At 41.6% G+C, this 72,089-nt stretch overlaps 2 protein-coding genes and 1 long non-coding RNA gene across 6 annotated transcripts in view; 1 reads left to right on the forward strand and 2 right to left on the reverse strand.

Moving 5' to 3' along the window:
• CPB2 (carboxypeptidase B2) overlaps window positions 1-2,707 on the reverse strand; it is a 15,703-nt gene extending 12,996 nt beyond the window's left edge. For all 3 annotated transcript variants that reach the window (XM_017815158.1, XM_017815156.1, XM_017815155.1), the window contains exon 1: window positions 2,575-2,707. In XM_017815158.1, the coding sequence (XP_017670647.1) occupies window positions 2,575-2,645 (71 nt within the window). In that variant the 5' untranslated portion in view covers window positions 2,646-2,707. The remainder of the gene's footprint in view (window positions 1-2,574) is intronic.
• Window positions 2,708-5,622: 2,915 nt separating this feature from the next.
• Window positions 5,623-26,942, forward strand: LOC108497491. 2 transcript variants are annotated; one of them, XR_001874843.1, is made up of 4 exons: window positions 5,623-5,814; window positions 7,543-7,618; window positions 23,407-23,606; window positions 26,815-26,942. It is a non-coding gene; the product is annotated as an uncharacterized LOC108497491 (long non-coding RNA). The 2 variants fall into 2 exon arrangements; XR_001874842.1 differs by lacking the exon at window positions 7,543-7,618.
• Window positions 13,133-43,966, reverse strand: LCP1 (lymphocyte cytosolic protein 1). The gene is made up of 16 exons (XM_017815159.1): window positions 43,777-43,966; window positions 33,756-33,846; window positions 31,765-31,916; window positions 30,937-31,066; window positions 29,403-29,535; window positions 28,723-28,804; window positions 26,503-26,668; window positions 23,356-23,498; window positions 22,050-22,145; window positions 21,339-21,534; window positions 20,571-20,649; window positions 20,266-20,380; window positions 19,293-19,426; window positions 18,192-18,315; window positions 15,987-16,111; window positions 13,133-14,588 (listed from the first exon to the last, which is right to left on the reverse strand). The coding sequence occupies exons 2-16, from the start codon at window positions 33,820-33,822 to the stop codon at window positions 14,456-14,458; spliced, it is 1,875 nt and encodes a 624-aa protein (XP_017670648.1). The 5' UTR covers window positions 33,823-33,846; window positions 43,777-43,966; the 3' UTR covers window positions 13,133-14,455.
• Between the last annotated feature and the right edge of the window lie 28,123 nt (window positions 43,967-72,089).

Here is a 72,089-nt window from a genome sequence, read left to right on the forward strand (position 1 = left end):
CACAGCCTGAGAGTACCAAAATGAGAAAGCTGGTATGTGCTTGTACTCCACTGTTTGTTGCACAAATATTTCAGCTGGTACAATTCCTCTATAGCTCTCATAATAGGCCCTGAATACACTGAACAAGATGATCAAAATTCTGTCCTTGCACTTGTAGTCATCTTTAACATGGGGAATATTAACAGCCAAAATTGTAGTTGTTGGGTTTCTCAGTTCCTCTGCTTTGATTTGGCATTATACCCTTTCATCTGTATTCTGCCCCACTCTTGTTAACACTCAGACAAAAGCTTTAATTACTGCCTTTATACCGATCTCAGAAACAACCCTCCACCCTCAGCTTCCTTGCCCTGCCTGCTGCACCCGTACAGCTGGACATGGTCATCTTAAACACACCTCTTTTCTTTCACTTTCTGTTCTCATGTCCTGCTTCCCTGGTTGCTCTTTGAGTTTGTCCTTAAAAGGATCCCTCTTGTTCTTCTCCAGCTTCCTGCCAGGGTTCCACTGGGCTCTGACACTATTCCCCGTTTCTTTCTCTTCTCCTTTTTACCTCTGGGAAAATAAAAGTCCCACTGCCATCCCCACACTACAATGCTCAGGTCTTACCCTGTAACTAAGTGAGTGGGATGCATTACTGTTCAGTTTAGATGGATTTGATATCTTCACCTGAGCTAGGCACTGTCTTAATAAAGGAACAGGCATTTTGGAGTCAGGTTAAACTGAGCTAATTTAGGTGTGTGTGCAAACCTGGAATGAACTGTCACCTAAATACACGTATTTTTCTCCTCTAACTGTACAGTGAGGTGAAGTGGACTTGTTCCCATGCAGAACTATGTAGAAATCCCATACAGTCATATGAATCCCACCCAGGGGCCACCGTCTCACACATAGGTATAAATCTGTGACAGCTTTCTGCAGGAATCTCAGGCTCTTCATCCCTCATTTCCATTGCATTTCTAGTCACTAGAAAGGTTGTCAGCATCACATTACACAGGCCCACAAAAACAAGGCATCAACATGGATGTGTCCCTCTGTCCTCATAACATGGCTTCATTTAAACCTTGCATATTCTTTCTGACTAACATCTGCAGAAGAGAGGCCTCCCTAATTGTCTTCAGCTGAACGTCTTACCCTGGCTCTATCGGGCAGTGTCAGTAGAGGAGTGCTGCCAGCATTTTCTCCTGTTCTCCTGGACCATTTAAGATGTTCATCTGTGTGGAGCACAGACGTCTTTTTGTGGGCTCTCTCTACTCCCACCTTGCTGACTCTCAGCCTCTAGCCTTGTCCCTTTTCCTACACGTGAGGCAGGTGCCTTTCCAGTGTTATTAACTTCTCCACAAGTCTCACAATGTTGAGTATTTGTTGTAGAAGTCCAAATGCAGTAATCACACTATAACCTTGCAAGGGAGGCTTTAATACATTCCTGGGAAATCCTCCAACACTAGCATTCAAATAAAAGTCAGATAGAATGCATCACCTTTTAAATCTCACTGTTTTAGCCATTTTCATAACTGGGGCTGGGAGGATTAGACTCATGCTTTCCAATGGGAAATGTCATATTCTTCTGTAAGGGTCTGATAGTGTTTTATTTAAACATTAAATAAATGAACCTTCAAGTAGCACAGAGCAATACTGTTCCAGTAAATTCACCTAAAACCATATTTAAGTGTCCCCCCACTGTAATCCTCACACCTCTATAGCAATCCACAAGAAAATATGATTGCAACATAGGGGTGAAAGGTCTTCTTTTTAAGGCATGAACTTAGTGGTGTTCAGGTCTGCCACTGGCATGTGGTGCAGAGTCACAGAAGGGCTGTGAGTCGTAATTCACTAGTTTTTGTGTAGGTATTTCAGTCCTGGGAGCAGGTTATATTTAATCATAGGTTGTTCAGCTTTGCTTAATATCACCACATGAAGAACTTATACTTTTAGTTTTGCCTATTAAAACATGTTGTATGAGCAGAAGATAAAAGCATTTTGCCTGTCTTCATCTCTGACATATGTTCTTGTGTTTTAAGAAAGCATTTGGTTTCAGGGCATTTCTGAAGTTTACCAATAGGTAACGATAAAGTGTTTCTGAAACATTGTACAAATACCAAATGGTTATTCAAAAATGATTTATGCTTGGAAAAACAATCATAAAAGCTGCTTTGAAAAGAAAACAGATTGTTAGCACTTTCTGAAATGGTTTCCCTTTCTACTTCAAGAAGTAATCCATTTAAGATCTTGTTTTAAGGCAAATGAAGCAAATTATTTTTTCCCATTAGGTTTCAGAGTTCCCTTTACTGGCATTCAAAAGCACTTAATGAACAGAAATGATTTGCACTGAGACCAAAAAGAATAATTTTAATATGATTAAAAACATAGGATTTATGGATGCAAAGAAGACTTAAAATAATTCCATTTCCTCCACCATCTATATGTTAAATTGAACTACATATCCAATTACAAGGGCCATAAATAAATGTCAGCCTTTGCCAAATGTTTTCTTATGCAACTTGAAATTATTTTTCCTCAATACTTTCCCTGTCCCTCTCACAACACACTAAAAGCTCGGCACAATTAGCAGATATTTACCTTGGAAGAGTGAAGACATGCTTCTCTTGAATCCAGATAAACAGGGTAAAAAAGAGCAGGTAAAACTTCATCTTCGTGGCATCCACAATTAAATGCAATTGGAAAGCAAAGGGTTCAGGACCCACATTATTGATTTTAAAAACGTTATTTAAAGAGTAGTTAAAATTTAATACTGCTTCTCACCTCAACTCCAAGCTCCTGGTGGCTAAGTCAGTATGGCAGGGCTCCCTAAGGAGGTCCTGCTTGTATTGATGTCATTCACGTAAGAGAGTATAAAATACATTTTGGACATTTTCATATTGACAAGTCACTTTGTCATCTCGGTCTTTATGTTACTTCATTGTGGCTAGAATCACAGACATAAGAAAGAACACCAAGCACAAAGCTTTTGTGAACCTCTAATATTTGTGGAAGTCCAGCAGCGTGCTCTGCATCCAGCATTCCTATAAGACATCACAGCTAAGCATGAAGATGGGTCAGAGCAGTGGGAATGAGATTATTAAGTCCAAATAGAAAAATCCCGAGCAGGTAATCTTCTTCTGCTGGTATTTGCTAGCAGAGAAAACAAGGAGCAAGTGGGGCATATGTTTCTGTGATGGTCTGACATCCACATATTTTCCATATGTCACACTAGGTTAGCTTCTCAAGAAAAAAATACAAATGACTCTTCATCTCATTATTAATTTTTGCATACCTCAAGATTTGCTTCCCATATCTGTATTCACAGTTGTGCAGACAGGACATGCTCAAAAGCTATATGAATTTGACTTGTCCAGAATAGGTGATTTCCATCTTTGCTCTGTTCTTGAACAGTAATTCCAAACTTGACTAGGACACAACTTATTATCATGGTCCAAGTCCTCTTCTTCCATGCACCAACATAACAGTTCCAGGCATGGCACTGTTTAGAAAAAAACCCCAATAGCAGCCTTACAAGGAGGAAACTTTACATCTTCAGCATCAGATCCACTCTGATGTTAGCTCTTGGCTGAGTATGTTGTACAGGTGCTGAACGAAGGAATAAAACTGGTTGTCGATTTTCAGGTTTTTCAGGTGAGTGGTCCCCAGAAACACAATATGGCTTTCTGCCAGAGGGAATTCATTCCAGAAGAGGACTGAAGAGTGAATCAATATGCACACAATGGGGTTATAGCTGTATGCCTGGGTGAAAAATGGCTGGGAACAAGCCCTGGAGCTAAGGTTATGTGAACTAGATTTCATCCATCAGCATCCTCTAAAACAGCTCTGGAGTCGTCTGGATCAGAGCCAGTTCTCCAGATAGGCAGGCAATCAGGACTTTGGAACTCAAATGCAGTCCTGGCTTTTTTTTTTTTTTTATTTGGGGGGGGGCAGATCTGTTCTAAGAAGTCAGACAGCTAAGTTTAAGATGACAGCAGAGGTGAATCATGCTCCCCAGTGAGTACCCTGGAGTTAATGTCTCTGGAAATACACCAACACTGAAAATGCCCAAACTAGAGCTGTGCAAAAAAACAGATACCAAAGGGAAAGGGTAAAAAAAGGCTCATGGGAAGCTATACCACTAACACCTTACGTAGATTTTGTAGTTCCTATTTGATCTTTTCTAGATGTTGTTCAAACAAACAAAAAGTTCTGGTAGGGTACAGAGGGCATTCCCTGAAAGGGCAGTGGGCAGTGCTCTGCCATGAAGGTTGATATTTAAACCAAAGGTTCAGATACTCTTTCCTCACATAGGCAAAAGGAATCTGCCAGCATAGGATAAAAGACAGGAAACTTGGTCATCCAGACCCTGTTTTTTCTGGAAATGTCTGATGCACAGATATGAAGAAAAATTTGACCTACTGAGATAGGTTTAGCAGAAGAGATTGGAAAGCTGATGGAGCTGGGCTGCTGGTATTGAAGGAAATATAAGGATCATATCTCTACATGTCTTAAAGTGATAATTAAGTGGGAGAAGGGAACACTTTCTCCTATCTATCTGAGAAGAAAGTTTTGGACAAATGGTAGGTGTAAGGTATTTTTGAATGTTGGTTGCTTTTCCAGTGGGTTCTCCAGCTTGTTGTAAAGTGACAGTTCACATGGAGTTTGAAAGCTGCTGATTTCCCACTTGCTTTTGGTTTCTGGAATGCACTGGAAATATTTATTACCAAAAAAAAAGAAAAATGGGTCTTTGAGGAAACTGATGGCAATAGAGGAAATTCTGAGGGAAGGACAAATCAGAGTCTTGTGGTAGCTAAGGCTCTGCAGAGGTTAAAACACAATAAACAATAAATGTAGAATGAAAGATCTAAAAATAAACAAAAAATAAAATGGAAGGTGTGACTGGGCAGGAGGAAGAAATGTATATCCCCAGGCCTCTTGCTTGTCTGAAAGCCTCAGAGTTCTCATAACTCAAAGTAGGACACAAACCCGCTTTCTCTCAAGTGTGTGCTGGACATTGCTTATTTGGATCTTTCATCTTCCTCCTTTTTTTACCTTTCCATTAGTATTTAAACAATGCAGTCACCATCCTCTTCACCATCTCTGGTCATTGTCCTTGGGTGACTAAATGGCAGCTTTGCAGTCACTAGAGCCTCTAGCTTCGTCCCAGCACCACCACCCCAGCACCAGAAGCCAAAATGTTTGAATCTGCTTACCTAAAATGAGGTTCCTGGTCAGCAAGCAGCTCCATAAATTGAACTGATTTCCCATTGCAAAGTTATCTGTGCTGTGGCACACTCCACACACAAAGGCAATTTCTATGACAGTTCTGTCTTTAAGCAGGTCAGATTTCCTTTCCTGATCATATCTATTTATACTGTGTTGATGTGATTTGCTCTAATGAACAACCAAATGCACACTGATTACCCCCAAATCCTTGTGAGCTGCTAAAGGAGCGTTCTAGGTGTGCCCAGCCAGAATATCAGTTAAAAAACTACCAACATAATAGAAAGGGGTGGGAATGTATTCAGGCACCAAATTTAAGCATTAACTGCCCTGCTTCCACCCAGCTGTTAGGGGTTATCATTTGTGCTTTGATTTATGTCAACATTCCCTTGTCTCATCCTTTAGGAAGAGAGAATCATCTTCTCTATCATTAGCCCTTCCCACTGCAGATTACTACACCTGAGCAAGCCATTTTAATGCTGCTTATACAGACACTGCAGAGAAATGGGAACTTTTTGGGAGCAATTCATCTGTGACCTCTTGTAGATATCTCAGAGAGTAATGAAGCATCTGGTCTTATTCATGGCCACTGGAACCGGGGTGACTCACTTGGAGGTAGGAGGCTGTATTTGTTCCAGTGTATCCCATAGATTCTCTCTATCTCCCTTAGCTTGAACACTTCAGGTCCTTATTATGGTCATAAGCAATATGCAATGTTCCAGGCTAGAAAAGTCATAAATTAAGATTTACTTGCTCTACCTGCAGCAGTAGGTAATAATAGCCTTCAAGATTTTCTGAGAACTTGGGAAGTATTTCTGGAAAGAAAAATGCAGTCTTAAAAAAGACTGTGAAGGACAACTATAAAAACAATTGAGTTAAAAAACCATTTCATTTTGATAATTTCAACTGTTGTTTGACTTTTTTCCAAGGCTTTTAACATAATTCTATTGTAAACTAACTTGCATTTCAATGCTCTATTTTTTAAGACCTGGAGGAAATAAGATTGAATTTAGAAACTCTTGCAAGAGGAGATTTTAGTTGAATTTGAGAAGATTTAAAGTCTTCCTTTCTTGAACAAATTTATTTTTCTCTAGTCAGGAAATTCATCAAAACTGATCCTTTCTAGGAACCCTTTTTGCTTCTGCTGAGTCAGCATTCCCTGGTGAAGAGCTGCTTGATCAAAAATTCTGTCTGAGTTCAAAGGTTTTCCTGCACAGGGATTAATTATTCCTTCTCCACTGGGTAGACTATGGGCTATGCTGACCTGGTGCTTGCAAGTGTTACCACAGCAGATGTGACCAGAAGCATTGCAGTAATGGGAAATGGTTCCATTTGTGTTGGTTTCTGTTAACTTTTAGTGTAGCTTTGGGAAATGCATAGGTTTTTATTTAAAAAGGATGAGCAGGTCTTAGCTTTCAGAGCAGATAATAAACAAAGTATTCTGTTGATTTCTTGGTTGAAATTATGCATCTGGGAATTAGGACTGGCAGTATATGTAGCCTTCTGATGCCATTATTATATTGTTTTTTAAAATATAATCACTCTTGTAAAGCAATTCTAAAGAGATTTTTTCACTCTTTTGGCTGAATGCTGACTCTCCTCTCCCTCTGCACATTCACATGTAACACCAGTGTCCCCTGGACACAGCATACCAGACCAGGCTCTGGCACATCTTTTTGTGGTGGCTTAAGATGTCAGTGCTCAAAAAGGTGGCAGCAGAAGGCCAGGCACCTGTGTCCCTGCTAAGCCAGGATATCTATCATTGCTCAAGCACCCTCTGCATCAGCATATGCTGAGATGCTGGGCTGTGCCTGGCTGTCATTCTGGGCTCCTGCAGCTGCTCTTTCTGGCGAAAGAGCACCAGAGCCCAGAAAGCTGTCATGTGAAACATATAAAGCAAAAACTTCTTGAACTGCTGCAGCCAGATGGTCTCAAGCAGTTGGAGCACTGCCATTGAGTAATCTCAGTGACTCCCATTAGTGGCACCTTTGGTTTTCAGCAACTAAGCATCACAGGATTTCCTTTAAACTCAACCAGGACCTAAATGTGGCTATCTTCTTTGATCCTGGGGCTTGCACAGTTTCCAGCAGTAAGATTTTAAATAACAAGTCTCATCCTGCATCAAGATTCTCAGATCTGAGTCTGTATTTCAGCGTGTGCTAAAGCACATGCTAGGTTGCTGCTGTCTCTTTGTAATAGTAAACCTGTTAACAAGCATACAGAAGGGGCAGAAGGAGGGGAGGTCAGCTGTTGTCAGCAGTCACGTCCCTCAGATCCTTTTCCTTGTTTGGGATTAGAATGGTCTGTTATTGTTTTGATCCTCCAGAATCCTCTCGTTTCCAGCTGTTTAGGGAGTCCTTTCAGGGATGGGTAATCATGCTGATGCATCCATGGGACTGAAGCAGAACACAGAAGCCAAGTGAGTCTGTGCTGTCCTTCTTGCTTCTTTAAATTCAGATTCAAAAGCAAAATAATCTGAAAACCATTTATAGGCCCTTGCCTTTCTTTTGTGTGTTATCATTACTGATGAGGCCAAAGGTGACCAGTTAGCATCCCTCCCACATAAAGCAAAAGATGACTAAAATCTAACTAAACTCTGATCTCTGTTGCTTACTGTGTGAGGCAGCTGAGTGCTGTTGCTCATGAACCACACAAAGATGCAATTAGTGTAACAGCTCTTTATTATGAATGCAGCAGAACAGAATTAGAACTCAATTTACAAGTCCCCCTTTCAAACCCATTCAGCCGTTAAGGCTGCATCATCTTTCAGTCTTCCAAGGCATATAATTGATAAATGATTTGTCCCTGCACACCTCGGCTCCTCATCTTTATTCATGAACCAATTAATCTCTGTAGGACACTGTGATCATTTACATATATGGCCAATGTCACCAACCTCTGTCATTTCATTCAGGAAACAATTTTGCAGCCTATGAAACCACCAGGAGGGGAAAATCTGGACTATGTCTAAATTTCTGTGGTTCTGGCATTTCTCCCTCACGTTATTCTCAAATATAAAAATCACATGCTACGCGTGCTAGAAAATTATGGGTTAACCTGGGAGAAAACAGATTTCTTGTCCCTGAGTGAGTGCTGGCAGGCAGTGGCTGAACCTGTATTAGTAGGTTGTTTCCACATGTTCTAAAGCTTGACAAGCCAAGGAGGCATTTTGACAGTCCAGGTCTCATTAGTACAGTTCACAACCTCTAAAATTAGCAGAACCTATATTTCTAGAATCTGGCTCCAACAGCAAAGTTGGGAAGTTACTAGAGATATTTTGCAAGGTCTGATCACGACATGGGCAGCATTACCCCATGTGGGTTTTAGAAGCATTATGGGACGCTGAGGCCACATTTCCCTTATGTCAAATGTGATTTGACAACACAGCAAGCAGTGGAGGTATGGCAGGACCTGCATCCCTCCTCAGAGATCTCTATTACTTTTCACTGCTGTGGCTGATTGAGCCTTTCACTGTCACGTTACTTAACCACAGGATAGTTTCACTAGCATGCAAGCAAACACAGGTCTTGAGGAGAAGGCATGTAGAGGTTGATGCTCCTAAGGTTTATCCACTACCTCTCAGGCATGCAGGGTGTTCTGCTGCAGGGCTGCAAAATCAAGGGAGGGCACACTGCTGAGGGGCTGGCCAGAAGATACGTCCCCACCTTAGTGACAAACCAACACATGCTCTGAGGTGTCTGTTTGCTTAACTGCAGTGAAGAACCAGGACAACTTCATAGGCTGCCAAAGGTGCTTGGCAACGGGACATTGCTTTTCTGCCTACGGGAATCAAAGCAGCACCATGCTTGTCACTCACCTGCTAGGAGATTTGCCAAGTGGATGTGTGGGGTTTCTCTCCATGCTTTGTGCATTTACAGATTTTCATTGCTGTATTTCTTTAGATCCTTAACAAATGCACTAAATGAGTGCCTGTCCTGAGGGAGTTGAGTGTACCTATGCATGACTGGTTATGTAGATTTCTGCTCTTTTCACAAATTTAAGACATAGCATTACCTGTGAACACATGGCTTGTGTGAATTCTGACCTTTCTCAGCTTTGGACAATTTATCATGAATCAGTAATAGTATCCTTGGAACAAATTAGGTTTCCTGTGAAGCACTGTTGCCTTTAAAATGTTAAAAGGGCACAAAAAGTAAATAAGGTTTGATCAAATACAGTGCTTAAAAAAATATAGTCATTTTACTCAGTGAAAACTAAAAGCTGTGTGTTACTTTGAGAGCAGCAAATGAATTGTCAGGAGAATGACACAGTTTTCCTGATGGTAGAAGAGAACTGACATTGAGTGCTGACTAACAAAAATTATAAACAAAATGAGAACATTTTTAAGTGATGCTGGTCCTAATTCAGAGTTTTCTCACACTAAGCTGTACAAAGTCCACAGATGTCACCTTACACAGAGCTCCTTTGTTTCGTATCCTACTTAATGAACTGCTTCTTAGGTTTGTGGATAAATTTTAGCTCCAGTGTTGCTCAACACAGCATGCAATGAGAGCCGGGCATTCAGCGGTGGTGCTAATCTCTGCTGCTTGCCCTATCCGCTTGCCTGAAAAGCACTGGACTTATGTGGCTGAGCAGCCTGAAGAAAAATGCTCCCACATTCTTGTCAAGACTGTTCTTCAGATGGTGGAGGAGGATGCCAGAAGTAGCAGAAGATAGAGAGCTGGAGAGCCCCGTTAGCAACTCAGCACATGGGTTTTCAAGATCAGAGGCACAAGTATCCATTTCTCCATCAAGCTGAAAGCAGCAGTAGCTGAATAGTTGCTGTAGGACCAGTGCTGCTCATGTGCTTTTTGCAGCCGTCTGCCAGAGACTGGGTCCTATTTTCCAAACAGAAGCCAGATCAAAGCTGCTGGTCGGTTAAGCAGCAATGAACACCAGGACATGAAGTTTGTGATTAGGCTCACAACAGAATTAAGCTGCACTTAGAAGGATGAGTGTCAGGTTGGGCTTTTAGTTCAGTTCCAACTCTGGAGGAAGTAGAAACGTATCTTTACCTGTACAAGAGCACACAGCAGCCAGCCACACTGCTTGCTGACCCCTTCCCAAGGCCAGAACAGATGATTTCTAGCTAGGATAGATGATTTACAAGAAGGTGTAAAATCCTCATCATGCACCTAATTATACTTTACTACACTATGGGGGGATATTTCCTTCTGAGTCCATCTGGTGATCAGACTGTACCCTGAAGCATGTGGATTGATTGCCCTCATGTTTTTTGGTCTAACTGCTGATGCTTTATTTTTATTTGTATGAATGTCTAAGCCTTTTTGAAGCATTGAAAATTATGATTAATTGTGCAATGAAAATCAATAATGGAAGTGCTTACAAAGCCAGCTTGATTTGGGAATGAATCCCAAAGACAGCTGCTTTCTCTAAGAGTGATGGAGAAAGTTGGAGAAAAGCAACAGAAAAAAAGTCCAGATCCTGGTGGGTTTTTTTGGTGATGCTTGTCATAGGCTTAACCCCTTCAGCATCTGCTGGGAGCTTTGTTACTGGCTGATGTTACCGCTTCACGAAAGCAAAACCTCAAATCCATCAAATAAACAAGAATACCCAATTTAATAGAGATGCACTGAAAAGTGAAAATATTTACACTCCTGTACCAGAATGCAGCCCCATACCCTTGGGGTCATGACAGATCCACTTTTCAAGAGAGATTCCAGGGATAGGGATGAAGAAATGGCAAGGCATTTACTATGGTATCCCTGCCAACAGCTCTTACTCCCTTTTGCACGCTGACAGGTGCTGGCGTTTTGCCTAGGTTAAGTATTCAATTTTTTCTGTATTCTCAGAGGAGCCCATTGTCAGAGCTCATGCATGCCAGTTTCTAGAACTCCATATAGAGTGAGTGCCATCTCGTGGTTAGCTCTCCCTGCTGCACTGGGCCAGGGCTTGTGCCGGGGCTCTCGGCGCTGCTGCAGAGCTGCACGTTGGAGCTCAAAGATAGTGCTCCCAAAAGCAGCCTGGAGGCAGGGGACTAGATAAGGGGAGAGCTCTGTGGCAGGTGCCCGGCTCTGGTGCTAGGATACTGAGGAGGAAAAACAGCCTCTTTCACAAAACATTCTTCAAATAAGAGTGTACATCACCTGGCCCCTCTCCAGAGACTGAGCTAGAGTCAGCTTTCAATCTCCAGGGCCCCTGAAGTCCTACAGAGTCTTAGGTCTTAAGCCCTGCCAGGGGAAGTTTAGGTTGGATATTAGGAAGAAATTCGTCACAGAGAGGGTAATCAGGCATTGGAATGGGCTGCCCAGGGAAGTGGTGGATTCTCCGTCCTGGAGGTTTTTAAGATGAGACTGGATGGGGCACTTAGTGCCATGGTCTAGTAACCACGGCAGTGTTGGATCAAGGGTTGGACTTGATGATCTCAGAGGTTCTTTCCAACCCAGCTGATTCTATGATTCTATGATCTTGCCTAGTGGAAATGCGCGATGTGTGAAAGCCTCCTTTCTCTGCCTCCCTCAGCGGGCTCCTCTAAAAATCCTACCCCTGTGCAAAACCGCAGTTGCTAAGGGCTGGTGTGGAAAATGCCTAAAAATCCCTTCTGCTCTCTGAGTATAGCAAGTGACTCCATTCATTTGAGATCTACAGAAAAGCCACCTCTCTCACCCTGGCACTGCTGTTGTTGCCCATCTGTCAACTGCTTCATCTTTCATGACTGCCCCTGAGTCTGGGGTGAGACCATCTCCCTGACTAGGGAATACAGAGCAGGGCTGTCTTCAGGCAAGATTACCTGGTCCTTTCAGATCTATACCATCTATCAAGCCAAAACGGCCTCTTCAATTTGCAGACATACACACATATATGCAACACGCATGAAACACATGGTCATCCCACCCAAGAGAATTGCTGCAGTCGCAGGTTCTGCTTACACTTTCCTTTCTCTGGTGTTCCTCTGCAGGGCTCCCTAGTCACTCATAAGAGGAGAACAGCTGCTTTTTCAGTGCCACCCTCTTCTCTGGCAACAGCAGGTCCTATCTCTGAAAACAGGAGGAGTGGCGTAGGGGCCATAGATAGCTCCCCCTCTCTGGGCAATAATAATAATAATGGCCAGCCTTCGCGAGCGAAGATTTGGGAAAGGTCATTAACCCTTCGAGCCTGCGCAGTGGATTTTTTAGGTGAGACACAGCGTGCGCTGAACTGAGCCCACCCTTTAATCCTGAGGTTCATCTGCCGGGGCCGAGCAAGCTTGGACAGTGGCAGTGAGGGTCTCAGGACGTAGGTTTGTTTAGAGTGACCTTCTCTTAGATGGATTGCCTTACAAGGCTGACGAGCTCCATCTGCCCGGGGGGGCTGGGAATCGAACCCGGGTCACAGTGGTGAGAGTGCTGCACCCTAACTGCTAGACCACCAGGGGCCCAGATTAATTAATTAATCTGGGCAATAAGCTAGGGTGATATCTCCATCGTATAATACTTAAGATGTTCTCCTCCTTTATATTGTGACTGGACAGGATGGTCTTAGGATACTGTACCTTTCCTACCCTGTATTAAATACATGGGCTCATAAGAGGAACAGGGCAGTCAGATCTGATCAGGAACAGGATCTGGCCATTACTGCAGAAACAAAGCAACATATTTGCATTGCAGATTGCTTAAAGAAGTTTATCGGTACATGAGCAAAGGAAGGGGATGATGGAGATGGTGCCAAATGGGGAAAATCATACTGCAGGTCCAGCCAGCACAATATCCCACCTTTGGCAGTGTCTCAGAGTGGCATGTTCAGAAATAGCCTAGGAAATAATTTTTCCCACTCTGTGCAATCTGTGGTTTTGATAACAATACATAATACAGAAGACATATCCTTAGCGAGCCCACAGATAATTTTTAAATCTCTCCCTGTTTCAGCTATATGATACACACTTCCCAATTAGCACATGCACTACTTAAAGCAAAGACTACACATTTGGCTTTAAAGAACATTTTATTTGGAGAGACTTCTCACATCACTGAATATTGGTTTTTTATTAAGGCAATTCTGAAGGGCTGGAGGAGAGGGAGGGGGATAGGGAGAGAGCTGAGACTGTGTCAATGGGATTGCATTAAGGCAAAGTTCCCTCCTTCTGCATTTCACCACAGTAAAATCCACATAGAGGCCAGAACAGTAAATGTCTCATGCCAAGGAAGAGATTCAGTGCAAATATCCTGCTGACTATCTATAGACACGGCTAGGTCCTCATCTGAGACAAGTTGACAGTGCTTTGTTAGCCACAAAGCTAAGCTGATTTAGCCCCATTGAGGATCCCAGCCTGGGTTCAGGGAAGCATTTTAGTATTTGTTTCATATGCAAGCACAGATTTAAATGCTCTCCTGAATCAGAGCCGCAGCCCTTTGAGTGCAAGTCTGTGAAGTTAACAGAGTTTAATTTTTATTGGCTACATAAATATATCATTCTGCATTCCTTTGGTTCACTTCTTACAGTATTGCTACCAACTGAGTACATTCCCTTAGTTTCTTTATCATGGTTTTCATTTCATTTCATTTCATACTTTGCAATCTGTTTCTGTTTGAAGTATGTTATGACATAAAAATGAATTATCCTTTGGAGAATGTTTCTTGCAAAAGTTCCAGTTTGGAGGTATGTTTTTTTCCATGAGCAGTAATGTAATCTGTGAGTAATGCCACTGACAGCAGAGGCATAACTTGCAGGGAAAAGTACTGCTCAGTTCACGTAGCAGCAACACATTGCAGACACCAAATACTTCTCTCTTTACAAAAGAATTTCCTAAGAGGATTCTACTATTCAAAAATATAGTCACTAATATTTGAATTGGCTTGGGGAAACCCCTTGAGTTATCCCAGGTGCAAACGGAAGGTAAGTATGGCAGAAATGCTATGAAAAGCATGACGATATTTTCAGGCAGAAGCAGCATATAACATTTCATAGTCCTAAAAGCTGTCTGTACCTCCCAAGACAAAGATCTCCAGGTGACCTCTGACAGAAAACCCTGGTATCCATTAATAAAATTGAAAGTATTGAAAGCTTATTCAGGAATATGAAATGGTTATATCTAGCAAAGTGGAAAATAAGGCAAAGAAATCAAGCACATATTACTGTTCAAATCAAAATATTTCCTGGATACACGTGAATACACAACTTCCGTATAATCTGGAACGATGTGTAACATTCATGCCTTAAAAGCATGAGCACCCTGCAATTTCTTTGATACAGAGAAGAGCATCCAGTTTGAGGGAATCTAAAGGATGAATAACAGGCACCAGTAAAAGTCTTTTGTGCTTTAAACTTTCTTCATGCCTTTTCCCATAAGGCAAGCAAAGACTGTCATGACCATTTTGGGTTTTACTTCAACCAAGTCTTCTGGAAGGGCATAGACTCTTGCTCCAATTTTTCTTGCCATAGAGATGGCATATCTGCATTTCAGGGGTGAAAAAAAAAAAAAGGAAAAAACAAAGACATAAATTAGTGCAGTAGCATTAATTTTCCCTCTGTTAAGTGTTTTACCAGAGTGGGTTTTACTGATTCACCAAAGTTAAACTTTTCTACAGGAATGTATGAGACAGGCTCATAAAGAACTACATTTCCAGTAAAAGGTAGAGTGTATTTCCTGGTGGTGAGAGCACTGATTACCCACAGGATGGGAGACTGTAGACCAAACTCTGGTATGAAACATTTAGTCTCCCTTCCCCTGAAAGATTATCCTCATAACCAGCCATTCTGGTCTTGCTCCTCCTCAATCCCTGAGACTCAGTCTTTGTGCATAAACAAGCTTGCAAGGATGGAAGCAGAAGGCTGATGTCAGTGGAGATCAGGAAATCAATATTCAGGGACTTCTATTTCAGTCATACCCAGAATGTGCAAGTTGACATTTCCGTCTCCCTGCTCAGAGTGCACTGATGCACAGGTACTGTCTGTTCTCCAGTGGGTTTGTCTCTTCTATTTTTCATTTAAAAAGCTAGAAAATCCTAGGTTCTTCCTACTTCAAAGCACATATATTTGTGAAATTCTCCCCATAATGCAGAGAAACATTTGGAGGGTGAGGGGGATGGGAGTGAGAAATAAGGAAAAGAGCAGCAGAAGAATGAATAAGAACAGAGAAAAGCACACATAGTATTACAAGGAAAGAAAGAGAACAGATGGTAGGAAATGGAAGGGAAAAACAAGAGTGGAAAAAGTCTTCCAAAAAATGATGGCAGCTCTGATTGCCTTACAGTCATCTTTTTCTCTTTTGTAGTTACCGTATAGAAAAAGAGAAGTTAAACTGATGACCAGACCAGGAGGTGATCTGTGTAACTCTGAAAGGAAAGGGAGATGCCCCCAGAATTGACTCTATGCTAGGAAATCATTTGCATTCAGGGGAAAAAAAAAATCAATATCTGCATCCACAGAATCAGTTTGTCAGGCATGAATCCTGTCCTCCCCCTTCTCTCTTAAATATGCCTTTATTCCACCTGTATGTGCCTAAAGAGCTATCATGACCTCTAATCACTGCTTTCCGCGGCTCACTATTGTTGGCATTGTTCCCTGATCTCTGAAAGAATTTTAAATTTAATATGAGAAAATAGAAGCCTGTGAAGCCAAGTGATTTTAATTCCTTCAAGGGATTTATAAAGCAGGAACTACATTACACATTTCATTTCCATTGATAGTCTTTTTACTACCTAATTCCTAGCCTTCATGCTTCTAACTCTGGTGGTATCTCTCAATTGAGGTTGTGCCAGATGGGAATGACAGAAGAGCAGTTTTCAAAGACAGAGTTAGGCAAGCCTGGGCAGGTAACTCATGTTAAGTGTCACTTGGCACAAACGTACTTAGCATTATTTAGTTTCTCCTCATCATTCAGGTCCTCTGTTTTCAAGAGGTCATACTTGATCGATCCTGGTTGAATGGCATCAATGAGATCCAGGACTGGCATGCTGGTGCTGATTTTGCTATCCTGCATACATGGAAAATAAAATTAGATGCAAGTGGATGACAAATCTTCCACAAAGTCAGAGTCTAGACTCGAGAACAATGGACAGTTCAGTGAAATACCATTTAGATCTTCACAAAGGGCTGCTTAGAATGATTTTTTATCTAAGGCAGACTAGGAACTCTTTCAAGGATCGTTTTTTACCCAATGAATGAGACATCATAGAATTGTTTAGGTTGGAAAAGACTTTTAAGATCATCAAGTCCACCCTTAACCTAGCACTTCCAAATCCACCACTAAATCATGTCCCTAAGCATCACGTCTACATGTCTTTTAAATCCTCTGAGGATGGTGACTCAACCACTTCCCCGGGCAGCCTGTTCCACGTCTGGACAACCCTTTCAGGGAAGAAATTTACCCTGACATCCAATCTAAACCTCCCCTGGCCATTTCCAAACTTGAAAAGTCCATTTCTTGTCATCCTGTCACTCATAACCTGGAAGAAGAGACCCCCACCTGACTACAACCTCCTTTCAGGTAGTTGTAGAGATCAATAATGTCTCCCCTCAGCCTCCTTTTCCCCAGGCTAAACACTCCCCAGCTCCTCCAGCCCCTCCTCATAAGCTTCTCTTGTGCTCCAGAGCCATCCCCAGCTTTGTTGCCCTTCTCTGGACACACTCCAGCACCTCAATGTCTTTCTTGTAGTGAGGGGCCCAAAACAGAACACAGAATTCGAAGTGTGGCCAAGTACAGAGGGACAGTCACTTTCCCTGATCCTGATGGCCACATTTTTCCTGATACAGGCCAGTGTGCCATTGGCCTTCTTGGCAACCTGGGCACGCTGCTGGCTCATGGCTGTTGACCAGCACTCCCAGGTCCTTTTCCACTGGGCGGCTTCCCAGCCACTCTTCCCCCAGCCTGTAGCCCTGTATGGGGTTATTGTGGCCAAACTTCAGGACTCAGCACTTGGTCTTGTTAAACCTCATACAATTGGCCTTGGTCCATCGATTCAGCCTGTCCAGGTCCCTCCACAGAGCCTTCCTCCCCTTCAGCAGATGCTCACTGCCACCCAACTTGGTGTCCTCTAAAAACTGAGGATGCACTTGATCTCCCTCTCCAGACCTTCAATAAATATGTTAAACAGGATCAGCCCCAATAGTGAGCCTTGGGGAACCCCTCTAGTGAGCAGCCACCAGCTGGATGTAACTCCATTCACCACCACTCTCTGGACCCGGCCATCCAGACAGGTTTTTACCCAGGGAACATCCATGCCATGAGCAGCCAGTTTCTCCAGGAGAATGCTGTGGAAAACTGTGTCAAAGGCTTTACCAAAGCCCATGTAGACAACATCCACAGCCCTCCCCTCATCCATTAACCAGGTCACCCTGTCACAGCATACAGTGCCGTTAAATCAAAAGATGAGGTGTGAGGCTAGTGAATTTGCTTCCTACGGGGAGAGGACATTGATACACATCTACTGATGGGAGGTGCGAGGGGAACCAGCTGGGTAATTTCTGAACTCTTTACATGAAGTTTGATGGATCTGTTCTCGCCTGGTGCAAACTGCTGATTTATATCCACTGAGTGTCCCCTAGCTTGGGAAGCATCATAGATTTGTTAGCAGAATTGGGAGCTCTCTAGCATTGGTCCATCTCTGTGTTTGTATGGTACCTTGCAAAATAGGGTAAGGTACCCCTGAATAGTAGTACCAGATTATAAATGTATTGCTATTGTTCATTTTAATACTGTTATTTGTAATTGCTGTTGACTTATAATCAACAGCACAGCAGTTCTTGCTTAATTCCAGTCATCATTCCTGGCTTCATACTTTGATGTCCCATGTCAAACTGGAATTCAAGGTGTTTTCTGTTATGTTCATATCATATTTTTATTACCTTTTCACATTAAAGCCCCTTGGATAAAATCCGTATATTTGAACATGCTTTTAAAAGGGAATACTCGAACTATGTAGTTAGTTATATCATAAGGTAGAGTGTGCATGTATATGTACACATACATGTATATACAGGCAATGTATATAACATACACACAAACACACTGAATAAGAGATTCCTAAGCAGAGACTTCCAACAAAAAACTGTACCTTGAAACTGGAGATGGTTGAATCCTTCCCAGCTGCGGTCAGTGTTTCATTGACCCAGCTGACAATGATTTCATCATTGACCTTTTCTCCGCCACCAATGTCTTCAAGGATATTCAGGGTGTACCTTAAAAGGGAAGCCAGGATCTTTTCTCAAAGTTTGCTGTAACCTCAGAACTGTCCTGTATGTGCGCAGATTGACTGGTATCACCCCAAAAGTCCTCTTTGACCTGATATTCCTCTGCCTCCCACACACTCGCCGTGCATATGATTTATATTATAACACAATAATTAATCTAATAAATCTAATTCATCCCCAATTCCTTAATCACTGTTTTGGAAGTGTTAAAAGTTTTTGATACTCAAAATTCCTAGAAGGTCCCTCTTAATGGATCTCAGTGTAAGTGACTCATTCTCATAGTGCTTAAAAAATAATCACTGACTTCAGGAACAAAAGGGAATCATTCTGCTCACCTTCTGCATAAAAATAAGCCTGGAATATTTTTCTTATATGTGAGCATACACCTTGGAAAGACATCTGAATTTGATGGTAAATAATCACAACATCTCTAGTTTAAGTACCTGCCTGATAAACCTGTACCTTTCTCTGTAGTCTGAATTTAGTCTGTATTCAGTTCCTAACTGGGTCTCTTTACAGCAGTTACAGAGCTCTTAAACACACAAACGTACACACATAGAGATTTTCATTAAAATGGGGAGAGCTACTGAGTTGTACCCACTTCAGATAGCAGGTTACACAACTTCTGCATCATTTCCTTGTTTCCAGTACATTCTCCCCATTCCCTGATATTGAGACCTTTCAACTTCTTTTCCTCTCTTCCATGCAATGAACATTCATTTATGTTATACAGGTAGTGACAATAATAATCTTCTGCATGTGCTGACTGTAATGGCCTTGCCCACAAGATGTGCTTTCTGATCGTATCCCTAACTAGGATGCAATCCTAGCTAGGAATTCTGCCTTTGTATTTAAGTGCAAACAGAGGAGTGAGAAAGATGTAGCCTGTTGAGCCTTCTCAGAGATAGCTTCAGGAAACTATTACAATACCAAAATGCTTGGAAGTTTGTGGCTGACTGACATACCTTCTCATCAACTGCCAGATTAAGGCCAGGGTGAGTGTACGGTTTCCTTCATTGAGATCTTGCCCAGCAATGCCAACGAGGGAAAATTTGGCTTGATTCTTTCCCAGTTCCACTGCATAGTTGCAGTTTTCAAGCTGTTGATGGCACAGTCAATTGGTGTGGTTCAAAAACATAGGAAAAAAAAAAAGACAAGATACTATTACTTTAAATTCCTTGGATCACTCAGCCTAGATCTTCCTGGGCAAAAAGAAACTTTGGGGCTCTGTGATAATATGGCTGCTTGACTACTAGCAGGCAGTTCCACCCCAAAAATACCATGGTAAACAGTTAACGTTGACAGAAATGTTATTCTTTGTCACCAGGGCCTGAAAAGTAGACTATCACAGAAAATAAAAATTTTTGGCTCATAGGTACCTCCAGCATCATGGCATTGCACTGAGACAAAGAGTTAGTGTCCCAGTTGATATTTTAGGTCAGTAGATTGCTCTGGTCTAACTGGATGAAATTAGTCATCCAGATAGTTGCAAAAAAGCTTTGCATTTAGCAGCAGCTGTGTGATTGGTTCTTGATGCATTTGGTCAAGAATGCTTATCATCACTCTCTTCATTTGATGTGGAGGGCAGTGATCCAGACAGCTGCAATTAAGCTGGTGCCACGTGTCTCTTGCTGCAGATGCATTATAATTGGTGCTTAAAATAGTAGCAAAAGCGGTCTGCAAATACAGATTTTAAAGAATTATGCAGAAGTTGTCAAGTCTTTTTACTTTACAAATATTTTTCACCTGTCAACAGAGCGAGTTGAATGTATGTTTATTTTTCAGGATGAAAAGTTAATCACTAACTAGACAAAAAAATCATTTAATGTGCTGTAGTTGGCACTGGAGAGCAACATGAATATCCACACTGTTGTTTGAAACTATAGACATACTCTAAGGACAAGGCATCACTACTCGATCTATTCCAGGTTTTTTTACCTTCTTCATGTTGCCTCCCAGTTTAGGATATGGTGGTTTGTTCACTCTGTTCCAGTCTACTGGCACTTTGATCTTTTCATAGAGCTGGAAGATAACCAAGGCATCTGACAGGTCACTGAAAGCAACAACAGAAAAAGAAACATTATTGTCTAAAGAACAGAGAAAGGAAACACAACTAAACTTAGCAGAGGTAAACTTAGTTTCCTAAAAAAACCCCAAAAAGCAGCATATATTCTGTATATATATTTTGTAAGCAATTTCTGGCTGTGTTTATCATCTGAAGGAAATGTAATACCTTGTCTTACCTATATAAGTGATTTACACGTGGATTAACACCCAGGGAATTCATCCAGTTCCTGAACGTCCTCTCTTCCCTTGTCTCACCTAAAACAACAGATACATCAATCAACAAGCCTGCAAAACAAAACAATCCAGTAAAATAAGTGTCTTGTGAAGAAACACTAACTCTGAATTTACAGTGTGCTGAAATAACAAAAGGAGACACTGGTTGACGTGTGAAATAAGAAAGCATGGTACAACATGCAATATTTCTTCATGGCCTATATATTATAGTATTTTGCCAGATTGGCCTTTAAATGCCTTCAAGAAATCAAGAACGGCCTCTGCCCCAGCATGAACAGTTTCACTGTGAGGCTGAGAAAGAAGGACCTGAAGTTCAGCAAATGATCCGTACAATGATGCTTCTGACCCCAGTCCAGAGTAAGTAGGCAGCAGGTTTATGCAAGATCTGATTTTTAATTTATATCCTCAAATAAGAGAATGCCAGATCAACTCTAATTTCAACTAAAAGCATGCTCAGTAGTCTGTACTGGTTCAGACATCCCAAAAACCTTTTTGTCTTTAAGCGTGTGTTATCCACAGAACAGAGCCCCAGATTACAAGAAGCTAAAAGCAGGTAAAGGACAGCCTCTGTTTCCAAAGACTGCCTGTGCTAACAGGGCAGCGAATATATGGCTGAAGGACATAAGATTAGGTTGATGTATCATCAATTCAAAGATGGGGATACTGTGGCACTGGTGGCCAGAAGCATCTTTTATTTGCATTTTCCTGACCTTCAATGGAGCTCCAGTCAATGTCCTGGTTCTCTGGCTTATGCAGGGCAGGGTATTTGTTGAACAAGTTGGCGATGAAGGCCAGATTTAGCTTGGGGTTCCCCCGGACGACATCAGTGGCAGTGACGAACTGCCGGCAGCCCAGGCGCTCCGCCTGCTGCAGCATGCACTCCGCTCGCTGGACATCGTCCTTCTCCTGTGCTGGCACAAAGCAGGGCATCAACCTCACCTCACTGCCTGGCACTGCATGCAAGACCCACCTGGGATCTCCATGTGTGGATCTAGATGTGGAACTGTCAAAGCAGGTCCTTGACAGATTTATAGCTATTCCCTTTCCCACTTCTACTAATGGCAAGTTTGTGTTTTCAAATGGGCTTTGTCTATAATTCGACCATCTCACCATATTGCTTTTAAGTCATATTCCATACAAGATGTGATGGTTTTATGAAATTCCCAAATAAATTTACTTAAATACACTTGTTACATGCTAGTAGTTTATCAGTGTGTCTAAAGTTTTAGAGATAATATCTAACAAAAGTCAAAACACATAATTTAATTTTTTGAAAGCTTTGATTTCTGAAATACAAGATCATTTTGCAATGGTAAAAAGGATTTGCTTGTTCCGACATCCCGGTGCAACCCTATGTTGACCAGCAATGCAAGTAACAGACAGAAAATATCGGCATTTACTCTAAACTTATCTCATCTTACCCTTAATCCTGACATGTCAATAGTAATAGCTGGAATGCCTTCTTCATCTCCCTTGGGGGCAACTTGGTTCAGCAAATGGTAATAAGCTCTTGAGTCCTGTGACAAACAGAGAAATTAAAGGGAAGAAAAATTACATCTAAAGCTAAGCCTCTGAATGCCAGTACTTCCCTGAACAATGTGCCTGCATGCTTCATTTTTATTACATCGATCATTGGGCTACATAATTAAATTAATTAAGCTGGAAGCACTTAGCAATTCCTACTTTATGCTGTGTTTGCCAGATCTATTTCTTCCCTAAGCCCATGTGCTGCAGAATGTTCAACACACAATACAAAATCCTGTGTGCTGCACTTACAAAAAGGACAGCAACAACGAAGAGATATTAGAATTTACTTAATCTGAACATAAAATTAAAGATAACAAAATGCATACCTTTATAATATTGTAGAAGTCAGGCTGCTGAGCATTTAAGAGAAGAAAATGCAGAAGGAGAAAGCAGATGTTTAAAGAGGATTTCTAAGCAATGCTTGAACAGTTATGGAAGAGAAAGCATAGTTTTCAAGGACAAAAGTTAAAACTAACAACAGTATCAGCATTTTTCAGGAAAAAGGGCAGGAACAAGACAAGAATTTAATATGTTGTGTCTTTAATCTTCTGTGAAGTATAACGTTGCTTCCACACGTGGAAAATATTAACTCACTTCAAAAATAGCTCAAAGAACTGAAAATAAAGCTACCTGTTAATGGCTAGGGACTTGACTAACTAACTCAGCTAATGTTATTCAAAATATAAAGTAGATTACGTGCATTCAGGGCTACAGCAAAGGTTGGGCAGAGGAGCGTGTAACCCAGGTGCCATACTGAAGGAAAGACCAAGTGGGGGAATTGGAAGAGCCCCATCCCCTTCCTCTACATCTAGTTACATATTTGAGTAAGGTTCAGGCTTTTCCAAACCAAAGTCAGGTCAAGAGTCACTTAAGGAAATTTAGGAAGGAGGAAAGCAATAGAGGCAAGAAACTGAAAATACAGTGGTAGAGTCCATATGCCCTGTCCAGAGCCAGCAGCCATTCCTTTCCCAGGCATTTGGTGTTCTGGGGCTGACAGTGATGACTGAGAGGTTGGGACAAGGAGGAATACTAGTGAGTGGAAAGGTAAACCCCACTAAAAACATTCTATGCACCCAGCTCCATGTCTTCAGCAAAGTGGTCTCAGCTGCTTGGATTGTTTCAGTGTTCAATCCCTGTGTGGAAGATAGAAATTTGGGTGGGAGCTGCTGTTTTGCTGTTGTTGGTCAGCGTTTCTCATACCTTGATGTCTGAGCTGAAGTTGTTGACTTTGTTGCATCCTGCATTTTCCAGATGATAGTTTGCCCACCTCAGCAGCAGGTCCTCTGGAGACAACTTCATCAGATCCTCCAGGCTCTCTCCTTCTCTCAGAAGAGCGATTAAGGCTAAGCAGGGATGGGAAAAAAAAAAAAACAAAACAAAAAAACAAACAAGAAAAAAATAATAATGTGAATACTTTCGGAGGAGAATGTATGGCTGTTTTCTCTCTAAAGGTGAGTGGCCAAAGTGTTGCCAAAATTCAAGGTGTGTTAGCATGACAGAGGACATAAACAGAAAAAGGGTCTCATCAATAAAATGAGAAAAAGGCTGTTATTTGTGTATCTAGTAGTGGATCATGTAGAAGTGGAAGACAATTTCAGTGTGGTCTAAGAACTACCTATGAGAAGGGAAATCTTCAACTAAATCAGTTTGCTCAAAGCCCTATATGACCTGACCTTGAATGTTTTGGGGGATGGGGCACCTACCACCTAGATGGGGCAACCTAGGCCAGTGTCTGACCACCTTTATCACAAAAAATGTCTTCCTTATAGCTAGTCTAAATCTACCCTCTTTTGTTTAAAACCACTATCCCTTATGTATCACAACAGTTCCTGCTAAGAAGTTTGTCCCCATCTTTCTTATAAGCCCCTTTAGGAACTGCTATAAAGTCTCCCTGGAGCCTTTTCTTCTCCAGGCTGAAAAATCTCAGCTTTCCCAGTGTGCCTTCATAGAAGTGTTCCAGCACTCTGAGCCTTTCTGTGGCACTTCTCTGGATCTGCTCCAACAGGTCCAAGTCTTTCCTGAGCTAAGAAGTCCAGAGCTGGACTCAGTGATGCTGAACACAGGGGCAAGATTGGAATGAAAATATGAAGATAGACTTTCTGCATCTTAGATTAAAGAAATCTCAGTGACCTTCACACTGAAACTGGATTCACACAGGTATTCTGGAGTACTTGCACATGACTTCATGGGCTCGCAGGCCAGCTGGGTTAACTCGTCTGTCAATTGGAGAAGATACCTATTTTATAGAAAAATTAATATAGTATTCATGTTCATAAAAGGAGAAACAGATAGGAGGGAAGGACTGACTCTTGCAACTGCAGTATGTTGAGCTGATCTCTGGATCATGAAAGGCTTTAGAACAAGTTTTGAAAAGAAGAACTAATAACCTGGAAACTAGTTGTTAAGGTGATAAAAGGGGAGAGCATCACACTACTCTGATCTTCTTCCAATATCTTTTGTCAATCCTTGAAAGAAATATGGATTTGCTACATAAAGGAAACAGTGGAGACATACTATATCTGGAGTTCCATAGATAATTTGATACAGGGTGCAATGGGGTTAAACTGGACCAGAGGGGGATAATAAAAACATTTGAAACTAGACAGAAGATTTTATGAAGGAAAGAGTGTTAACTGTAGGCTGGAAGAAGGATTCTTGTGGAGTTGATCATGGATTGATTTTTGGATTAATGTTTTCTTTTTTTTTTTTTTTTTGCATCAATCATCTTGGTACAAATACTAGCAATGTGCTTAAAATGTGAAGATGATATTCACTAGGTGGCATAGTCAATACAGAGGATGATCAGGAAACCAGACAGAGCGAACTAGATGACAGTAATAAAAATGGAATGTAATTTAATAATGCCATATTCAAAGACTTTCACTAGGGAATTGATATGAATAACTGCTATTAGCTAAAAGCTTATATGAACAGAGGATGGGAACAAGTGGAGTGTATTAGATATCTTCTGAGCTACTCTGAGCCGCCATTTGATATGACCATAGGAAAAACAAACATGATATTAAGTGCATCCCAGGTAATTCCCAGAGGTTGGGATGTACTACTGTCTTGATATCATATGCTCAGGAAAGTTCACTAGAAATACAGTGTCCCATGTTCAAGAAAGGGGAATTTTACCCGGAGCAGCTGTAGAGAAGGGCTATCAGGGAAAGATAGAACCTGAAAAGAAATAAAAATTATCTTGGCTTGTCTACCCTGACAAACTGAAGTTTTAGATGAGAAGTGAAGGAAAAAATATCAGAAAGTCAAAAATAGCAATTAAGCAAGGCAAGGCTACCTACAAAGGAATGGAAACTGGAAACTCTGGGAACTGGTGGCTCTGGCAATAAAAGGTATAGAAATGTGAAAGGGGTGAGGCAATGAAGGTAACACCTGCATGGAAACTAGAGGAAAGAAGTGTCACTGTTGGTTGAGCAGACTATCCAGAGGCATGGGGAACAAGGCAGCAAGATGAGGTGCCATGTGAACTGCATGTACACACCCACACCCTCACCCTGCAGCTACTTCATGGAGAATTTTGGCATTGGTAGATACATCTGGAATGCCAGTTTGTGGCTCCCCAATATGACAGAGACATTGACAAACCGAGGCAAATTAGTGGAGGGAGACCAAGCTGGTTGGATTGGAGTATGTGATATATGGGAAGAGGATGAGAAAACTGTGTTTGTTTAGCTTGGAAAGAGGTTTGAGAGGGGAACTAGTACTGTCTTCAACCATTATAGAGGAACCAGGTCTGCATTTGCCCAGTATGCAAAGCAAAAGCATGAGAAGTTGCAGACACAAGGTGCAGGAAGGGAAATTCCAACTAGATATAAGAAAAAAAATTCAGAGCAAGAGTGGCTGGGCTCTGGAATAGTCTACCCAAAGAATACTGGAGAAGGCCCTGAGCAACCTCATCTACCTGTACTGCTGTAAGCAAGTAGCTCAATGGCTGAATCAGAGGACCTCCAGAGGTTCCTTCCAGCCTAAATTATTCTGTAATTCTATAATTCTGATTTCACAAAGAAAGAGGAGATGTTTGGCAAGAAAGACCAAAGCTTTCTGAATGCAGACTTCCTTATCCCAGATTTAATGCCAAAACACCAATACTTGGGTGTAGACCATTATTCCTGATCCAATGAGACTGAAATGGCTCTGAACATATAAGTCTACAGACAGCCTTGGACTTTTGACTGCTGGAACTTGTGAAAAGCGAGGAAAACTAGAGCAGTCAAGGAAACAGGTGACATATACTTGAAGAAAAAAATATTTTTTTTAAAAAAGACCTTTATCCTAAAGACTGTTCAGTGATAACAGTAGAGAACTGAAATCAAGAGCCATACGTACCTTCATTCCTGCTGATCTCTATGTCAGCAAAGAGTCCAATTTTGATGACTTGCCATAAAAGACCCAGAACCAGGTAAGGTTTTCCTTCTTTTAAGTCTTCAGCTCCAATGTTAACAACATGGCACCCAATGGCTGAAGCAGAGTTCAGGGCCAAGTTCAGATTTTCCTATGGAAAGAAGAGATGTTTTGAATGATGCAATAACTGGGGAACTGAGGATACAGGAAGGGAGCACAGCCAAAACTAGTGAAATCTGCAGGCAGCCTCACTGTATATGCATTTATATACCTAGAACCATGTCTTTCCTGATGCAGCGCTCCAGGTGAAGTCTCACCAGAGTAGAGGGACAGAATCACCTCCCTTGACCTGCTAGCCACACATGTTTTGATGCAGCCCAGGATACATGTCTGATCACAGGGAGCAGGGGAATACAGTATCTCCTGGGGAGTACAGGTAAGTTCTGGGTCCCAACATGAAGACAGAAAGAACCTCTCTTTGGCAAAGGTGAAAGAAACCATGTCACCAGGCATTGGAGATCAAAGTGTATGTCTGCATTCACAGTGATGTCCTGGCTCAATCCTGGTTACCAAAGTCAGGATCTCCCTGTGACTAATGCTCAAGCACATGCTCAAGTACAGACTTAGCTACAACATGGGGCAGGCTCTCCTCTGCTCAGTCTTGCCCATGTGGAGGAACAAGGGAGCTACAACCCAAGTGACTGGCAGATATTCCAGGCCCAGCTCTCCCTAAGCACTATGCAAAAGCCCTGACGCCTAAGTTACAAGTTACTAGCTGGCAGCGTTTACAAAAAGCACACTGTCATAGGAATCAGTGTGATTCCTGTTAAGTTTTTAATCTCACAGTTCAGCCAAGGTCAGAACTGGTGAAGTCTGGATATTTTCTTTCTGAACTTCAGATTATAGACTCCTGGGAGTGTTCAGTGGAGTCAGAGGGACACAGTGATTCACAGTGAGAGGCAGAAAGCAAGTGATATTTCAGGAACATTATGTTCCTTTGCCATTTCCATTTAAAAAAAAAAGGAAATAAGAAAATTTGATCCATAGGTCTATATTATTAAAAAAGGTGGCTTGGTAAACAGAGTACAAGTAAAGCGGGGAAAGAAGCCTGGAAAATATAATTTATGATACAGATTTGCAATTTTTCATGTGAATTTCAGCACTGCTGGCATGACAGGGAGATCAGATTAGATACCAAATGCAGAGAGAGACACAATGTAAATTCTCATAAGCTAGAAAAATTGAACCATTTCAAATTAATTACCTTTTCTCCACCAGACAGCTGTAAAAGGGTTAAGTTAAAGTGGAAGCTATATTGATCAAATCATGTCTATCTGTGACACAGATTGATCTGAGCTGCATCATTAAACTATGCTGCTGACCAAAATGATTAGAACTGAAAAATGTGATATAGAGCATAGAAATCCAATTTAATGGCTTTTGAGCTTTCTTGAGTCTGGCTGATGTTCCATCAGTGCAGAGTAGCTGAGGGCTAAACTGGATTAGGTTCATGTCTATTTCATATATCTATTTATATTCTATACCCAGACACATAGATGTTGTTCATATAAAAATCTCTCTACATACTGCTCGGTGAGAAACACCATAAACTTTAAATAGGTGAAAATTAGCACTATTATTTGTCCAATTTTAAAGTCATACACATGTGCATGTAATAGAAATAAAGAAGTGCTTCAGTATTCAAGGTGAAATAGCAAGGCTTGTAAAAGGCAGGCAAAGGCTATACTCCCATTTCAGGCATGTTGCACACCATGGTACTTCCAGGATCACAGTTAATATTTTGGTGAGGACATCAGACTGCAACACAGCAGTTGTGAGGTCAAGTCCATCACCATGCCTTAGATGTGGGGTTCAGCCTTTTGAGAGCTACTCCAACTGGAATTGGTCACTGTACTATCTAGTTGCTCTTGCATTCATATGGCATCTGCCAAAAAAGTATCTAAAGCTTTGATCTGGTAAACATTATACATTGTGTTTGGTTAGTCAGATTGCTCATATGTTTGGAGAGAAACAGAAATATAAGTCTTTAAATTTTTATGACATGGACCTGAGCATCTCACTTTGCCACAAACAACTTTGCCTGATTGTGTTGAGCAGAACCATGGTATATCCAGCCTTTGCTCTAAGTGATTATGTGAAAGGATCCTAAGGGGAGAAGAAAAGAATCTTCTTGTATTTCAGTACCTGTATTGTGAAGGGTGTGAGTTTCTTTTTGTTGATTGTTCTCTCATCAATGGTATCTGGCACTGAAAAGTTGATCATCTTACTGGAAATATAAGGAAAAAAAACCAGAAATACACTAACAACTACACATGCACAAAATACAGATATAGCTCTTGTCACTACATTGTAGGACAAGTCCAAGAGATGGAGAGTTACTTAACAAATATAGATAGTCACCCCCTGTTTCTACATATACACATAGAGGCACACACTCAATACTTGAGCAATTCTTTTGGGTCACATACAGATTGTACTACAGGTGCAAGGCCAAGAATGCCACAAGGTGAAGTCATGTGAAAAGTTTATTGTGCAGAAAATGTCTGTGAAAGCACTCACTATTTTGTGCTGCTTTGTGTGAAACCCCAAAAGTCCTTGGGCAAAAATAAAACCGAGTAGCTCCTCAAATTTCACTGACTTCATCTAATTGTAAGGGTCTAGAGGCAAGAAAAAATCCTCATTAAACATGAAAGATGCTTTATATTTTTGAAGATAAAAGAAGCAAAAAACCATAGAATTATTAAGGCCCTGAGTCTGCTAAGATTCATGAGCTTATTGTAAATTCAGCAGCTTCTGTTTAAGCAGAGATGTGAGTTTTTGCAGACTCATGGTTCCCATTTGTGAGAAAGATAGGTATTATTTACCAAAGCACTATGCCATCACCGACCGCCTGGAAGAGGTCATCTGTTTCTGGATTCATTGGGACCACGTGCTTACAGTCAGGGTCTTTCTCAAGGGCTTTGTTAATCCAGTTGACAAAGGCATATTTTTCTTCCTCTGCGGACACAATGTCAAATCCATAAGTTTGCTGTGCAGTACCTCTACAACCATTTTACTTACAAAGGCAGAACTCCTGGGGCAGACATCTCTCCCACCAGTGTAATTGATCAACAAAACCCTAAATGGAAGAAGGCTCTGAGGAGACAAGAAAATGAGCTGAAGACAGCAATGGGCTTGAGCTGGTTAATACACCTTTGATACTCCTTCTCACTCACCAGGGTTGCCTGGTGTCATGAGGGCAAGTGTATTATAGAGACTGGTAGTGAAGTTCATGTGATTCAACTATATGGTGCAGATGCTAAGCTCTGCAAAGAGTATTTTGTATGTGCACCATAATTTGAATCCATTTTTGTACCATTCTGCTAAATAGAAATCCCACATAACTTCAAATAAATTCAAGAAAGTCAATTCTGTATTGTACTTTACACCCTCTTCATGTGGAATATCCAGATTGGATTGGCCAATATTTTGAATGTATTGTTGTATCACTCTGCTAAATAGAAATCCCACATAGCTTCAAATAATCAATTCTGTACTGTATGTTACGCTCTCTTCATGTGGAATATCTAGATTTGCCAGGATTGGACTCTGACAAGGAGCATTCAGAGGGTAATGGGCAAATGTTGCCTGTAGTTCAACAGGGCTGTAGCATAGCTGTCCTGTACCAGCAACAGCTCACACTGCCCCAGTAGCTCAGAGAAGGAGACGTCTGTGCGCAGGTGGGTGGAAACATCACAGGAAGCATCCTCTGTTCTCCCTGCCCTGGAGAGAGTCAGTCCCCCACTCTTGCCCCTGGAGAAGACAGCCAAGGGTGGGACCTCCTCCCTGTGGAGCTGCTTCAGTGTGAGCTGTGCCCAGGCGGCAACAGAAGCAACCGTGGCTGCCCTGAACTTTCAGCTTGGAGAAACAGGCTGGGATAAGAGCCCTGATGGTGTTGTGCCCTCTAGAGAAAAAACGTCAGGAACTATCTGAGTTTACAGAATAACTGACAGATTACTGGTAAAATATATGAGGAAATGAGTTAGAAACAGTGAGGAACCTGTGTCTTCCCTGGTGAGCAGGACATCAACGGGCCAGTCTCAACAGCTGCTGCAGCTGTGCCCGGAGGCTGTTCTCCGGCAGGTCTGCAGTGCATTTAAAGTAGTGGAAGATAAATAGGCTGGAGCTTCCTCCTGTAGCCACAGCTGTGACCACCCCAGTAAACTGCCTCAGGCTACTTTTGACAAAGACCCTGCTCTGGTGCTTTGTCACCTTCACAGCTCTTTGGCACACACCAGCCTTGACTGAGCAGCCATCAAAGATCACTGAGGCCAGAGCACCTGGGCTTGCACTGAGATAAGGTGCACATGATCTCTGAGGCCTCACTTGTTGCTATCAACACAGGACAGCTGTACCTACCTGAGTAAGAATGTTGTGTGCCAGCACTGGACTGCTCGGATGTCCCACCAATAGCACAGATCCCCTCCTTCTTGTTGATTTGTTTTCTGAATGACTTGGCAACATCATCACTCTTCAGGTTTTGGAAAATCTTTCAAGCATGAGAGACAATTTTAAAATTTTAGAGAATTAAACCAAGCTAAAACAGTGAGCTCTTGGGCCAGGAGACACATTCTCTCTGCTTCATAAATAGGGAAGGACAGCTTGAGTATTTTTCAGTGGGTTTCTCTGTACAGTCTGTGTATCTGCTGTGGTACAACAGGATTATGCACAGCGTTTATGCTTTCAAAGCAGTGAACAAGGGCTGGCTAAATAATAGAAATGTTGCTTTGGAGGAGAGTAGTTTGGGTTTGAAGAAAGGGCAAGTAAAAACCTGCTTCTCCATCCCAAGGGAAATTCTACTATTTTAGTGTTTGCTTTTGACCCAGTTCAGACCAGAAAAAAGAAAAATGCCTCATAAATTTTAAGTTTCAATCTGCTGAAACTTTTTGTAATCATCTAGCCAGAATATAATCTTTTTGCAACTTATAACTGAAGAACTTTATCTTGCTGCATCAACCAAACTGAAACATACAAAGTCTGTGAAATAAGCAGCTGCATTCATGTAACTTGTCCCAGTAGGATTTCTAGTTTGGTTATCTTCTGCTTTCAACTTTTCCAGTGAGGAGACTCCTCGGATTAACAAGGTGCCCATGAGACCCTATGCGTGTGCCTCTGCTGTGCCCCAGGGGCCGCCTTGAGTACCCCACCTGGGATTTTACTTACTGAAATAAATAACATCTTACTTACTGAAATAAATTCATCAAAACTGATCCTGCCATTCCCTGTGGTTGTCAGATTCTGAATGAGTTCTCTGGCTTTATATCCTGGGAGAGGGAAATTGGCCGCCTTTAACGCTTCTGTTAATTCATTGGCATCGATGAAGCCATCCCCATTGATATCTGCAAAGATTAAAGCAAATTTTACATTTTACATCACCCAAATGAAATTTTATGCATATAAAGGCTGTTGTTTTTATTTTACCCAAGAAAAGGCAGATTACATATAAAGATCTATTGTCTCGAAATCTGGTATTTTCAACTGCTTTGGTGTCATTCACACCCAAGAAAAAATTACAATCACCTTTTAACAAACAAAAACTCATAGTGATGAATTTTTTTTTTTTTTACATATAACAAAGCCAGGTTTAAATGGATATAACTGCCTTTCCAAGATTTACATACAGACAAAGATGATTTATAGAGAAATCATCCTTTATACAGAACATCAAAAGAAAAAGAAGTTGATGCAATATACATGTGCATTTATTATATAACTTCTGATTTTGGCCTGTTTTCTGCATCTAATATCATCAGAAGTAATGAATTGAGAGGCTTGGAACTGCATATGGTCATCCTCAAAATAAAAACTTAGATGTTCCTTTGTGATGGTGCTAACATAAATAGCCATGCTGAGCTTCCTGCAGGATCTGGGGTAGTATTTTATGAGAAGATCATAAACACAGGTTACACAGTCCTTTTTTCTCCACTAGTTTGTGAAAAAATCCACAGGTAAAAATGCAAACTGAGTTTATCACATGGAGAGTTTCTGTTAAAACATTATGATTATGTACATAGATACATGTACATATAGTTTTCATATTTGGCTTTTATATATCTGCGTTTCTTTTTTAACAGGTTTTTTCCCCCAGCCTGCAGGCTGAGGTGATTTCAAAGAATTGCGTGCTGATTTCCTGCATAGTAAGTTGCAATTTGAGTCACTTGTTGCATACTGTGAAAAGGCACTCGTGTTTCAGCATCAGTAGCACGGATTAATACAGATTGCAAAGAATATCCTATCCATTTCTGAAGTCATAAGACAAAAGAATCTCGACTTGGAGAGGGAAATGCCTTGGAGAGCAATGAGAGCTGCTTTCTAGCATTTTGGGTGAGCAACCTGAGCAACCTGGTCTAGTGGAAGGTGTCCCTGCACATCGCAGGAGAGTTGGAACGAGATCATCTTTAAGTTCCCTTCCAATGCAAACCATGCTAGTATTCTATGATTTGTCTTGTCAGTGCATTTGGTGTATGGGACACTCACAGAGACCAGATTTTTAAGATTGCCAGCCTAGAGTACTGTGCGCTCAGAAATCAAACAACCACCACCTGACAACTGATTAATGCAAGGCTGATAGATCTGCTAATAAAAGTTAAGTGAGCTGTGAGAAGAACAAGGACCTTTTCTTGGAATTTGAGTAGACAGTGATGGGTCTGTGTGATGTGACTTTGAAGGAGACAAATCAGATGAAACCTTTAAAGGTTTGGAAAGGAAACACATATTAAAAATATATGGGGTTTGAAAGATCATTGTAAAGGGATTACAAATTTTTTAGCCATTTGCACATTTGTCCTCTCCATATTCTTCCTTCCCATAGGGAGTACTCAATTCACATTAAAATACAACCTTTTTGCCTTCCAAATAATTTGTCAGAAATTAACAATATTCTTAGCAAAACATTTGAGCATATTTCCAACATGGTTTTCTGTACAGCTTTTGATTTTTTCATAAACCCTGCCGGAGCCCAACATCCTCCTCTGATAAGAGGCCATTGCTCGGCAGCGTGCTGCTGTGGTTTCATCTGTGAGACCTGCAGTGGCAGGAAAAAGACTTTCTGTGGTTGCTGTGACACAGCAGATCAGTGCTGGAGCAAACTCCATTTCTTCACAGCTGGTCACTACATGACAAAAGAGCTTGCTATGGCTTCACACTTCAGCCGTGTCTTTCCTGTTCTCTGTACTCACCGACTTTGCTGAAAGCCTCCTGTAGCTCTGCCATCTCCTCCTCTGAGAAGTGTGCTGTTGACGCCATTTTTTATTTCTCTGAGTGGCAGGTCTGCAAGAAGAAAACACTTCTTTTTAATTGGTGCTTTTTGGGTTTGCAGTTGTGATGAAAAAGAGAGGTTTTCACTTGGATTTTCCAAGTCCCAGAGCAGCTCCCCATAGCTGAAAATCCAGCTCCTCTCTGTATCCTGAAATCAAGTGAAAGGGTAAAATCCTGTGTACTTGAGATACAAATCCATGTCCCTCTTGTTGTTTTGCCAGGTCCTGCTCAAAATCCCAACTGTTTTATTTATACTAATTTAATTGGAATTAAATCCTACCTTTGCAAACTTTTGCTTCTCAAGGAGAAAGCAGACCAAATTGTGCTGGCTCTTGCTATTCCCCCTTGGAAACACAATTCACAATGCATTTCTTCAGTAGTGCAGGTAGAGAAGCAGCAGCCCTGGGTGCTTCTCAGGGCTCTGGGTTGGAGTGAGAGCCCCAGGGGATATTTGCACTGCTTACCTTTGGGTACCTAATGACGAGGCTGTGTCACCCTTACAAGGTGGAGGGTTGGAGAGAAGCTCCTTCACAAAGTGTTCAGAGCACCAGGTCTAGCTTCCCAGAAGTCAGCTACCTCTTTTAAGGACTTTCCTTCCGAAGCTATCCCAGTGCCTGAGGGTGGGTAGGTTTAGGAATGTGTGGCTGGAAAAAGTTTTCCTGCCTTTTCTCTCATCAAAGATATAAAGCAGGAGAAAGGATTGGACTTTCACTTTCTAGATGCCTTTCTTAATAGTCAGAATGGGAAAGTTTACTTCCTTGTATCACATCATTAAATACACTGCCAGAAGATGCACATTATACCCCTTTTCTTTTTTCACGCACCTACTGTCCCTTGCATCTATTCATGAGGAAACTATTCAGGAGACAGACTATCTATTATTCTATATTTGTGAGAATGACTCTAGTGTCCTATGTCTCTTTAACTATTAATTAACCAAGCAACTATTTAAATAGAATAGAATAGAAACCTGAGTTGATCTTGGGAAGTGGTTGCTGTAGCTACAGTGTTCAAATGAGAGGGGAAAAAAATCAGAAATACCCCATTCCCAGACTAAAGTTAATATTGCAAAATTAGAAAAAAAAACACAGGTTTGCTATAGCCCTCAAACTGCCACACAGAGTTAGGTACAGCCTATCTGGGCTTCAGATTCAATGCTCTCCTGAACTCATGCATTGATTCCTTGTATCTGTGAAAACCACTATGGACATAGCTTTGAAATAGCCCAAAGGCAATCTCCTGTGATTAGCTTCTTGTCTGCTGTCTCCCTCCAGCATTATGCACCCTTTTTCTGCCTAGTCACTGTGGTTCTAGGATGAGGACAACAGTGAAAAATCCATTTGTTCACTCCAACCTTCACAACTAAAGAAATGCAGAAGAATCCACAATACTATCGCTCTTGTGGCATGAAAACCCATGTGAGGTTTTCAGCACAATGGAGCTGATGATTGCTATTGAAATACAATATTAAAAGTGGTTCTAACCACCATACTTTCAAGAATTACCTTCAAAAATCCCTCTGATACTCTAGCAATGTGGGTTATGTATACTAGGGTAAAACTAGATCCATAGTCTTCCCCCATCATCCTAGCATCTTTCCTGCCTCTGATGCCTCACTATCAATCTTTTTTGTTGCCTGTTGTGTGTTTTTGCAAATTGTGGATTAACTAAAATGCTCCTGGACACATGAAAATCTTACACTATCAGCAAGAAAATCCATATTCCGCTGCAAGATCATCTCTTCTGGTCCAGTCACTTGATCAAGCAATATAATTTGCCACACAACTTTTGATAACATTAAGACTGTTCTAGGCTTAATGGGTAAGAAACACCAGAGGTTGTTGCCTATAATATTGCTTTTGCAAAGTGACCTTGAGGAAAAATTATCACCGACATAAAACAGACTCTTCTTGATTGCATAAGAAGTTGTGGCCTCTGATAAGTGATCTGTTAAATACAGAGAATCCTATTAATAGTAAATCTGTTCACATGTGTGGGCATTTATACTACTACTAATAATAGGATGAAGGGCTTTGCTGTAATGACCCCTTTTGACATGATTTTTAGATCAGTATTATCCACTCCATTGTAAAGGTAACTACGCTTGGCTGAGCAGCCAGATGCAGCTCTGCACCGAGAACGAGAACTGGTCCTTGATCACCTGAGGAGTATTTGTACTCAGGCAACAGAAGGATTGTCACTGCCTGCTCCAACACACAACTGAGTTTCTTCTACATTTTCACCCCCCCTATTATCTCTTGATTTCAGCCTGTCAGCTCCAGCATCTAACATCACTGGGTATTGCTGACTAATATCCCACTCTGCTTTTGCAGCCATGAGGTTTGGACAGGCACCCTGCTGCCATCTGCACAGCTATTTTGGCAGGTCAAATGCATCATAACCCATCATCTCTCTGAGGGTTTGACACTGGTTCTTACCACAGTATGTAAAATCCATACCAACAGAAAAAATCCATACCACATAATGCCACGTAAAATCCATACCAACAAAAAAATCCCTTTATAGCCACCACCTCTATATAGTTTCAGGGTTATCTCTAATGTCATTTTCAGCAAGGGAATGCAATAAAGGCAGGGAAAAAGTTTAATGTCTTCACTGCAGATCTTCTAGGCTCATCTGCAGCCAGAAGACCTCTGCCAACCCCCTTGGCAAGCGTGTGAAAGCCCTTCAATTTACACTCAATTAATCAAAACCAGAATTTTTAGATTAAAGGTTTCAGAGTTATTCCCAATTAAAAATCACTGTCATTTTTTAAATTGTTCAAGTAGTAAAAACAAAACATGAGGAAATCAAGAGATTAAAAGTCCAAAGCTTTAAAGGAGAAAATGGTAAAAAGGAGAAAATCTGCTTTCAAACCCCCTACTTTTCAGTATATAAAATGGTTATTTTGCTTAGATCATTAAATGATGATACTTAGACACACAGAAATGTAAAATGCTTCTGGATAATGCTGTGAGAGGTCAGGCTCAATATTTTCCTTCAGATTTTATCAGCCAAAAGAGAGCCATTTGCTCCTAGGGGTCAATCACTTACAGCACTTCACCATCCTCAGTGCAAACTGAAAATGGTTTGGGCATCCCACCAAGAGGGCATCCAGCAATCCTGGGTGAGTAGTCCAATAACTCACAACCCACAAGGCATTGCAAGCACATGGTGCACTGCTCTGCTCCAAACCATTTGCCAAATCAGTACGACAAGACAGATGCAGAGAAAAAAATGCAGAAGATAAAAGCAAAGGAGAATATGTGGAAATGATGAGCAATATGAACAAGCTGAAAAAGCTACTTTGAAGAGAATAGTTGTTGAGGAGCTGCCTGAGGGAGGCGCAAAGGGAAAATCAGCTGGTGAGACCCAGGAGATGGCTTTGAGCACAGTGATGTACGGCAAGAAGCAAAGAAAAAAGCTGGGTAGGGGAGAGGCACGGCAACACGGAGGGAGCTTAATAAGGACTGAATGCAAACAGCCTAGCTATCAGCACAAATGAGATATTGAAGATCAGCAGCAGCTGATCTTGAGGAAGGATCTTGAATTTGGTGTGATGGAAGATCAGTGAAAGAACTGAAGTTCCTTGGAGAGAATGAAGTTAAAATCAGCACATGCTTGGATGCTGAGACAGGATGCTGAGGAGAGGAAGACAGCTCCCCAGGTTAGAGCAAGAAAGACAGTGGAACTGCCAACAAGAAAGAAATGGAAGGTAATAAACATTCAGAAGAAAAATAAAACATTCCCTGAGGCACTCTGAGACTCAGATGGCTTCAGGACATCCAGATTATACACTGCCTGGAAGAGACACTTCCTTCTTGTTTGCCAAACAGCATAAACCCACTATTGCAAAAGTGAAAAATGAAATTGTGCACAGGCACTCTTTCCTCCTCAGAAGACTACTGAGTTACAGATTAACGTAAAAAAAAGGGAAAATGATCTCACCTAAGCTGCTGAGAATTGTAACAAACTGACATCAAAAGAGCCTCTAACGAAGCACTCCCTTCCCTGCCATAATTTCCAAACTAATGTTTGAAAATGTGCCGTAAAGTCTCCTTTTATTTGACCTTATCCTCAGAAGAACCTATGACCACATTGATGTTTTAACAGATCTAATAACAAACTATTTTCAGACTGGAATATAAAGGAAGAGCTAAAATAGTCCTAATACCTGAATGTTATTGCTAAATTGAAACACAGTGATATTGATTTTCTTTCTTTTTTTTTTTCAATTTTGAAGCCATAGTCTCAGAAGCAGCCTGGTTATGCGTTGCTTGCAAAGTGTGCACCCACCATGCAATATAAATAATAAATGGCAAAGCCATTATAACCTCAAGGTTTTCCAAGAGTTGTATTAAATAGTTACCTTGTTTCATATTTTCCTCCACTTCTCTGGTATTTAAGCCTTATTGCAAGTAAGGCAATGAAAACCTTGAAGATGTGAAATGGCACTTTACAGCTAGACATAAAGTTGTACCTTTTCCCAAAGCAAAAAAAGCAAATTTCATGGGACAACATTACATTTCACGAACACATTTAGTCAGGAACAACTTAACTGAAAATTTGGTGCCAAGGAAGTTGAATTAACTACTAATATTTATGCACTTTATACCATCAGGGCTTTGTTTTGTTAATGTACCCTAACTTTGTTAATTGTATGATGACCTCTCTAGCTGTTGGGAGAGTGACACAACACATGTTCCCTGTCATATATAAATTTCCCTATTTCTCCTGTTATCTTCTCTTCAAACTTGCTTTTTTTTCTGAAAGTGATGAAATAAGCAGCACTCACTGTTGCAAAACACAGCTGTTAGAGTTGTGTAAGACCGCCCCCCTCCTCACACAAAACTCTGCCTTTTATTTTATCAGAGCTCACAGCTCTAGTTCCTTTTCTCTTTCTTGTCTCATCCACAAATCCAGTTTCCAATGTCCAGCTTTCTGTAAGGGTTGGGGAATACTTTCCTAGCTCTTGTCTGCATTAGACTTTTCCTCCTAGCTGATATCAAAGGGGAACCCCCAGCAATCCTCCCCCAGTGGATCCTGCTCTGGATCATTCCACCAGCAGGCAGGATTAAGAGAAGGGGCCTCAGAATTGTGCAGAAAATCTTGTGATGTGAAGCATCCCATAGGCCAGAAAAATATAAGGGAAAAGGGAGTATCTTGAGCTTATTCAGTCTTCCTCCCATATTTATTGCACCATTGTGTTGCTGCCCATTCCTGTTCACTCATCAGAATATCCCTGATAAGATATTCCTCCCCAGAAAGATTTCCCTCTACCTTTCTCTCACAAGGTACTACACGTAAGTCCATATATTCATACGCATTTCTGTTCAAAAAACATGTCTCAGCTGGTTTTCTACAGTGTGGAAGGGCTGAGGAAGAGATGAGAAAAGATTTTTGAGTTAGGTTCTGATATTTTCTTTCTGGAGACAAGTTTTTGCCATTTTCGTTGGCACAAAGGGCTGAGAAAAAAGAGAAATTACTTAGTGGATCTCATGTTGAAACAAGAATCAATGCTACAACCACAGCAGTGTGGCCTAGAAGTTCCTCAATTTGAAGTTTCATCTTGTGCTCATCAGCAAAATCCTTCAACAAAAATGTAGCAAGCAAAGCCATCTTGTAGGCAGTCAGCCAAACATATTCTTTTGTATAATCCAGAATAGTTTATGTCCCAATTAAACTTCACAGTCTCAGAATATTTGCTATTATCATGCTTGTCTCTCATATATTTCTTATCTGTTGGTTTTCTTACAATTCTGATCAAAATAACGTGCTTACATCCCTGGTCTAGCAGGGTGATCCATAGTGCAGCCACAGCACAATAGGATAGTAGGTTTAAAGCTACATTTCCCAAGCCTTACAGCCAGTTTGAGGCTGCAGGTGATTATTTGCAGCAATAGCTCTGGGATATCCAAGCATCTTAGACAAACGAACAGTGTCCTTTTTTCTTGTTTGTCACAGCTTCTAGGCAGGTTGAGTGGACATTTTTGTGATAGCTTTTTTTTCTGCTAATGATGTAAAATAAAAACTAAAATCCATATGTCTCTTTCTTGCTAGTGAGTTAGTCTCCAGCTAATCATCTACTCACCATGGCTGACAGTAGCAGCAAATGCCATCTGACTGTGAACCACGTCAATTAGACACATTTGTTACACAACAACTTTGAAAATCATTTAAGCACAAATTGCAACATCTTCAAACATGTGTTGTTGCTCATTAAAAAAAGTTAATTTTTCAAGTCGTGCACTTAGAAGTATGACATTTTCCCTTCTTAAATAGCCATAGATGAATAAGAGTATTTTTTAAATTTCCTCAAAGATGCTGAGCTAAATTTTAAATCCTAAAGTAGACAGAAACATACTTGACTCAATTAGCAATGTATCACAGGACTTCCAATTTGGGTGGGATCTTGCTGTTTAAATCAGCATACAAAACAGAGAGGAGTCTTTCTGAAGTTATGGCAAATACTTCCTCCCTGGTACATTATAAAGACTCACAGTTTAGCCCACAATAAATTACAATCTTTGCCTCAAAGGCTTTTTAAAAGATTGGTGTCTGCAACAGCAAATCTCACCATGTATGCAGGCACTGGAATTATTAAACTGTTGCACTTCATCTATTTTATTTTGTATACAATTTGAAAAAAAAAACACAGAGAAAAGACATTTATCACTGTTCAGAAAGTCACATGGTGATGTCCATGAGTTATTTTCTTAATGTTCCATTTTATAAAGGACCTTATTTGTCAGTGTGATGCCTGAGTCCTAAATCAAACCCAGTCAACAGAGCTTAGGAAGGGAAAATCCACAGAGTTTGGAGAGAGATGGAGGTCTCTTTCCAGTACCACTCAGTGGTAGGGAAGGCTAAACCTTCAAGGAAATTAAAACATTGAGAAGGCAGAGCTGTGAAACTATAAGTACTCTCCTTATATGTCTTTTATCTGTCATATACATCCTACTAGGGAGACAGTATATATATACATATTATTTTTTAATAGAGTCTGTAGAATTTTTCTCAAAAAAATAAGATCCAGTATACTACATTTTTTGTTGGGTCACTTATCTTTCCTATCCCTTTACCAACACAAACTAGCTAGCTTTAAAGTGAAAACATTTTTCCACAGATAAAGGAACATTTTGATTTTCAAATGCTGTCCAGTGATTTTTATTAATTTTTTTTTCCAAAGCTGGTTTTCAAACCAAGCTAAATTGACAAACAGCTTCAGTAGTTCAGCAGATGTCCCATTTGGTATGGAAAGTACTGCCCCACCCAGTTCCATCTGCAGGGGCTGCTTTGGCTATGGGTGTGAGGAGCTACCCCACCTCTGCCCCATCACAACTGGGGCGGCAGATGGGCACAAAACCCTGGACAGATAGATAAAATCTTCTCTTCCTATTCCTGAATACTGCAGTCTTACGGCAGGAGATCAGGTCACAAAGTACTGACTCAGTCCCAGATGTCCTGTGCAAGCCTGATGCAAGAAAAGGAGAAGAGGACCTGTGTTTCCAGCTTGTTTGCAGGAAAACAGTTCCTCTGTGCATGGAAAATATTTAAAAACATGTTCCAGCTGTAAAAAGAAGATTTTTAGATACAAACATGTATTTGCATTTGACTTATTCCACATGGATTTATGAATCTGCTTCTGTCGCTCCCATGCAGGGAGTTGTAGTCTGTCCTCAGCTCTGCAGGACACCTCACTGATTTCAGCAATGACCAGACCCTTCCACCCACAGAACCAGACCTGAAAATGAAGAGCATGTCTGAACATAGCCCCCCTTACCAGCTGTCCTGCTGCTTGGACCCCCATCCTACAAAGGCGCCATGTTGGGAGCTGTAATGTCTCTAAGTGTGCAACAGGGAACTGAAGCAGGACCTGGAGCACTGGGAGGCACAGTCCTCCTGAGCCCCCTTCCCCTGAAGAATGATTTGGCTTTATGGCATGGTCACTGAGCCCTGCCACTGGGCATCCCTCTCATGCCTCTCACATGCCACTCTCCTTCCCATGAGCGCTGCCTCCACGTCCAGGACACCCCACTTGTTTCACTCAGGGGAAGGGATTTATTTCTTGTCCTACATCTTTCCTTTGATAACTGCAAAAATGCACAGAGCGACCAAAGCACAGTTCCGTGTTTCATCTTGCAGCACCTAAATACTGTTTCAGATTTTTCCCTAAATATTTTTCATTTTCATAAATATTTTATGTTATGTACCAGCATTTCTCTGAAGTCTGCTGTTTTGCATGAAAGGGCTAAGAGTATGAAAATCAGCTACATTTCTCAATGCACTGTACTCACCTGAACTCCCCTGTTTCCTTACTTGCCCTTTACTCAAGCTCTTTCTAAAATTCTTTCATACTTTATAAAAAACATATGGTGATGACTTCATGGTAGGTTTTCTGTCAAGATAACTCTCCTTCATGCTACAGAGCTGCATTTTGAACTGCTCATGATTGAAATTGGAAGGGAACGGGGTTAAAAAAATTGGTAGCAAAATACAAGACAGTGGAGTATGTGGCAGGTTCTGTGAACAAGGGGAGAGAAGCAACACCACTAGATTTGTTTGGTAAAATGAGCTTCATATAGACTCTCAAACATTTTATAACCATAATAGTATTCAGTCCAAACTGTTACTCAGTTTCAGTTGAAGAAGCAGATTCAAAACCAGTAATATAATGCATCCCTTTTTTGACCTATAGAGTAAGCACTGTCTTCAGCTTCTGAGCTAAGTAAATCTGGACCTCATGGTCAGGACTGAAGCAGAAACCCCTGCTCTTGTTACCAGCAAGCAGCCAGGTACTTCCCACTCCCCTCTGATTCTAGCAACCCTTCTCAATGGAGTTTCCCACCATAGAGGGGGTTTCCACATCTCCTATCTACTCAGGAGAGCTTCCCCAGCTGCATCTCTGACCTTCTGCAGAACCTGTCCCCATCTCAGGAGGCCAAACTGCTCCTGTCACACAGTAGAAAGGTGATACATGCTGGAGTTCCTCTACAGGAGAGGCTTCAGAGTGTGATTTGCTTTTATCAAGATGATCAAACAGCAACCTGCTGAGCACCCAGCTGCATTTTCTAGAGATCATCTTCACTTGATATCTGTAGCAGAAAGATATCAGTCAGCCAACCTCGCCTTTGACTTTGGCTTGATAGCAAAGAGCTGAGGTCCCATTGGGTCAGTTGTATAGTGTTCAAACCAAACCCATGTGCTGATGAAAACGCCATATGACAAGAACAGCAAGGCTACTGCTGTTACAGAGCAAAAAGTTAAGCCTATAGACCGTTGCTCACCACACTACCACCTAAAATATCTGTAGGCATTTCCAAATCATAATTCATCTGCAGCTTGAGCGGAAATCCCAAAGGTGACAAGGGACAAGCCTGACCAGCTTTAACAGTCAAGATCTTAAAAGGCAAATATAATGTTAGGACTGCTCCATATCACCATTTTTAAGCAGAAGTCCCTACTACAATCAGGCTCCATAATGAATTAGTTTTATTTATCCTCTGGAAAATAAAATTACTTTTACAAAAGCCTGATATAAATATCCTAACAGCCAGCAGATTACATTGTAAACATTATGAGCCAAAATGCATTATCTGTATGAATCCGTGTTTTTGATCACTGGAATAAGAATTACTTTCTTACAGGGATCCTCTCTGCAATCTAAATAATAGTTTCTCACTTTATCATGCCCTGCCAAGCCAATGCCAAGTCAAAGACTACTATTCTACTCAGCCAAAAACCACTTTGCCCAATTAAATCCATCAAACACTTTCCTGAAGGTCAGGAGAAATGCAAGGCACAAGACTACTGGATAATGCTTCACACTAATACAGAACATGCACTGTTTTTCGTGGTGACTACAATTTCCTGTGCAGTTAAACTGCTCGTAAACTCAGTGAGGGCAACTTGCCAAAAAAACAGCAGATGCTGCGATCTTACCTCCTGGGCTAAGCAGTGGGTCCAAACTGCCAGAGCAACAAACACCTCAACAGCTGCAAATCCAACAGAAAGGGAAGAACTTCTTACAAAACCAAACTTCTTGTACAGTTGAGGAACCGCAAAGTAGTATGTTGAAATAGGTCACTGCGTGATCAGGAAATTCTTGCTTTTCTGCAGAGCAACTAGTCAAGCCCAAGACTATGAGCCCAAGACTGAGTCTAGAGTGGGAAGTGACTGGTGACAAAACATCATAGTGTCATAGATTTTGTCTTTATAAGGAAATTTAGCAGTCTCTAACCTCATTACTCCTACAGTAGGTCCACTGGCGTGTACCACTTCCTCTCAGTTCTGTTCTCACTCACTAAGACACGCATGTGTGCACATGCACACAAAATGCTGATAGAAGCAGCCGTGGTTGAAATGTGTAACAGTAAGGTCTGCAGTCCCACCTCATGCTCAAGGCAGAGCTGGCTGCAAAGCCAGGCTGGGGTCCCTGGGACAGTGTCGTCAGGGATGGAAACTCTTCAGCATCTCTGGGCAACCTCTGCCAAAGTTTGACTGTCCTCACTGTGAAAACTTTTCTTCCATGCATGTAGTTGGAATTTCCTTTGATGCAACTTGTGGCCTTTCATTCTCAGTGTGCAATGCTGACAAAAGGCTGGCTCCATCTTCTCTATAACCTCTGATTAGGTAGGTGCAGACACCAAGAAGATCCCTCAGCCCTCTGCTCTCCAGGCTGAACAAGCTGAGCCCTTTCTGCCTCTTCTCTGATTTGTTGTACTCCAGCCCAGGACCATCCTGCTGTCCCTCTACAGTTTGCCCAAGCCTTTATTGAACAAGGGAGCCTTAAAAAGACACGGCACGCCTCACATGACCTCATGACTGACAGAGACTTCAAGGACAGATTTCCCAGCTACACCGAGGGTCAAGTGTAAAAGTGCTTGATGGGTGCAAATACAAACTGTCTTTCAACCCTGATGATGCAGCATTGCAGAAGCCTTAAGAGATCTGAAAACACAATATCAAGAGAGGAAAGTTGTTCATCAATCCCATAGGGATTTTAAGAAATGTCCTGCCTTAATAGCAAAATTCTTGTCACTTTTCACAGGCTTAAGAATCATCCTTCAGCTTTTTTAACAACTTCTGTTCTGACTTTTACCTCTGAAAAGAGGCAGCTGAAAAAATTACCAAGCTGAATGGCTTTAATGACAAAACTGTCATGCACAATTCCTTAGACCAGTTGGAACCATCAGCTATATGCTAACATAGAAAGAGCTTCAGGAAAACCTTCTCACAAAAAAATCTCCATAGTTAAGATCCACCCTTGAAGCACAGATGCATTTGCTGTATTCAGAAATACACTGAAACATGTTCCAGGCATTTTTGATTACTTACTTCTATTAGAAAAATACTTCCCCTATGGTATTTTATTATTTGATAGGCTGTGCCACAGGCTCCTCTTCTTTGTTTTCTAGGATATTTTACACCAGCCTGATGGTTTCCGCAACATTTTTCTTACAGACCTTATCCAAATCCTTAATTATTTCTGTTGGTCTCCATGACATCCTATTAAATGCTGCAATACCTTTTCTGAGATAGAAAAGAGAGGACCAAAGGGATGTATGCCTTAAATCTTACATCTTACTTGCACAGGAAAACTAGGGGTGGGTGTTTCCTTAACAGAGATGTTTGCTTAACACCCTTAACATCCTCTCCTGAGTTATTACAGCTTATGCAGAGGGTAGGTGAGCGACTCAGATTTTCCACCATACTGTATGGTATTTTATATTCATATCAACTAGACTGAGCTCAGTACTGTGTCATCAGCACTGATTCATACCAGTACCTACCAATAGGCACCAGCTGTGGTAAAGAAGTGCTCAAACAAGCTTAGAAATACAAGGACAGCAGGGATATGATGGATTTATAAGGCCAACATAAAAAAAAGATTTCGATATATTAGTCATGTGAACCATGAATCCCTTTCTCTGCCTCATTTCAAGACCTACTGGAATGTCACTGTGTACACCTAATAATGCTGTGTCACCAAATATTATTAACTTAAGTAGTGTTCAGTCCCAGCTGAAGTCCTGTCATGACAATATGCTATTTAAACCCTGCACTTTTCATCCTTGAAGCTTGACACAAGTAATGATTTTATTGGGCAGCGTTGAAATACATTTAAGTGGTATGGTGCAATAGTTAACATCTACCTGCACCTGGTTAACTTGTACCTGTGTGATGGTTGTTTGTGGTACTCCTGACAATGTATGATCCTATGACAATGATCTCTCCGAAGTAATTTCTTAAACAGGGCAGGATACTGCAGGCTATCACTATAGTACTGATTTCCTAGAAGTGTGTTGTAACTCTTCAATATAAATAGCTTGTATTTTGCCATAAAGTATGCTTGTGGTTAACAACAGGCTAGCTAGTATTAAGACAGGATGTACTGTGATACTGAGTTAACTGTCCATTACTGTCCTACATTAGAAAAACAGTACACTTGACTTACAGCTTCAGTCTTAGGGCCAAAAATACCAGTGCAGCTACTTTGAGATTTACTTGTATGAAAAGTAAAACAGTTAAAAGAGAGGTATTCCTCCAGTTACAGAAAAAGACATTAGAAAAAGACACCTAAGATAATTGTCTAAAAATTAAGTATCATAAATTAACATGCACTGTGTCCAATCACTTGCAGAGAGAGGACTATAATTATAAACAGACCATTCCCCTGAGCCACAGCTAAACAGATCAAAACCAATCCTTTCCCCTCTATTGTCACCACTAAAATACTTCAAAAGCCTTGGCTCTTATCGTCCCTGTGCCTGAAAGACTTTTCTTTCCACATACCTTTTGCAGCCCTGACACTCTCATCCTGCTGCCCATGTAGTGCAGCCATGCTTCACTGCAGGTCAACCAGACCGTGTCACCACAGGCTTCAAACCCTTCCACAACTTATCTCCTCCTCTCCTCTACCTCTGAGTCAGCCCTGCAGCTTTGAGTGGCAGAGTTCTTTCAGTCCCACCTTCTCACTTGTCAACGAGCTCTCATCTTCCCCCACTTCATCCCCCGGTGCCTTAAGGAGCCTCGGGAAGGGTGGCAACTGCCTGTGTTCTCCTGTTATCAAACTCGGATATTTCTTAGCAAGGTAAGTGACAACCCAAAAAGCATGCAGGAACCACTGATCCCACTTCCACCAATGAATGGGAATTACATTTGAAGGATCTGGGCCATCTGCCTAAGGAGAGGTATAGCAGCTTGATCTTACTTGACAGCATTGTGTTCTGGCAGCCCTGAGAGGCTTGCAGGGGATCCCCAAGTGAGGAGGGAGTTTGGGTCTTCTGTAGATGAGCAATTTCCTTATGGGAACTGGGGAAGCATATTCCTGTGGTGGCCTTTTCTGGCACAACCAGCTCTTGGCTCTCACATTTTTAACTGCCTACTGCAACCTCCCAAGACCTTTGCCTTCCTGCAGGCTGCTTCTGCTTCATGAAATTAATTTCTCCAAAAGCCATTACTTTGCAAAATCACATTCATATAATGCAACATCTTCCTTGCCACTGTAGATATAGTCACAGGTTGTAGACATTCCCTCAGTCCAAGAACATACACTGGATGGGAAGAGCCTGGTAGGGAGCAGAGCAGGCACTGCATTACAGATCTTCCAAGCTGACAATGGAAGACTCTTGTGGACTTTGCAAAGTGTCTTTGTTTTAATGATAGCATAATTTTAAATTAACCCTTTGAGGGGAACATCATGGTCAATGAAAACTAGGGCAAATCAAAATTAATGGAAATAATTTAAAAGTGATCTCATTTAAACAAATAATACCTTACCCTTATATAAGTAGAGAGGACCCAATCTAATTCCCACTACAATTTGACGCAATTTGAATTGCACCTTATTTTGTGTGACCCTGCCCTGGTATCTGTTAAAGGTAGTGATGCTTCTTGGAGCCACATGATTTAGGCATGGAAATGCCTCTGAACATGGACTCTGAGAACTCAAATGCTGTTAAAAGGTAATGAATCTTTGCAAAGCAGGAGTCATTACTCTGATGGCATGTACTTAGGTAAAAGTTGGTAATTTGACCACTGCTGGGACTATTTTAGCAATGTACCCTGAAATGCCACCTGTGATCTCTGCAGGAGAGAGGATACTAAAGACTGCAGACTTTGCAGAATGCATGTGAAAATAAGACCTTTTACACTTTCTTCCCACATTACATCTGCTGGAGAAAGCCTAGAGAATGCAAAGGAATGCTGGGAGATCCCATTGAAACTGTCACAACATGGATAGTGGTGTTTGTTGGGGATAGAATCGTGATATCATGAAATCATATATATGAATGAATCATGAATTGGTACAACAAGAGCATCTCACTCTTTGTCTAAATATGTTCATGCAGGAAGGAGTGGGGCAGATATACCCCTGCCAGGACTTCACCTCCAACTGGAGTCTGCCACCGTACTCTCCCTAAGAAATGTGGTCTCCGACCCCCTTGCAGCCACCACACTCCATGCCAGGACTCACCAACCCCCCTGGACCTCCCTGCCCCCACATTTCCCATGGCACTCTGCACAGCTGCTCTATGGAGAGCAGGAGAGAGAAGGTAGGGTGTAGGGTGATGGCTCATGCCTAAAGGTGTGAACGCAGGGTAAACCTCTGCCACACAGCAACTACAGCAGCCTCAAGCATGAATCAGCAGCAAGACATTTGTACTTGGGCAGGGAAGGACATCTAGGCTTGTATACTGGCACAGCTGGAGGTAGAAGAATGCAGGAAGAAGTTCTGTCATACCGAAAAGCATATTTTTGGTGGGGTAATTCTCAGAAGCAGAAGCTCTCCAAACCTCATTCCCTCCCCTGGATCTGGGCACAGGAACAAACAGGAGGATAATGTCCTCCTAGGCTGGGAGACTGGTTTATGATTTTAAGTGCTTGTGCAGCTTTCAGTTTCCAAACCCTAAACCCTGAAACCTGTCTTAGGGTTTTCTAAATAAATCTTTCTTTCAGTTTCACTACAACCTGTCTTATTTGTGAATCAAGATGAGCCACAAAGATCAAATAAGCTGTGAGTAGGCTGTTTCGACAAAGCGAAGCAGAAGACCGCTCCTAATGAGGGGATACAACCTGCAATCAGCCCAGAGAGATTTGCACTCCCCAAAACCTGTGGGCAGGGGGCTTTGAAAGAAGAGTGCCCACTGGCAGAGGAGGAGACAGGGCAACAACTGATTGCTGGTCTTGGAGCAGGTTGTTCCCTCAGCAAAAGAAGCCAAATATTCCTGTGAAACCTAAAGCAGACAGCTCTGAGGGCACAGATAAACTTTGAGCTGTCAGACCAAATTCCCCAAGTCATTTGTTTCAAAGAGATCTCCTGCGCTGAAGTGACTAAGTGGGTCTGGATGTTTTCCTTATGGCTCAATCTCAGGCCCTCACAAGAGAGCTTAGCCTTATTTAAAAGTCAGAAGAAACAAGATTAATTTCCTGCAAGCAGTCTGAACTTTGAAGGAGAGGCATTTAAGCAAGTGAAAAATGAAATAACAGTGAGAAAAAAAAACCTGTAAAATGAAAGCAATGATAAATAAATAACAGGAAAGTGTACACCCCACTTTGAATTTAATAGGCTACACCCAGGCATGAATTATTGATCAAAACCATCCATTTGCTGCAATGGGGAGTACTAGTGAAATATTAATGACAGTGCATGAGCTAATCTTAGGTTTTACTTAGTGGGAAAGTGACAAGAAGAAGTTGGAGGACCCTGGCCACTGTTAACCCCCAGATCTGGCTGCAGCAGGAGAAGGGTGCATGCCCCTGGCTCTCCCAGGAAAGCATGCAAATCACACATCTCCAGCAGAGAATGGCAGTGACTCCCCTAGCTGAAAAACCTGTTACCAGACAGATATGGGTCTAGAAGTGTCTTTCACAGAGGCAGTTGCAATAATACTGGCTATCCTGTTACTGGAGGTTTTTTGAACTCCCAAAAACCCAGAGTCTTGGTTACACCCTGACTGAGCCTAGAATGTGTTTCCTAGCTGTCCCGTATTTCTTTCAGGAAATACTTTATCTTTGGGATGGAAGGAAAAGTATCAAAACATGACTTTGGTGGGTCAGCTGGGCAGAGGCTTACAGGAGTAAAAAGCATGGAGAAACGGATGAAAAAAAACCCTTTTCTTTTTAGTTATATGTCACTTATTGTCTCAAAACTGGGAGGAAACAAAGTACTGATTTTTGAGAATATGGATCTGGCAGGAGCTGTCTCATGGTTAACCAAGTTTCTCATACACTTTCAGCCTCAATCTCACTCAGATTTTGGTGAATGAACAGTAGGTGGCTTTGACACGGTAGAAAAACAGGCTTCCCCAAGCCCCTCCCCGGCTGCTACACGGGCACAGGGCTCTGCAGCACGCCCAGGGGCAAAGATAGAGCTGTTCTGCTGAGAGCCCAGGCGCTGCCCATCCACTGACAGAATTTCAAGTACCTGTCTTCTGCCGCAAACCACGGCAGGAAAAAAAAAGCTATTATAAATGAAACTGCTCTCCTGAAAAACAGGCAGCTTTTTGCCAAGAAAAGAATAATTCAAATTCCTTTGGATACAGATGAAAATTTGCACACAAATACCTGTAGGACTGAACAAAATGTGTGCACATAGGCTCACTTGCATATGTGCCTTTTTTATCACTGTGTTTTGATTTTATATGTTTTTAAATGTTGGAAATTTTAGTAGGCTGTCTGCTCTGCTTTTAGCTGTTTTCTTTTATTTTTCCACTCAGATTTTTTAAAATCTGTATCCTTATATCTCTTCCTCTTTGTTTGGCATGCTTCCCTTTATTGTCTCATTTTCCCTTTGCACATTTTCTTTTTTTTCTTCCTTCTCCATCTACCTCTTGTAATTTCCTCACTCCCTTACTCCTACCTTAGCAGTTTCTGCTTGCTTGCTCTCAAGCATTGAAGCCAGTGTTCTTCATGATATGTCTACAGGTATTCAGCTCAAAATCCCCACTTCTGTTTTGCAGCTTCTCTTGTGCATTTTCCAAGCCCGGAAACCAATGGGCCAAAATTTTGCACAGAAACTGCTGCTCAGAAACCCTTACAAGCAGTTAGTAGTTCCCTGTCAGGAGGGGAAGTTTACATCCCCCAGGAGGAACTTGCTGAGTTTCTACAGCACATCTGAAAAAAAATATTTCCCCCACACACTACCACAGTGAGGGGGGGTGGTTTCCAGCCTTGCCATGGTTGTGTTTGCAGAGCCAGTCCTGTGTCTGGAACTGCTCCAGGGTGACCTGTCATCTTCCTGCAAGTGAAGGACGAAAGCCAGCACTAGGTTGTCTGTGCCCTGTGGTGGGTGTCAGCCTTTCGCTCAGAAGGAACATGTCCTGCATCAACTGAAGCTGTAGGAAAACAAAAAACAAATTGCATGGGTTTTCTTTGGTGTAGACATTAGTATGGAGACCAAACACAGGAGGTATCTCTCTACAGCTACCTGAAAGGAGGTTGTAGCCATATTAGGGTCAATCTCTTCTCCCAAGTAACAAGTGGAAATGACCTCAGGTTGTGCCAGGGGAGGTTTAGATTGGATGTTAGGCAAAATTTCTACCACCAAAGGGTTGTCAGGCACTGGATCAGGCTGCTCAGGGAAGTGTTTGAGACACCATCCCTGGAGGTATTTAAAATGTGTAGATGTGGTGCTTTGTGACGTGGTTTAGTGGTGAACTTGACAGTGGTTTTTTTACTGTTGGACTTAATCTGAGTCTTTTCCAACCTAAAGGATTCTGTGATTCTATGATCTGAGTCAAGCTTTTCTCAAACAAATCCAAGAAATTCTTTCATCTGAGACAGAGCTTCCATGACACATATAAACTAATAAATACGAGATGAGAAAGCTTGGGAAGGGGGAGACATTTCTGCCCCTCTCTGCTGTTAGGAATCACAAACATGGATTACAGCTGACCCCACAAAAACCCAGTTATCCTTCCTTCATGTTTTCAGTATCAGCATTGCTTATCTCAAGTAAGCAAAACCAGGCTTTTCCTTGCTTTTTGGTTTCTTTTTTTTTCATCTTTCTGGTCAAACACCTTCCTCTCCTACTGGCTGGCATTGATAGTTCTTGGAAGCTCAACTGAGATAAGGCTAGAAGAGATGTCAATACACCCTACAAGGCAACTGAAGGGTATTCACCCAAAGGCACGTTACTATTCTTGAAGTCTCTATAAAGCAGTATCTGGGCTTTGACAGTAACAGTGCCAAGACACACATGAACAAAAGTTTGAGGCAGCCTGAACAAGTTTTAGCAAACAATGTATTTAGCAGCTGGCTAAAATATAGCCAGGAAGACCCTTGATATTGGAATAGTAGTTAAGTTAGAAAATCCCATGGAAGGCATGTGGTGTAAAAGAAAAAAAACAGACTTTAATTTTGCTCACTGCTAAAAGTGAAAGATTTTTGAGGGAGCACAGAGGGATGGAAGATCCACCACTTGAAAGCAAGTACTGACAGTGAAGTGTCAGATGCTTATCAGGTGGCATGAGTTTGCTCACACAGATACTGCTTGTGTTGCTACCTGTGGGTATCATACAGGAGCTGCCTGCACTGCTAGGGAACAGGCAGAGCACATCCACAGACAAGAAGAGGAGTTTCTTGTTCCTGCATCCTCACTTCTCTGCTCCATTTTCTGTGCGCTGTAGTCAATGCACACTGAAAGCTAATGAGGCAAAGTCAGCAGGTATGTTTTCAAATGTCAGAGGACCCAATAGAGCCCCTAAATGACTGTTCTTGAAAAGGACAACAAAGCAAGAGGCACAGAGGAAACTGAAATGTTAAACAATTCAGTAGCAAAGAAAAACTCCACAACCATATCGATCTTGTGTATGTGTGTTTGTTGGTAATGTCAGGAATTTAGAAACCAAGGCCTTCCAGGAGAAAAGCCCTGTGCTAAACCAAGTGACACACACTGGTCACTTCACCCTCTTTGCTCTCACAAATCATGCAAAAAGAACAAAGTCTTCTAGAGAGCTGCCCAAAAAATCCCCTGCATAAACAGCACAAGGATCAGTAGTGTGTGGCCCTATTCAACTCTGCATCCCACCAAATAAATGCACAGACCAAGGCATCTTTGCAGGTCACCCCCAAGTCGACAGTGAGGTCCATTTTCCCAGACACTCACTGACCACTAGGGAGTAAGTGCGCACCACTCATCCACGAAACCAAAACCCCAAAAGGAACAGTTTCACTAGCCCTACTCCCAGCTGGCTTTGCTGCCCAATTTCAATCCCTTATTGTATAGCTAAGCCAATGAGCAGTATGGCTTTGGAGATGATCTTGGGCAGAACTGTTTAGCCCATTCTTGGATATTTATCAGTGGTTCACACAGTGAATAGCAAACTCCATCAACTGTGAGTTCAACTGTTCCCAAACACCAGGGACTTAGACCCCTGAACACATTCAAGATGAAGGAAATCTCTGCAGATGATACCACTGGCCAGCTTATGCCATGACCTGGAAGCAAGCAACTGGTCTGTATGAACAACTGAGGCATGGCCAGCAGTCCCTCCCCTGGCCAGGCAGCTGAAGCTGTGCCAAGGACAAGACACAAGCATGCAGGGAGCCTGCGGCTGGGATTGTCCCAGTGAGCTAGTGCCTGCCCTGTGGCAGCAGGAGGGAAGAGGGAAAGCAGGTGCTCCATGGACAGGAAGCAGAGGTAATCAGACCAGCTTCCCAAATAGCTGAAAGCCACTCATGGAAGCATATTCTCTGCTTTGGTGTCCTCTGTATGCCCCATTCAGGTTAACTGAGGGTGCACAGAGGGATAGGCATGAGGATTAACATCTGAGCAGTAGGATTTCTTGGTGTACTGTCAGTATGAGATGATTTCCTTCTGCAGCTCCAACACTCCACAGTGCTGGTGGCATTTTGCATGCTCCATGGATGCGAAGGCTGAGCCAAAGAGGCTGCACTGTACATCCCCTGTATATCTCCACAGGCAAGAGTACCTACACATCCACCTGGGGGCTGCCAGTCCCATTCTGCTGGGCATGTTCCCACTGAAGCACCTGGCAAGTGCTGCCATGGGCAATATGTACAGACTGGCTATGGAGTCCATCCCAAAACTTGGGATCAGGTACACTAAGCTATGCCGCTGCTCAAGGATGAAAATGGCCTCAGTTACCGTGAAGTGCTGGCCAGAAACCATCCTCTCTGGCACATCAAGTTTGCATAGAGGAATGTGTAATGTAGCCAAGAATTTTTTTCCCAGAATGCTCCCGGATGTTCAGCTTTTTTCTTCACATCTTTGTGTCTTCTTTTTTCCTAAGTCTGTCTTCTACAAAAGTTCCTGGACCCTCCAGGCACTGTGGTTTCAGGAATTGAAGAAAGAGGAGAAGAAAGTAAGTTTCCCCAAAGGTCTTGCACTCTGACAGACGACAGAGAGAGAAGTAACAGAAACCAGATATAAGAGACAGACATAAAGATGGTTTGCTCTACCACCATAATTCAGAAGGTTGCAAAGGTGGTGGAGAAGAAAGGAGCATCCTCAGGTTTTTTTTTCAATCCCCTTTGCTAGCCAGGGCTGAAGGTCAGGCACATAGGAGAAGTGAAATGAGACTGAAATAAAAGATTAGCACAAATCATCAAATAGCTCAAGGGAAAGAGGGTTCAGTGTCAGAGTGGCAGGAGCAGTCTGCCTGCTGCTTAAACTTGCTTTTGCTCTTTTAATGCTCCTTCAGGCATTTCTATGTCTTTTCCCACATGGTGAGTTATGGGCTTCACATGAGCAGCAATGAGTGTCTGACATGACAGTAACTCTAAATCCTTTTCTAAGTATTACTGTGGAAAGTATCTAAGTTTCAGGTTTGAGTAAATATGTTCTTCAGCTCTTCACAGCACTATATATTACATGACTGAGTAGTGTGTAATGAAATATCCATTTTAGCTGTCAGAAACACTGGGCAGACAAACTATAGAACAGCCAGGCAAAGATCTCATGCTGAACAAAATCCCACCAATTGGCCTGGTTCCTCTCCCTCCTATGCACGTGAGCTGCTCCTGCAACTGCATCAGGAGGAGGAAATAAAACTGTGGGGTGGCTCTGATGGCCTGCAACCCCTACAAACCAGTCTTCTCCTGATTCCTTTCTCAGAGAAGTAAGACCCACCATGCTCCTGTGCAGCACATGAATACTGCAATGCACTCTCAACTGCACCACGCAGAATCTGGCTTGAAAATCATATTTAAACAAGGGTTCACAAGTGCCTTTGCTAAGAGTAGATTCAGTTCATCCTGTTTACATTTCCACAGTAGTTTCAGCTGTTTCCTCCGTTGCTGAAGAGCTCTTAACTTTCATTTTAAAAGTAAGTGCACTTCCCTTTCTGTGAGATTTCAGCACTGTGGGCTTTCTCTGCTTAAAGCCCAGGGACACCTTTGGCAAGTGCATTTCTGGCCATGGCACATGAGGACAGCTGGCATATAAACCAGGATGCTATTGTTACTCTATGCCTAAGGATTTGTTCCAGCAATGAGTGCAAGAGATGTTGATTTATGAATAAGAAAGAAATTACTGTATATTTCCTAAGATCCCATGCACTAGCTGCTTTGCATCCCCCTCACAAAACTTTGTGGTCTCCCTTCCTTCCCGGCACACATTGCATTCTCAAACCACAACTTTTACTGAAGAACATATTTTCAGCAGGTCTTCCTACCTGCCCCTGAAAAATGTCAGAATTTAAGCAAAGGCTGTATTATTTTGGCATGCATCAAAAGAAGTGTTGATGGAGGTGATGTTCCCCCTCTACTCTGCTGTTATGAGACCCCACCTGGAGTGCTGCATCCAGCTTTGGAGCTGGGACCCCAATATAAGAAGGACATGAATCTGCAGGAACAAATCCGGAGGAGGGTAATGAAGATGATCAGAGGGCTGAAGCACCTCTCCTACTAAGACAGACTGAGAGAGCTGCAGTTGTTCAGCCTGGAGAAGAGAAGGCTCCAGGGAGACCTTCTAACAGCCTTCCAGCATCTAAAGGGGCATACAAGAGAGCTAGAAAATTTTCATAAGGGCATGCTTTAAGCTGAAAGATGACAGGTTTAAATTAGATATTAGGAAGAAAGAAATTACTGTGAGGGTGGTCAGGCACTGCAACAGGTTGCCCAGAGAAGTTGTGGATGCCCCACTTCTGGAAGTGTTCAAGAGCAGTTTGAATGGCACTTTGAGCAACCCGGTCTAGTGGAAGGTGTCCCTGTCTATGGCAGGGGGGTTGGAACTAGATGATCTTTAAATGTCCCTTCCAACCCAAACCATTCCATGACTCTGTCCAGAACTTCTGTGACAACACCATTGCATGGATTCTGTGCACCTGGGCCAACACAAGAGTGTCCTCAAATACCACAGCAAGAAAGTCTCTGAGAGGAAGGATAAGAGGATAAATACATGACAGATACATGGTGGTCACAGCCTAAGGGGATACCTCTCTTGCAGCTACTAGCATTTTTGGTTACCATTGGTTGCATAAACCCATTTAGCTCTGTGCATGGAGACAATGAAGGCAGAGTATTGTAGAAATTCTGTGATTCTGAGAAATAATTGAGTCTAATTAAAGAAGTCTAGCACAACCAAGCTGCTGCTGACTAATGTATTCTACTTCTCTTTTTAAAAAAAAAAAAAAAAGAAAAAGGACATATATATAACATATTTGTCTGAAAGAGCTCTCCCACAGTCTCAAATAGTGGTCTAATCATTGGATGGTTGTTCCTCTTCTGACCTTCTGCTTGTCTATGTCGGACATGTAATTCTGAAAGTAGATGTTGATGAAGACTGGACGTTGGGATGCAAATAAGAACTGCAAGTTGGGCATTTACAGCTTTGCAGCAGGGGCTGCCAATAGTGGTTATGTGAAAACCAGTGTAAAACACCAGTCCTTATCTAAGGGCTGCTTTTGAATATGCTTGAAAAATTGTTTTCTCACCTATGTGTGTAGCATTCACACAAAATTACTGGGGCTCACTGGTATATCACAGCATTAAGACTGTACTGCCTTTCTAACAGAATGAATGCCCAAATTGAAAAGAAGGAAGGGCAAGGGTGTTATTTGTTTTTTAAAAAATTATTAATACTAACAAATATTTTGATTCCTTCTGATACAAGAAACCGGATGTAAAAAAGTGTCAGTTACCCTCTTACTTACAGGAGATTGGAGGTGGATCTAAAGGATCTCTGGTAAGTACATTTTCCCTCTCTGATTGACTACAAATCTCTTTCTCATTTTCTGGGAAGTATCTCTCCTTTGGTATCTCTTTTATGACCTAGCAATCTCTTTTTGAGGCAAACAGACAATACGAGAACTGTGTTTGCAATATAAGAATAAAGAAACTGATTACTGCCCCATTGTGTTAAATATTTACAATTGTCAAGAAGCAAAATGTGCAAAATAACATTTTCTCTTGGAGGACTTTTTTTATTTATTTGGCCCAAATGCCCTGTGCATACTGACAACACCTCCAATACTACCCAAAACCCAACAACTTTTGCAAATATCAGGCTTCCTACTGACATGCATATTCGAAGACGCCTTCTCTTTAAAGATTTTATGGTTGATGACATTCTGAGACGCACTCTTCATGAGCACGGGAGGCCTTCAGTGGCTGACAACCACACCTCATCAGGAAGGGAGTAGTATGGTGTTTCTTTTTCTTCCCCATTGTCCCCTGGCACCATCTATCCATACGATTCTATGCTATTACTGCACCACTTCATAGGCAGCAGATGCCCCCAGGCTTATCGATTGATGGCACCTGAGGTATCCCCCACCAGGCAAAGGGGAGCCTATTCTCACACTCAGAGATGATTTCTTTACAGGGGCAACCCCATCAGCCACCTTGACAAGAAATTTGGCTTTGGGTACCTGGTGAGTGGGATGCTTTCCTCTGATTCTTGGCCTTTTAAGCAAGAGGAGCTTATCCAAGCTAGGAGTTATTCTGCCTAGCCTTACAACAGAGCAGTTAGTAAAGGCCCCTCCTGATGAGCTGGGTCCAAGAAAAGAGCTGTTAGGAGAAACTAAGGGGTTTTTTTAAGAACACTAAACTATTTCAATTCATAGGCAAAAATAAATGCACTGATGCTGCTCATCGCGTGTTCCTTTTCATGCTTCCTGTGTTAATCGCAGTTCTGACTAACTTTGCTCATTAAAGCCAAGCTGATCAAGTCATTAACATGCAAATGACCTCACTGTGCCAGAAAATGTAATTCAAGCTATTTCTGCTTATTTTGTGTTTCTTGCTGTTTTTTCTCACTCCAAGCAGAACCAGGTGAAATCTGAGATTCTAGAATGTCTGGATTTCTTAAACTGCATAATCTGAAATCTAAGTTTTACTTTGAAAACTCTGACCTGGATACACAGGTGAAAACACTTGAAGAGTGAAATCATGACGCTCACATGTACATAAAGGCAGCAAACATATGGGGAGGGCAAGAAGAGAAAAATCACTTCTTTACTGAATGTCAGGCAAGCAAGAATTGTATAGGAAATGACAGGGCAAAAGTGCCAGAAAAGCTTGCTGACAGTTGGTACAGATGCTTTTGAATTTAAAAGTAGGGTAAAAGATGTATAGTTAGAAATTTTGATTTATGGCATAAATTATTTATTTTCTTGTAAGCGCAAAGAAGCATTTGTCTGTAAGATACACTGAAATCTCATCTCTGGAGTTCTTCCCATAAGCAAAAGAAAAATTACATTAGCTACTTCCTAGAGTTAATCATTCAGGAACTTTTCTGTATAAAAATCAGAGAATGTTCTCATGTTTCTTCAATTAATCATGAAACAAAGAAGTTGCTTCTAAAGATACTATTTTTAGGTATGTTTTCAGTGATTCCATTTGAAACTTCTGCTTCAGAGCAGACACTAGGGTTTGTTTCCTTGTTAATTAACATGATGACCAGATAAAACTATTAAAAAAAAAAAAAGACAGTAACTGGCTTTTTTTCGAATTTTTTCCCACTCTATTCCTCTCTTACTCAGTACACTGGCTCTCTTTTACCAGTACACACAAGACAATGAAACTTTTTTGTTTTATTTTTCTGCCCTAAGAGGGATAGGCAATTCAATCCCAATGTGGCAACAAGCATTTCTAAAAAGTTAACAAAACTGCTTTCATTTCAATATTAGGCAACAAAACAGCATGTTGACAAGACCTATAATGAGGAAAAAAAATCCACTATGATAAGAAATATGGTTATTTCTGTCTAGAGGAACAAAAACATTTTGTAAAGTCCTCAGTTCTCTGAAACAAATATTTTTTACTGCTGCACTTACAGTGCTTTATCTTTGGGAAATCAGTTCCAGAACTATGCTGACCTCCTTCTCCAGAAGCTTTTGGACTTTCTGATTTAAGTGTGATGTAAATGGCACGTGCTGCTGCACCACTGTCCCAAATACACTTTGACACTACAGTTTTAACCATGCTTTTCCATCTTGTGTTACACAGTTTAAATAGACTGTGTATATGTTGGTTGGATGGGAACTCTGGAGTTCACCTACCCAAATGTCATATTCAGTGGATTACATTAAAATTCAATGCTATGAGGAAGGAAACTTTCCTGATGTAAAAGCATGCTTACTTAGCTCATACATATGAGTGTTCCCAGCTAAAACAGTCCACTTTCTGCAGGAAAAGGGCTTGCAAGAGCAAAATGAAATGCGTTGACCTTCTTCTGAGATTTTCTTTAATGAAAAAAGCCTGCAAAACAACTTCGGTGGCTTCCTGAAACAGTAGTAGTCAAGGGCATACATTCACAATCTATTAAAGGTCTACTAGCACTAAAATATCACAACAGGAAAGGAAGAGTAAATTTGAAGGTTCAGTAATGAAAACTAACAAATTACACAAATTTTAAACTAGGGAAATATGTTAAGTATTTATTCAGAATAAAATCCTAGCAAAAAGAAGTATAAGGATGATCACAATATAAACAGATGAAATATGACTAGAGTAGATTAAAGAACAAATCAGGCTTATTCAAAATGCAGATTAAATGGGCTGCTTTCTTCCCATGAGAAATAAAAGGACTAGTGGTCTTCCTTTGAGAAGGAAATGAGTGCACTGAAAATACTGAGGTTCAAGTCACTAGGTAAAGGAGAAAGGAAATGAGGAAGCCTACAGACTGCAGACATTTACATGGGGAATATTCCCCTCCCTAACACTGAACATCCAACTCAGACTTTTAAGCCTGCAGGCAGTGGGACCAACTTCAGGGCTCTTGAGAGATGTCTGGGTCAGGGGCTCTGCTCACAGGCAGCTCAGGGAGAGTCCGAAAAAAGCAAAATACTGAGAGAAAAGAAGCAGATGTTTTCTTTGCAGAGTCCATGATCAATTTAGAAATCTATCCCTCAAGTCCAACTTATAATACTACTACCAATTTGTGAATCTTCCAGTTGTGTGCTCCCTATGCTGACAATACTAAAGGTCAGTAGGAGGACCAGCAGCATTTCTTCTTCATGAAATTCACTCTATTTGATAACCCACACTGTTACAGGTGGTACTTATTCCATCCATTACGCAAAACTGAAACATGGATTCTCTAATAACAAGGAAGAGACTATAATTTCTGATGAATTATTGTATTTTCCTGAGAAAAACCTGCAGGTTATCTATAAAATATATAAATACATACATAAATAAATAAGTCTGGTAATTTAGTAGTAGTACAGGTTACATACGTGCATGCAAAGAGCAAAAGACATTTGATCTCCCAGCATGTGCTCCCACGAAACCCTGTCTATGGCTCCTCACTGCTCCTTTCTCTGATTTTGAATGGATGATCACAGGGCATGAGCTTTCTGAGGGCTTATTCTTTAGCAAAGGCTACCTGAAGTGTGAGCTGCACATGGGAAAATTCAGGAATTGAAGGTCTGTCATAGAGATGATGATGGGATGTGAGGGAGAAAGCATTAGCAGTGTGGAAGCAGTGCATGATGTGGTAGTGTGGTAAAGGAAGTCTCATCTGAGTTTCATTTTATTTTCTAACTCAGGAATAACATGTATAGCATACTCCATTGTTGGACTGCCACTATCGCTGACCTTCTCACTCACAGTTAGTACATCTTAACCATTGTTAAAGGAATAGAAGTGATAATTTTGGAAGCAGCTAATGGAAGCGTCATCCCACCAGTAACCCAAAACAGATCTCTGATGGAGATCAGTGGCAGACACTGCTGGGGACCTGGGCCACAGACTCTCCCATGTGTCTTGTCACACCATTCAGCTGCTCTCATGGCCCCTGCCATCACAGTGGGAAGGGTCTGGAAGAGAAAATGGAAAATGGCTCCTTTCCCACCAGGTAAATCTCACACAAGCCCTTTGAGTGAGTTTTAAGCACAGCTCTTGTAATTGTCTTTTATGCTGAAACAAAAAAAAGGCAGGCCTTGATCTTGAAAACACAAAGGCCACCTTATTCCTCTCACCTGAAAAAAAGAAAAAAACCAATCCCACTGCAGCTTGCAAAGTTTTGCCAGAAATACCTACAAGAGGAAAATTTCATCCTCCTTGTAAAATACAGAATGGAAAACTTCCTCAGGAGGGGAAGCCTGAGTCACACTCTTGTATTTGATGAGTAGAATTTTCAGTCTGGGATAAACATACTCCCTTAGCTCTGGTCCATACAGACACTCAGACACAGCTGCAGAGCCAGGAGTCAGCACTGCAGGAAAGCCTTCCCCTTCTGTCCCTGATAGTGGGAACCAGGCAGGACTTGGCTGAGCCCGAGCCCAAACCCAAACCTGATCAAGCCCAAGCCCAGACCTGGCCAAGCCCAAGATCAAGGACCATTATCTGCTGTACCTGGGCTGACCTAATGTCCCACCTATCAAATGCTTGGCTTCCTGCATGTTGGTGAAACTAATAACCCTGCTCGAGTCACTGCTCTGGTGAAGGAAAATTTAAAATTAGGCAAGGGTTTGTCGGATTATCCCTACTACCAGTCATAACATTCTACATACATCTCCAAGGGAATTCTGCAACCCAGTATTTCACTGCCAATGGCAGGAACACATACAAAACATTTCAGCAGGGAGATTCTGGTATCCTGTGGGTATCTTCCTAGCCTTCCTAGGGGTGTCATCTTCACTGTATACACCTACATATGACCAAGGGACTCGGGAGTGTGTCTGGGCTCCCAGGTTTGGATGTTCACCCTGGCTGTACCCTAACTCCAAACACAAAGGTAAGCACGAACACCCCCATTCCACCTCCCACAGAAAGGCATGCTAGGACGGGCAGTAAGGTGTCCTGCCAGCCCTGAGCACCACACAGTGAGGGGCTGCACCATGGTGCAGACACAACCATTACAAAGATGGTGACACCAGTGGTCCTGCCTAAAAGAACTCATAGCCTAAGGGGGGAGAGCTGCAGTTCCACGTGGCAAACACGTAACATGTATTTGTTTGCTGTGACATTTTGCTTTGAATCTCACACTGCTAAGCACAAAAGCCAATGATAAAATAAATCACTTGGACACAGTATTGATTCTTGAATGATGATTACATAAAAAAAAAAGTAAACGCTTTGGTATGTTACATAAATAATTCCCCTCTGGCATCTATTATGCATGTTGAGACCATACCTTTAATTTCATTTACGCAGCTTTTTTTGAGGAAAGACATCCAAATTTTTGCCTCAGCCTATTCCACTCACTTTACACAGTGAAGTACATGCAAAGGAAGAGGAGAAGCAGAGAAAAGAGAGGGAAATTGATTGCTGCCAGCCTGGTAGGGAAACGTTAACCTTGCAGGCAGGAGACAAACAGCAGAGTCATCTGCAACATGCAAACCAGCTTCTTCATTTCCATAGTGAGGCAAAGGAAATGTCCTTCAGAAATTTGCAAACTATTACGGTTATAAAGAAGTTGTCTTTAGTGGGATCCTGTGTATAAAAACTAATTTAAAAATAAATGCTAAGATTAAATGTATCAGCTAAGCAGTTTCTGACAGAGAAAACTATTCTGGGTGGTTAGTGTTCATGTAACACAGATGCAGACTACTCATCAGTCCCTAAATGCAACCTGAAGAGAACATTTTCGGCTACCAGAGATGCTAAAACTGCCTCCACTTCAGTATCCCGCCCTCTCCAATCCCTCTCCTATCCTATATTTCTAAGTCATGCTCAAAAGACTTTGTATCCAGACAAGATTTCTATCATACTTTATCAAACGGGGCTTGTTCGAATCAGGACTGCGGTGTCGGGCCTATTTCTCAAAGTAATTATATTTCCGAGGTTAATTTGAAGAGGTTTGGCGCAGCTCGACCCAGTTTGCACGAAGAAGCACCAGCTTTACAACTACTACCCCATTCAGTACAGCCAGCGGCACTGCTGCGGCAGGGCAGAGCTTGAAACCAGGAGCAGGGAGCACCGCGTCCACCCCTCCGATCCTGTCCGCTTCCCGAGAACGGCTCCGCACCCGCACCCGCGTTCTCAGTCACGCACCGCACCCCGCGCCCCGTGCCATCCCCGGCTGGATCGCCGCCGGCACTCCTGCACCGCTCCCCGCAGCGGAAAGAGTCACCGCCGGGATTCCCACACTGCTCCCCCCGGTCCCGCACCTCGAAAGGTCACTGCCGGCACTCCGGCACGGCTCCCCTCGGTCCCGCAGGGAGAAGGCTCGCTGCCGGGATTCCCGCATCGCTCCCCCTTGTCCCGCAGCGGAGACAGTCACCGCTCGCCTGGCGTCCGCTCTCCCCGGGCCCTCCCTGGCGGGCGGCGGGGGATCCGTTTAATTGTGACTTTAATTTTGATCTTTTTTTTTCCGTAAGCACAGAGTGGAAAATAATAATAACAACAATAACAACAATAACAGTAATAATGATGATGATGACGATGATAAATCCACCATCATCATTTCCTTCACCTGTCAATGACAATTACAGAGAATAGTTACCAGCGAGGAGCGGCGCAGCAACAGGCGATGCCGGCAGCGGGAGGTGGGCGCGCTCCCGCTGCCGCAGCCCCTCCGCCCGCTCCCACCGGCGCCGCCGCCTGTGCCCCGTCCGTCCCCCGTGTGGGCACGCCCCAGGACACGCCCCTCCACCGGGAGTCTTGTGGTACGCTGGACAGTCACTGTATTGCTCAATGAAATGCGTATTTTAAGGGTACCTCTGTAACGAGTTCTGCTCTAAGCTGAAACACAGAACAGATGCTTCTTCCCCAGCAGTGTTAACGTGGTTTTGATACTGTGCAGCAGAAAGTTCCTGATATTTGGCCATGGTTAGAGTAGAATACAACTTTATCCAGGTTCCTTTGGATTCACATCTGAAGTCTCTCTTTGCCACTGTCCCTCTTCATGATATGTTTGTTGTGAATCGGTTCCCACTGCCCCGCCTTCAGACCCTGACTTTGGTCTTCTTGCACAGCAAGGAGAATTGGCAGGGTTCATCACAGACACATCCTTCCTTTGCTCCTGTATCCTTCACCAGGTTGGATTTCCTCACTACTAGTTTCCTTCTTCCCTTCTGCAGCACTGATAAGTTTTGCTGGCTCAACTGTCTGGAGCCTTGAACTAGATTACACCTACAGTAGTGACTACAGCCATATTTTTGTGGCCACAGCCTTTATACTTCTGTGTTCTGCTTTCATTTTTATTTTTTTCTAGAAACTCACCAAATATAATGGTCAATTTTATCTCATGAGAAAATTGTATTCCTTCTCCCTTTGACTTGCTTTTATCCTTCTTTCTGTCTCCTGTAGCTTGTACAAATCTACTTTTCTTTACTTCCAGAACACTAGGGTTTCTTGTCTGTGTGGCATTTGCTCCACTCCCCCCACTGAGACTCCTGCTTTTCTTTTTATCAGTCTTGCTCATCTCCATAACTTCAGGTCTCCTCTTATGCTTTCACCACCTTCCCTGTCTGAGAGTCAATTGAACATGCTGTGTATACTCGCTATGAGGAATTCTTTCACTCCACTTCCACCCTAGGCCTTCGTTTTTTTCCAACCTGTTCTTCTGCCACGAATTTTGCAGGCACTGCTCCTCAAGGCATTGATAATTTCTTCTTAATCAAGTCTGTGAACATTTCTCTACATCTTTGATCTGTCAGCCAGTTTCAATAGAGGTTACCTATAAATGAGAGAAAACAAGAAGACTTACCTTTAAATGTGTGCCCTAATCAGGTGTGTACCCTATGTCCTGTTTTTTATCGATGTTGGAAGGAGGCCCAGAGGTTGCCCAGAAGGGTTGTGGTGTCTCCACCTTTGGGTACAGCTCTGAGCGATCTGCTCAGACCTCATAGTCAACCCTGCTGTGAGCAGAAGGTTGGACTAGACACATCCTAGGGTATCTTCCAAGAATGCAATGACCCATGAGGCAGGTGCCAGAACCCTTATTTTGAAGAGTAAAAGACTGGAATGCTAAGATGCAGTGTATCACCAGAGAAGTACAAACATGGTTTATAGAGCATTTTGTTCCTGTTCTTCAAACTCAGCTTCTTTGGCTTTTTAAGAAGCCGTGCATTGGAGGAGGGAGGAGAGTTATTGTTGCTGTTATTGGGTTGTTTCATGTTTGGTTGGGTTTTTTTTAATATTATATATATATTATATACAAAATATATAATATATAATAAATTTTGTGTATATTTTATATATATTATATATAATATACATATTATATATATAATATATATAATATATATTATATATTCTTCCTCCTATACCTCCAGTTTATTGCAAGGTTACTGTCCCCAGCCTCTGGTTAACATTGTGTCGTGGTATCTTATCTTGTTGCAATATTTGCCCATTTATTCAAGCTCAGCATGGTTACAGTTGAACTCCAGGCTTCCTTTTCAATCTTCCCCCGTTTCTCCCATTCTCCAACTAGTTGTTTAATTGCCGTTCAAGTCCACTAGGTAAGTTTCAAATCTGAATTCATTTTTGCTTATAGGCTTCAGGACTGTCTTAGTTTTTTTATCACACTTTTATATAATGCTACACTTCATTTAAATTAATCTTTTCCACATGAAAAATTGCACCAAAGTCTCAACTTTATCTACTTTCAAATTAAATTACTGAAAAAAAATTTTCCTGGAGATGTCCTTACTTCTAGCTGTGTGTGACAATTTTCTTAACTTTGTAAATCTTTCTGTGAGCCATTAGCTTCCTGATGGCACTTTCATTTTCTCTTCAGTCACTTTCAGCAGTGCTTTCCCTTTTCTGTTGTCTTTCTGATTTCCAGTTCTTTAGGACTGAGTCTTTATACTGTGTGATGTCTTATATATATTTAGCCCTACAAGGAAAAAAATACATGACCAACAAACCCTGCAATTTAGGATATAGACATTCTTGAAAACAACTGTGTATCAGTTTTGCTAAAATTGGCTACTATTCAGAGGATTTCTGAAACCAAATCAGGGAGTCTTTGATTAAAATCAGTGCCATTGTATGCATTCATAAACTAATAGAAAACTAGAAAGAAGCATAAATTTGCTACTTGCAGACTCGGCCTTTTACAAGGGTTAACAGTTGCTCTTATTAAATCTGTTTATCCAGCAAAAAACTGTTTCTTGGAAGCTTTCAGAGCTTTCATGGTTGACATGAGGCATTTCTGTATTTTACTGTTCCTCCTTTGGCTCAGAGATTAAATACCCTAATTGCCTCATCTTTTGTGACAGAGGTCATAGAATTATAAAATCCTAGAATCATAGAATATCCTGAGGTGGGAAGGACCCACAAGGATCATCAAAATCCAACTCATGGTGCTGCACAGGACCATCCCAAGTGCTGAAAAACATTCTTTAATGAAAGCATTTGAAGTCAATAGAATAGACCTTTTTTGTGTTTGTGTGTGTGTCACTGATTTATTTCCTGAAACAGTAATGATAAAATAGGAAAACTGTCGAATCAGTCAGTAAGAGAACCAATGCCCTTTTTGGCCACTTTTTATGTTTTGTGACTTTAATAATCTGATTTATTTAAGCAGACATTTATAGCTCAGCACCTTAAACTAAAGATGATTATTTCTTTTGTTTTGCACTGTGAGATTTTTTCTGATTTTTGAAATATCTTCAATCATCCATCAGGAACAAAGGGTAAGCAGGAAATGGCTGAGCAGCCAAAACCATTTCACAGACCTGCCTCTTAAGCTGCTGTCTAAACTGTTTATGCCAAGGGAGAACGTTGAGAAAGGTAAACAGCACAAAGACAGTTCCTGAAGTGCATAGGTAAAAATTCCATGTGTTCTCTAAATTAACATAGAAGAAGATAGATTGGCAGTTAAGTTACTAGTGCAAAGCAGTGTGAATGAGACTGCAGTATGACCCACATGACCTGCATCTTTTTGGGATGCTCTTCTTTTAAATAGGGAAAGAGTCTTCTGGGCAGGTCCCGGAAGCTGAGTCTTCCACCTATCAGATTTGAATACTACCCACTGGATAACAGAGGCATTCCCCCTAGCTCATCAAAAAATATAAGAGATAACATGGAAAACTGCTGGCATCAAGAAAAATTAAATTAGATCACGTGGAGTCAGACCACAGGGGAAGTGAGATACAACCTGGATTCAGAAAAAATGAAAAAAAATGACGTTTTGGCAGATGGTCCTGCTCTTCTCAGAATATACATCCCTGTGAAAAGACAAATTTTGGCTTATATTATTTTACGCTCATCAGGGGTTTCTAATTAAAACAAAGGACTTGCCATGCAGTATGCTTCAGAAATAACCAGGCCATCTGTGTGCCTATATATGTGAATGAAAAGATCTTTCCAGTTTATATAAAGTAGCTATTGATCAAATATTTAAGGACTAACCTTTAAAAATAAATGTGCAAAACAATAACATGATCTGTAATCAAAACATTTTTACCTAAGTAATACAAAAACAAGACGGAAACACCACTCCTTAAAACAGATCTGTAGAAAAGGACTCCAGCATATGTACAGTTTCACTGACTTCTGTCAACATCATCAAGCCCCAGAATCTGCTGCAGAAGCACAGCATACAGAAAACTTACAATGTTTTTTCTCAGATCAGCACAGTAGAACAAAGTTGCAGCGTGAAAAAAAAAATGCTGCCCCTTTGAACTGAGATAAAGAGACCAAATCAAGTTTTGTTTTTTAATCCATTTAGCTTCTGTAATTCTATAGAAGTATTTAAGTAGCTAAAACTCCTCAATATTCAAATAGTCAATAAAACAGGCAAAGAGAAAGAAAATAAATTAAAATAATTTTTATTATGTTTGAGAGAAATGGTAATTTGAATTTTCATTTTGTTAGAATACTGTCATACTATATTTCTTGTCATCACTATGTAATATTAAATTAGAAAGAAAAACAATAATATATTAAAAGTAATACCTTTATAACAGTATGAAAAATAGTAAAGAAAATTCAGTTAGAGAAGTAAGGTTGAAAAGTCAGATAATACAATTATTGTTCCTTTGATACTATTAAGCCCATCTGAATATTAGTTTAAAAGGCTGGTAAAATCTGCTTCTGTACAATACAGTTCCAGTCTGGTGCTGCCCAAACAGATGTAAATATTTCTGGCTCACTACCAGAGCTGTGTTTCAATGATTTAAACAATTTTAAAAATTATAGATAAACCTTGTATCCTGAAACAAAGTTCTGTTGTGATGGCTCTTGTTGCAGTAGTACTTATTAGTGATGAATACTATTTATAGATTGCATATTTGTACAGTAAACATGACAAAAATCTAAGACCTCACTTTAAAGTTTGTTTAAGGATCATTTTCTCCAAATGTAACTATCAGACCTGAAAGATATTTATACAGCAGCATGCCCATTGATCAGTAAGCAACTCTTCATCAACGGTAATTCCATCATTTTGGTGGATGGAATTGTTTTGTGCTTCGTGAAGTGTGAGACTGAAACCTAAGAGCAGAAGCCCTGGGCGAGAAAAAAAAAATAATGTCATGTGGTCTAAGTGTCTTTTCCTCACAGGGGAGTGTAGAAAGTGAGGATGTTACAAAATGAAGTTGATTGAAAAGGCAGCAGAAATGTCATGGGGGTGGACTGTGCCCAGCTGAAGGTTGAAAGCTGTCAGTCACTGTGGTGGGGCAAGAAAACCAAGGAGGTAAGCCAATAGCCCCAGCTTTCTTTGAGAACTGAGTTGTAGCAGAGAGCTATAAAGAGTGACTTCTCCCTCAGAAGGACCCTGGAAACGAATCTCCCTAGCACAAGGTACAGAGCACAAACCTTGTGGAATTAAACAGGCTGAATGAAGGATAATTTACTAAGTATTTCTTTGTTGATAAAAATGTTCAGAACTAACTGACTGCTGGCTGCAGTACTGTTCTGGGGACCAGCTAAGGAATCAATGGTCCTCCAGAATGGGGTCTTTGGAGATAGCCCTGATAGAAATATCCAAAATCCAATTTTAATGTGAGGTGTATGAAACGAACCTTTGATACATTTAGTTTCCATGGCACAGTTTTGGTAGGAAGGGTGTCTTCTGTGAGAAGCTGCCAGAAGCCTCCCCTATGTCCAACAGAGTCAATGCCAGCTGGCTCCAGGATGGACCTGCCAATGGCCAGAGCTGAGCCCATCAGCAACAGTGGTAGCACCTGTGGGATAGGAGATTTAAGAAGGGAAAAAATGTTATTGCACAGAAGCAATCTTATGCAGAGATGAAATGACTGAGAATGCCTGAGAGAAACAGCCCTGCAGACACCAAGGTCAGTGAAGAAGGAGGAGGAGGAGGTGATCCAGGTGCTGGAACACAGATTCCCCTACAGCCTGTGGTGAAGACCATAGTGAGACAACTGTGCTCCTGCAACCTATGGGAAGTTCTTATGTCAGAGGTGTGTGTGGAGAACTCCCATGGGAGAGACCCACGCTGGAGCAGGGGAAGAGTGCAAAGAGACCCAAGGAGGAAGGAGCATCAGAGACGATGTGACAACTGACCACAATCCCCATTCCCCATCCTCCTGCGCCACTGAGGGGGACGACACAGAGAAATCAGGAGTCAAGTTAAGCCCAGAAAGGCAGGTGTGAGGGTAAGATGTTTTAAGATTTTGTTTTATTTCTCATTACTCTACTCTGATTCAATTGGTAATAAATTCGGGTAATTTCCCCAGGTCAAATCTGTTTTCCCCATGATGCTAACTGGTGAATGGTCTCTCCCTGTCCTTATCTCAACCCACAAGACTGTCATTATATTTTACCTCCCTGTCTAGCCCAGGGGAATGGCAGAGCAGTTTTGGTGGGCACCTGACATACAGCCAGGGTCAACCCACCACAATGGTGTAGGACACTAGGACTCAGTGCCAACTGTTGCATTAAGGATATAAAAATATAGCAGAAAATAAAGCCCCTTGAACTCCAGCTGGTCCACAAAGATCAGAGAGGCTGGGTGTGCCTGGGCTTAATTTCTAATTATAGCAAATTTGGCACTACCAGCCTGGTCAAATTCAATAAGAACTTGTATGATCCAGATTCAAAAACAGGTCAGTTTATTGAAGCAACAGGAAAGCAGGTTCAGAATTGTTGGTGGTAAATGCACTGAGTGTTAATATTTGTTGCTACTGAAGGTATAGTAACAGAGGTCTATTAGTGACCTATATATACTAAATAAATGTATAATATATCTGCTCCAACACAGTTGAAGGTGCAAAGCTCACCTCAGCATCCCTTCAGGGAGGAGGAGAAACACTGTCCATTGACCAATCCAGAGCAGGCAGAGGTTCTTCCCCTTCTCTTTTCTCTTTTTTTTTTTTTTTCAGTCACAAAACTCCCCTTGTCTCATAATATAATTTTGGCCTTTCTTGATAAGGTAGAACAAACACTTTCTATAAGTGGGGGTTTGGTGACTGTGGTCATACATGTAAGGCATGTTAACTTTTCATTTGCATTCTTAGAGGGGTGAAAGTTTATATGCAAATTTGGCTTAATGAGGGTCTTGGTTAATTTTGGTCAGAATTTACAGTCGACACAAGAGGTAGAATAAACACTTTGATCATCCTCCACATGCTGACATGACAGTAAAAGCTGTCTGAACTTCACCAGAGAATCTGTGCATGCATCCTTGTCTCCTTAACAGACCAGATCTGAAACAAGGCTTGTTACACACAGTGAAGGAAGAGTGAGGCCGATGGATGGTACAGTGGTGTGAGTGCTCTTTGTGTCTCACTGCAACAACATCAGTCTGTGAGGCCTCTGCTTTACTCCAGATATTGTCCCATTGTTAGCCCTTGCTTGACCCAGGTTCAAGGTAAGCTAGGGGCCCAGGTCATGTTCGTCACAATCAGCCTCATCAATTCTTTATAGATTTAAGGCACATCTGACAGTTTGACCCATTACCCACCCCATGACCACAGTCACACAAACAACACCTATAGAAGGCATCAGAAATTCTGTGAAGCTGCCTGTGACTGAAATTCTGTGAAGTGCCTGATCCTACAGTCACTGTTGAGACAATTTTTATAAGCTGATTTCTTTGTTCCTTTCACAGTCCGACCACAACTGACTTCACTTTCGTCATTGTATTTTAAACACGCCCCTTCCATGGTGCTTTTTTCATACGGAATCTGCCCAAGTTGCCTTTCCCATTCGGTAGGATTAGCATGAGGTTTAAGTGATACAGGGAACACTATAGAGCACACAGGGCAACAATCACTGAAAGAGCCTTACCTACTTCTCAGGTGAAAGATCACATTGCATTGGCACATGGCTCCTTGCAAATGGATTGAAGATCCCTAAAGAGGGACTTGTCAGTGATACAAATGGCTGTATTTCACACATAGTAGAACAAACACTGCTCATTCATTCTTCATTATACTCACAAGGTGCCTCTGAAAACCTACCCTCCCTGTCGGGCTCTTCTATTATCCAGCTCTTCTACTGCATACTTCACATAATTCAAAACAGTGTGTAGTGAACTGCATTTGTGTTGAAAAAAAAAAGACTAACGTATTTTGCAATTGGCAGCACTGAGATGCTTAGTCTTAATTGTTGGTGCATTTTCTCTGAACAAGAAAAATCCATATAGGGCATGGAGAATTTGTAACACAATCTTTTCCTCAAAAACGATGCCAGAGCATGCCTCATTATAAATGTCTTTTTTCCTCTTGTTTTCAGCAGGAGGGATTTTTGGACAGTATCTAACTAGGGCAATAAAGGGTGCAAATTATGAAAATAGAAGAGTCTGGCAGTGCTCAAGGGCAAGTCAAGCAGACAGATGCTTCCTGCAGCAATGAGCACATATTCCACAGTCCCTTGAAAATCCAGCCTAAAGATACACACCAGTCTGTTTGTCAGATTTGCCACAGTCAAACACAAATCCAGCTCAACGAACTATTTCTTCAGACTCGGTTGCAGCCTGGCAATAC

This window comes from Lepidothrix coronata, unplaced genomic scaffold (assembly GCF_001604755.1).
Source record: "Lepidothrix coronata isolate B3197 unplaced genomic scaffold, Lepidothrix_coronata-1.0 Scaffold48, whole genome shotgun sequence".
NCBI classification, from domain to species: domain Eukaryota; kingdom Metazoa; phylum Chordata; class Aves; order Passeriformes; family Pipridae; genus Lepidothrix; species Lepidothrix coronata.

Bases quoted from the DNA above. Each gene is read 5' to 3' on its own strand.
- LCP1 (XM_017815159.1), bottom strand. From the start codon at position 33,822: ATGGCGTCAACAGCACACTTCTCAGAGGAGGAGATGGCAGAGCTACAG. The intron at 21,535-22,049 runs GTAAGATGAGAT...GTGCCAGCACAG, and splicing joins TTGACATGTCAGGATTAAGG to GAGAAGGACGATGTCCAGCG. The intron at 20,381-20,570 runs GTAAGACAAGGT...TGTTGCTTTCAG, and splicing joins CGTGTAAATCACTTATATAG to TGACCTGTCAGATGCCTTGG.